At 44.5% G+C, this 72,089-nt stretch overlaps 3 protein-coding genes across 6 annotated transcripts in view; all 3 read right to left on the bottom strand.

The window, feature by feature from the left end:
- Positions 1-17,928, bottom strand: part of stau2 (staufen double-stranded RNA binding protein 2) — a 277,260-nt gene extending 259,332 nt beyond the window's left edge. For 2 of the 4 annotated variants that reach the window (XR_005034534.1, XM_036934668.1), the window contains exons 1-5: positions 17,782-17,928; positions 13,816-14,020; positions 12,518-12,675; positions 8,508-8,667; positions 4,150-4,285 (exon numbers count right to left, since the gene is read on the bottom strand). Coding sequence is in view for 3 of the 4 variants with exons in the window: in XM_036934668.1 (XP_036790563.1) it covers positions 4,150-4,285; positions 8,508-8,667; positions 12,518-12,675; positions 13,816-14,011 (650 nt within the window). In the remaining variant the exon portion in view is untranslated. The remainder of the gene's footprint in view (positions 1-4,149; positions 4,286-8,507; positions 8,668-12,517; positions 12,676-13,815; positions 14,021-17,781) is intronic. The other 2 variants (XM_036934669.1, XM_036934670.1) reach the window with 1 other exon arrangement.
- Positions 17,929-25,335: 7,407 nt separating this feature from the next.
- flj11011l (probable ubiquitin-conjugating enzyme E2 W-B) lies at positions 25,336-49,007 on the bottom strand. Its single transcript, XM_021620038.2, has 6 exons — positions 48,857-49,007; positions 42,818-42,909; positions 35,769-35,871; positions 29,196-29,351; positions 26,764-26,839; positions 25,336-26,479 (listed from the first exon to the last, which is right to left on the bottom strand). The coding sequence occupies exons 1-6, from the start codon at positions 48,869-48,871 to the stop codon at positions 26,466-26,468; spliced, it is 456 nt and encodes a 151-aa protein (XP_021475713.1). The 5' UTR covers positions 48,872-49,007; the 3' UTR covers positions 25,336-26,465.
- A 15,908-nt stretch (positions 49,008-64,915) lies between these two features.
- LOC110535177 (elongin-C) lies at positions 64,916-67,862 on the bottom strand. The gene is made up of 4 exons (XM_021620039.2): positions 67,738-67,862; positions 67,309-67,340; positions 67,035-67,178; positions 64,916-65,426 (listed from the first exon to the last, which is right to left on the bottom strand). Exons 2-4 carry the CDS (start codon positions 67,310-67,312, stop codon positions 65,236-65,238), a joined length of 339 nt encoding a protein of 112 aa, XP_021475714.1. The 5' UTR covers positions 67,313-67,340; positions 67,738-67,862; the 3' UTR covers positions 64,916-65,235.
- Positions 67,863-72,089: the final 4,227 nt, after the last annotated feature.

Genomic DNA, 72,089 nt, shown 5'->3' with positions numbered 1-72,089 from the left:
CCAGGATAACAAGTATAACCAGGATAAGCAGCATAACCAGGATAAGCAGTATAACCAGGATAAGCAGTATAACCAGGATAAGCAGTATAACCAGGATACGCAGGATAAGCAGTATAACCATGACAACCAGGATAAGCAGTATAACCAGGATATGCAGGATAAGCAGTATAACCATGACAACCAGGATAAGCAGTATAACCATGACAACCAGGATAAGCAGTATAACCAGGATAAGCAGTATAACCAGGATAAAAAGTATAACCAGGATAAACAGTATAACCAGGATAAGCAGTATAACCAGGATAAGCAGCATAACCATGACAACCAGGATAAGCAGGATAAGCAGTATCAGCAGTATAACCAGGATAAGCAGTATAACCAGGATAAGAAGGATAAGCAGTATAACCATGACAACCAGGATAAGCAGTATAACCATGACAACCAGGATAACCAGGATAACCAGTATCAGCAGTATAACCAGGATAAGCAGTATCCAGTATCAGTGGTTGTTAAGGTTGCGAGTTAGTTACTTTCAGTGGTTGTTCGTGTTGCAAGTTAGTTACTCACAACTGTAAGGACCAATACTTTACACGCAGTCAGACAGAAGACAATCTGTAGCCGACCACCTGTATCACTATTCATTACAAAATGGCCGCCCAATCCCCTTCCTTACACAAGCACCATGAATGGTTTCACATTAGGCAGTAGTGCCATCTAGTGTTAACATTATTGTTTCTGGGGAACAATTGTTACCACACACGGGGTGACGAGAACGTCTCAACAACAATGATTGTTAGATACGTTACTTTTAAAACAATGAACAAATAGGACTGAAAAAGGCTTCAATATGACTCAGAAATACTGAAAAAGACTTCAACTTCCTGTTTGATTCTCATTAAGATGATCGCTTCAACATGTCAAAAGAGGATTTCATCCTGGTATCACATTCCTCCCACACTTCCTCCACTCCTCCACTCCTCCCACACTTCCTCCACTCCTCCCGCACTTCCTCCACTCCTCCCACACTTCCTCCACTCCTCCCACACTTCCTCTCCTCCTCCCACACTTCCTCCCACACTTCCTCCACTCAGATAAAAGACGAGAAAATATAAGAGGAACGATAAAAACAGAAAGACCTCCAGACAGACAGACAGGACAGAGAGAGACAGACAGACAGACAGACAGACAGACAGACAGACAGACAGGACAGACAGAACAGAGAGAGACAGACAGAGAGACAGACAGACAGAGACAGACAGACAGGACAGAGAGAGACAGACAGACAGGACAGAGACAGGACAGAGAGACAGACAGAACAGAGAGAGACAGATAGAGACAGTCTCTCTGTCCTGTCTCTGTCCTGTTTGTCTCTCTCTGTCCTGTCTGTCTCTCTCTGTCTGTCTGTCTGTCCTGTCTGTCTCTCTCTCTGTCCTGTCTGTCTCTCTGTCTGTCCTGTCCTGTCTCTATCCTGTCTCTGTCCTGTCTGTTTCTCTGTCCTGTCTATCTACCTGGAAGTGACCAGGGCAGAGAGCAGCAACATATCCTCTGTGTCTGAACTAAATAAGGTAAGACGGCCTCTCTACCCTCTCTGTCCTGTCTGTCTCTCTCTGTCCTGTCTGTCTCTCTCTGTCCTGTCTGTCTCTCTCTGTCTTGTCTACCTGGAAGTGACCAGGGCAGAGGGGCAGCAACATATCCTCTGTGTCTGAACTAAATAAGGTAAGACGGCCTCTCTACCCTCTCTGTCCTGTCTGTCTCTCTCTGTCCTGTCTACCTGGAAGTGACCAGGGCAGAGGGGCAGCAACATATCCTCTGTGTCTGAACTAAATAAGGTAAGACGGCCTCTCTACCCTCTCTGCATTCCAGCACGGGGAGGGGGACCATTAATCCAAAACCTCTGACGCTTTTATGGTGGTTTGGAAATACTGGCGATGACAGAGACAGAGAGCAAGGGCCAAGCTTTAATCTGTTTAGAAAAACACCAGCGTCCTGACGATAAGAATACCCCGGACCGAAACACATCTGGGGCACAAGGATGAAAAGGAGAATCCTGGTTTTACCCATCAGACACACAGCAACATGGGCCTGAACAGGGACACTACAGTTACACGCTTGCACTTGTTGGAAGTGGAAGAAAATAGCCCCCCCCCCCCCATAAAAACAACATGAAAGATTCAGCACCATGTTGGACAGTAAGGAGGGTAGCCTAGTGGTTAGAGCGTTGGACTAGTAACCGGAAAGTTGCAAGTTCATATCCCCGAGCTGACAGACGGACGGACGGACGGGCGGACGGACAGGACAGAGGCTAGGGTCCTACAAATCTGTCGTTCTGCCCCTGAAAAGGCAGTTCCCACTGTTCCTAGGCCGTCATTGAAAATAAGAATTTGTTCTTAACTGACTTTGGGTTTGGCCTTCGAAGTAACAATGTGACCGACTGCGAAATGGTATTTTAAAGTAGAGACTCCGAGCTAAAAAATGGTAGATCAAACCCTACTGTTGAGGAAACAATGGGCAGTATGCTGCAGTAGTTTATGTGTCGGGGGGGCTAGGGTCAGTCTGTTATATCTGGAGTACTTCTCCTGTCTTATCCAGTGTCCTTTGTGAATTTAAGTGTGCTCTCTCTAATTCTCTCTCTCTGTCCCTCTCCCTCCCGGAGGACCTGAGCCCTGGGACCATGCCTCAGGACTACCTGGCATGATGACTCCTTGCTGTCCCCAGTCCACCTGGCCGTGCTGCTGCTCCAGTTTCAACTGTTCTGCCTGTGGCTATGGAACCCTGACCTGTTCACCGGACGTGCTACCTGTCCCAGACCTGCTGTTTTCAACTCTCTAGAGAGAGCAGGAGCTGTAGAGATACTCTGAATGATCGGATATGAAAAGCCAACTGACATTTACTCCTGAGGTGCTGACCTGTTGCACCCTCTACAACCACTGTGATTATTATTATTTGACCCTGCTGGTCATCTATGAACATTTTAACATCTTGGCCATGTTCTGTTATAATCTCCACCCGGCACAGCCAGAAGAGGACTGGCCACCCCACATAGCCTGGTTCCTCTCTAGGTTTCTTCCTAGAGTTCTGGCCTTTCTAGGGAGTTTTTCCTAGCCACCGTGCTTCTACACCTGCATTGCTTGCTGTTTTGGGGGTTTTAGGCTGGGTTTCTGTACAGCACTTTGAGATATCAGCTGATGCACGAAGGGCTTTATAAATAAATTTGATTTGATTGATGGAGAGCTCTTCTTTGTCCCATTCAGCATCGTTCACACCCTCTCTATCTCCACCCATTCTCTTTAAGGGTTGATCCGAGCGTTCTGTCCAATCAACAGCAGTCAAGCACCCGAGCTAACTGGCTAACAGTCGTCGCAGTGACATTCTATTGAAATGGACACTTGCATCGTGGAGTCTTTTGTTAAGAGATGTGGCTAGCTAGCTAAACAATGAACCACAATCACAACTCATAACGTTGCCACTCTGAATGAATCTGCAGGTAGCTAAAGCTAACCAACCAATGTTATATAGCTAACATTAGGCTATAGCTAGCTAACATTAGGCTATAGCTAGCTAACATTAGGCTATAGCTAGCTAACATTAGACTATAACTAGCTAACATTAGGCTATAGCTAGCTAACTTTAGGCTATAGCTAGCTAACATTAGGCTATAGTTAGCTAACATTAGGATATAATTAGCAATGCAAGTGGCTCTGAGATATTAATAATATTACTACACAGATCATACACGTAACATTAGCTAGCTAGGTAACAGTACACTTTAACTGGGGCGGCAGGGTAGCCTAGTGGTTAGAGCGTTGGACTAGCAACCGGAAGGTTGCAAGTTCAAACCCCCGAGCTGTCGTTCTGCCCCTGAACAAGGCAGTTAACCGTCATTGAAAATAAGAATTTGTTCTTAACTGACTTGCCTAGTTAAATAAAGGTAAAAATGGCACTTGTCTTTTCCTACCCAACTCTGACTTTGCTTCTTTGAGGTCAAATGTACTGCTGTGGTCGCCTCATCTAGTCATCTAAAGATGAGGCGACCACTAAGCTAGCTATAGCCCACTAACTCTAAGTCGCTCTGGCATCTGCTAAATGACTCAAATATAATGAATGAAGAAACAACCAAATGGTTTGGCCGTGCGAGGTGGTCAGACTCACCTCTGGTTGAACATGCCTCTGAAGTTATAGTTGGCTCTGTAGTTGGGCATGGGCTTGGGGTCCAGGGGACGGTAGATGGCTGGCTCACCTCTCTTCATAGCCAGACCATTCAGCTCCACCGTAGGGGTGATACTACCTACAGGAGGAGAGAGGGGGGGGGGGGAGGTAGACAGAGAGTCAGAGAGAGAGAGAGAGAGAGGGAGAGAGGTAGAGCGAGAGAGGTAGAGAGAGGGAGAGAGAGAGTGAGGTAGAGAGAGAGGTAGAGAGAGACGTAGAGAGAGAGGTAGAGAGAGAGCGTTAGAGAGTTAGAGAGAGAGGTAGAGAGAGAGAGGTAGAGAGAGAAGTAGAGAGAGAGAGGTGTAGAGAGAGGTAGAGAGAGAGGTAGAGAGTTAGAGAGGTAGAGAGAGAGGTAGAGAGAGAGAGTTGGAGAGTTAGAGAGAGAGGTAGAGAGAGAGGGGTAGAGAGAGTTAGAGTTAGAGAGAGAGAGGTAGAGAGAGAGAGGTAGAGAGAGAGCGTTAGAGAGTTAGAGAGAGAGGTAGAGAGAGAGAGGTAGAGAGAGAAGTAGAGAGAGAGAGGGGTAGAGAGAGTTAGAGAGAGTTAGAGAGAGAGAGGTAGAGAGAGAGAGGTAGAGAGAGAGATAGAGAGAGGTAGAGAGAGAGGTAGAGAGAGAGAGTTAGAGAGAGAGGTAGAGAGAGAGGTAGAGAGAGAGGGAGAGAGAGAGAGGTAGAGAGAGAGGTAGAGAGAGAGAGGGGTAGAGAGAGGTAGAGAGAGAGGTAGAGAGAGAGAGGTAGAGAGAGAGGTAGAGAGAGAGAGAGAGAGGGGTAGAGAGAGAGAAGTAGAGAGAGAGGTAGAGAGAGAGAGGGGTAGAGAGAGGTAGAGAGAGAGAGGTAGAGAGAGAGGTAGAGAGAGAGGTAGAGAGAGAGAGGCAGAGAGAGGGGTAGAGAGAGAGAGGCAGAGAGAGAGAGGTAGAGAGAGAGGCAGAGAGAGAGGTAGAAAATATAATTACTAATTACTAATTACTAATTACTAATTACTACTAAGAAATAACAAAAAAACAGAGCAAACTAGAATGCTATTTGGCCCTACACAGAGAGTACACAGTGGCAGAATACCTGACCACTGTGACTGACCCAAAATTAAGTAAAGCTTTGACTATGTACAGACTCAGTGAGCATAGCCTTGCTATTGAGAAAGGCCACCGTAGGCAGACATGGCTCTCAAGAGAAGACAGGCTATGTGCACACTGCCCACAAAATGAGGTGGAAACTGAGCTGCACTTCCTAACCTCCTGCCCAATGTATGACCATATTAGAGAGACATATTTCCCTCAGATTACACAGATCCACAAAGAATTTGAAGACAAATCCAATTTTAATAAACTCTCATATCTACTGGGTGAAATACCACAGTGTGACATCACAGCAGCAAGATGTGTGACCTGTTGCCACGAGAAAAGGGCAACCAGTGAAGAACACACACCATTGTAAATACAACCCATATTTATGCTTATTTATTTTATCTTATGTCCTTTAACCATTTGTACATTGTTAAAACACTGTATATATATATATATATATATATATATATAATATGACATTTGTAATGTCTTTATTGTTTTGAAACTTCTGTATGTGTAATGTTTACTGTTAATTTTCATTGTTTATTTCACTTTATATATTCACTTTATATATTATCTACCTCACTTGCTATATTATCTACCTCACTTGCTTTGGCAATGTTAACACGTTTCCCATGCCAATAAAGCCCTTGAATTGAATTGAATTGAATTGAGAGAGAGAGAGAGAGAGGTAGAGAGAGAGAAGTAGAGAGAGAGAGGTAGAGAGAGATAGGTAGAGAGAGAGAGAGTTGTCCTCCTCTAACCCTGGTACTGTCCCTGGTACTGTCTGGATAGGCCGAGGCCCACGGCTGTCCTCCTCTAACTATGGTACTGTCTGGACGGGCTGAGGCCCACGACTGTCCTCCTCTAACCCTGGTATTGTTCCTGGTACTGTCTGGATGGGCCGAGGCCCACGGCTGTCCTCCTCTAACTATGGTACTGTCTGGATGGGCCGAAGCCCACGGCTGTCCTCTAACCCTGGTACTGACCCTGGTACTGTCAGGACGGGCTGAGGCCCACGACTGTCCTCCTCTGACCCTGGTACTGTCTGGATGGACTGAGGCCTACGACTGTCCACCTCTAACCCTGGTACTGTCTGGATGGACTGAGGCCTACGACTGTCCTCCTCTAACCCTGGAACTGTCTGGATGGACTGAGGCCTACGACTGTCCTCCTCTAACCCTGGTACTGTCTGGATGGACTGAGGCCTATGACTGTCCTCCTCTGACCCTGGTACTGTCTGGATGGACTGAGGCCTACGACTGTCCTCCTCTAACCCTGGTACTGTCTGGATGGACTGAGGCCTACGACTGTCCTCCTCTAACCCTGGTACTGTCTGGATGGACTGAGGCCTACGACTGTCCTCCTCTGACCCTGGTACTGTCTGGATGGACTGAGGCCTACGACTGTCCTCCTCTAACCCTGGTACTGTCTGGATGGACTGAGGCCTACGACTGTCCTCCTCTGACCCTGGTACTGTCTGGATGGACTGAGGCCTACGACTGTCCTCCTCTGACCCTGGTACTGTCTGGATGGACTGAGGCCCACGGCTGTCCTCATCTGACCCTGGTACTGTCTGGATGGACTGAGGCCTACGACTGTCCTCCTCTAACCCTGGTACTGTCTGGATGGACTGAGGCCTACGACTGTCCTCCTCTGACCCTGGTACTGTCTGGATGGACTGAGGCCTACGACTGTCCTCCTCTGACCCTGGTACTGTCTGGATGGACTGAGGCCTACGACTGTCCTCCTCTGACCCTGGTACTGTCTGGATGGACTGAGGCCTACGACTGTCCTCCTCTGACCCTGGTACTGTCTGGATGGACTGAGGCCTACGACTGTCCTCCTCTGACCCTGGTACTGTCTGGATGGACTGAGGCCCACGGCTGTCCTCATCTGACCCTGGTACTGTCTGGATGGACTGAGGCCTACGACTGTCCTCCTCTAACCCTGGTACTGTCTGGATGGACTGAGGCCTACGACTGTCCTCCTCTGACCCTGGTACTGTCTGGATGGACTGAGGCCTACGACTGTCCTCCTCTGACCCTGGTACTGTCTGGATGGACTGAGGCCTACGACTGTCCTCCTCTGACCCTGGTACTGTCTGGATGGACTGAGGCCTACGACTGTCCTCCTCTGACCCTGGTACTGTCTGGATGGACTGAGGCCTACGACTGTCCTCCTCTAACCCTGGTACTGTCCCTGGTACTGTCCCTGGTACTGTCTGGATGGACTGAGGCCTACGACTGTCCTCCTCTGACCCTGGTACTGTCTGGATGGACTGAGGCCTACGACTGTCCTCCTCTGACCCTGGTACTGTCTGGATGGACTGAGGCCTACGACTGTCCTCCTCTAACCCTGGTACAGTCTGGATGGGCCGAGGCCAACGGCTGTCCTCCTCTAACCCTGGTACTGTCTGGATGGACTGAGGCCTACGACTGTCCTCCTCTGACCCTGGTACTGTCTGGATGGACTGAGGCCTACGACTGTCCTCCTCTAACCCTGGTACTGTCTGGATGGACTGAGGCCTACGACTGTCCTCCTCTGACCCTGGTACTTTCTGGATGGACTGAGGCCTACGACTGTCCTCCTCTAACCCTGGTACTGTTCCTGGTACTGTCTGGATGGGCTGAGGCCTACGACTGTCCTCCTCTGACCCTGGTACTGTCTGGATGGATTGAGGCCTACGACTGTCCTCCTCTAACCCTGGTACTGTCTGGATGGACTGAGGCCTACGACTGTCCTCCTCTGACCCTGGTACTGTCTGGATGGACTGAGGCCTACGACTGTCCTCCTCTAACCCTGGTACTGTCTGGATGGACTGAGGCCTACGACTGTCCTCCTCTAACCCTGGTACTGTCTGGATGGACTGAGGCCTACGACTGTCCTCCTCTGACCCTGGTACAGTCTGGATGGGCCGAGGCCAACGGCTGTCCTCTAACCCTGGTACTGACCCTGGTACTGTCTGGACGGGCCTAGGCCTCGGCAACTCTCTCTGAATGTACTGTAAAATGTACAGAGTGATTGTAGGGTAAAATGTACAGAGTGATTGTACTGTAAAATGTTTTGGAACACAGTTATTGAACTTTGGTTTTAGTTTTCTCTCTCATGTGTTGCCATTGACCAGGACCCTGGTGTTGAGAGCCTGCAGATCAACTGGAGGTTCAATCTGGTGCAACGTAGAATTTCTCAGTACAACATCCCTATAATAATAAAATCACAAATAAGACATCTAAATGACCTGGGTTGCTGTTGACGTCCATTGTAGGAGAGCGAGGAGCGGGCCTGGGCAGAAGGCTCTCAGTGAGGGCAAGGCAGGCGGTGGAGTGCTGAGCCTTCTTGATGCTGGTGCCCTCCGCCTCCCACACCTGCTCCTCCAGACACAGCTGCACTGTAAAGATCTGTCCACAGCGCCACCCAGTGGACAGGAGGGAAAACACCAAAATTAACATTACATCAAGTCATTTAGCTGAGCAGACACTAAACCAGACAATTAACATTACATCGTCATTTAGCTGAGCAGACACTAAGCCAGACATTTAACATTACATCAAGTCATTTAGCCGAGCAGACACTAAGCCAGACATTTAACATTACATCAAGTCATTTAGCTGAGCAGACACTAAGCCAGACATTTAACATTACATCGCCATTTAGCTGAGCAGACACTAAGCCAGACATTTAACATTACATCGTCATTTAGCTGAGCAGACACTAAGCCAGACATTTAACAATTCATCAAGTCATTTAGCTGAGCAGACACTAAGCCAGACAATTAACATTACATCGTCATTTAGCTGAGCAGACACTAAGCCAGACATTTAACATTACATCGTCATTTAGCTGAGCAGACACTAAGCCAGACATTTAACATTACATCGTCATTTAGCTGAGCAGACACTGAGCCAGACATTTAACATTACATGAAGTCATTTAGCTGAGCAGACACTAAGCCAGACATTTAACATTACATCAAGTAATTTAGCTGAGCAGACACTAAGCCAGACATTTAACATTACATCGTCATTTAGCTGAGCAGACACTAAACCAGACATTTAACATTACATCGTCATTTAGCTGAGCAGACACTAAGCCAGACATTTAACATTACATCGTCATTTAGCTGAGCAGACACTAAGCCAGACATTTAACATTATATCGTCATTTAGCTGAGCAGACACTAAGCCAGACATTTAACATTACATCGTCATTTAGCTGAGCAGACACTAAGCCAGACATTTAACAATTCATCAAGTCATTTAGCTGAGCAGACACTAAGCCAGACATTTAACATTACATCAAGTCATTTAGCTGAGCAGACACTAAGCCAGACATTTAACATTACATCAAGTCATTTAGCTGAGCAGACACTAAGCCAGACATTTAACATTACATCAAGTCATTTAGCTGAGCAGACACTAAGCCAGACATTTAACATTACATCAAGTCATTTAGCTGAGCAGACACTAAGCCAGACATTTAACATTACATGAAGTCATTTAGCTGAGCAGACACTAAGCCAGACATTTAACATTACATCAAGTCATTTAGCTGAGCAGACACTAAGCCAGACATTTAACATTACATCAAGTCATTTAGCTGAGCAGACACTAAGCCAGACATTTAACATTACATCAAGTCATTTAGCTGAGCAGACACTAAGCCAGACATTTAACATTACATCAGGTCATTTAGCTGAGCAGACACTAAGACATTTAACATTACATCAAGTCATTTAGCTGAGCAGACACTAAGCCAGACATTTAACATTACATCAGGTCATTTAGCTGAGCAGACACTAAGACATTTAACATTACATCAGGTCATTTAGCTGAGCAGACACTAAGACATTTAACATTACATCAAGTCATTTAGCTGAGCAGACACTAAGACATTTAACATTACATCAAGTCATTTAGCTGAGCAGACACTAAGACATTTAACATTACATCAAGTCATTTAGCTGAGCAGACACTAAGACATTTAACATTACATCAAGTCATTTAGCTGAGCAGACACTAAGACAGACAATTAACTGTAATAGGGCTCCATTGCATAAAAATCTAATTTTGCAATCACACATGTCTTACGTCAACGAAAGACATTGGGTTGGCTGTGTCGTTAGGAGAAGACAGACCAACACAGAGTTGGCTGTGTCGTTAGGAGAAGACAGACCAACACAGAGTTGGCTGTGTCGTTAGGAGAAGACAGACCAACACAGAGTTGGCTGTGTCGTTAGGAGAAGACAGACCAACACAGAGTTGGCTGTGTTTTTAGGAGAAGACAGACCAACACAGAGTTGGCTGTGTCGTTAGGAGAAGACAGACCAACACAGAATTGGCTGTGTCGTTAGGAGAAGACAGACCAACACAGAGTCGGCTGTGTCGTTAGGAGAAGACAGACCAACACAGAGTTGGCTGTGTCGTTAGGAGAAGACAGACCAACACAGAGTCGGCTGTGTCGTTAGGAGAAGACAGACCAACACAGAGTTGGCTGTGTCGTTAGGAGAAGACAGACCAACACAGAGTTGGCTGTGTCGTTAGGAGAAGACAGACCAACACAGAGTTGGCTGTGTCGTTAGAAGACAGACCAACACAGAGTTGGCTGTGTTTTTAGGAGAAGACAGACCAACACAGAGTTGGCTGTGTTTTTAGGAGAAGACAGACCAACACAGAGTTGGCTGTGTTTTTAGGAGAAGACAGACCAACAGAGTTGGCTGTGTCGTTAGGAGAAGACAGACCAACACAGAGTTGGCTGTGTTTTTAGGAGAAGACAGACCAACACAGCTGTGCGTAGTTGATGTAAATCAGTGATGGTGTAAATCGGTGATGGTGTAAATCGGTGATGGTGTAAATCAGTGATGGTGTAAACCAGTGTCAGTGTAAATCAGTGATGGTGTAAACCAGTGTCAGTGTAAATCAGTGATGGTGTAAACCAGTGTCAGTGTAAATCAGTGATGGTGTAAACCAGTGTCAGTGTGAATCGGTGATGGTGTAAATCGGTGATGTTGTAAACCAGTGATGTTGTAAACCAGTGATGGTGTAAACCAGTGATGGTGTAAATCAGTGATGGTGTAAACCAGTGAGGGTGTAAATCAGTGTCAGTGTAAACCAGTGATGGTGTAAATCAGTGATGGTGTAAACCAGTGATGGTGTAAATCAGTGATGGTGTAAACCAGTAATGGTATAAATCAGTGATGGTGTAAATCAGTGATGGTGTAAATCAGTGATGGTGTAAACCAGTGATGGTGTAAATCAGTGTCAGTGTAAACCAGTGATGGTGTAAATCAGTGATGGTGTAAATCAGTGATGGTGTAAACCAGTGATGGTGTAAATCAGTGATGGTGTAAATCAGTGATGGTGTAAACCAGTGATGGTGTAAATCAGTGATGGTGTAAATCAGTGATGGTGTAAATCAGTGATGGTGTAAATCAGTGACGGTGTAAATCAGTGACGGTGTAAATCAGTGATGGTGTAAACCAGTGTCGGTGTAAATCAGTGACGGTGTAAATCAGTGACGGTGTAAACCAGTGATGGTGTAAATCAGTGATGGTGTAAATCAGTGACGGTGTAAACCAGTGATGGTGTAAATCAGTGACGGTGTAAACCAGTGATGGTGTAAATCAGTGATGGTGTAAATCAGTGACGGTGTAAATCAGTGACGGTGTAAACCAGTGATGGTGTAAATCAGTGATGGTGTAAATCAGTGATGGTGTAAATCAGTGATGGTGTAAACCAGTGTCGGTGTAAATCAGTGATGGTGTAAATCAGTGATGGTGTAAATCAGTGATGGTGTAAATCAGTGATGGTGTAAACCAGTGATGGTGTAAATCAGTGTCAGTGTAAACCAGTGATGGTGTAAATCAGTGATGGTGTAAATCAGTGATGGTGTAAACCAGTGATGGTGTAAATCAGTGATGGTGTAAATCAGTGATGATGTAAACCAGTGTCGGTGTAAATCAGTGATGGTGTAAATCAGTGATGGTGTAAATCAGTGATGGTGTAAACCAGTGTCGGTGTAAATCAGTGATGGTGTAAACCAGTGTCAGTGTAAACCAGTGTCAGTGTAAATCAGTGTCAGTGCAAATCAGTGTCAGTGTAAATCAGTGTCAGTGTAAATCAGTGACGGTGTAAACCAGTGTCAGTGTAAATCAGTGACGGTGTAAACCAGTGACGGTGTAAACCAGTGACGGTGTAAACCATTAGTCGTGTCACTTTGAACAGGGAAGTCATGCTTCGGGAGGCTGGGTACCTTAGCGTGTGCAGGGCCTCTCTCGTTGAGCAGCTTGTACTGCGGTTGGATCCTGTTGAAACGGGCTAACTCATTCACCAGACACATGGGAGTTTTCTCTTTAGGGTTTGCCATGTTCTCCTGGGGTGGGCCTGGACCAGACGAGTTGTTACATTGTTATGAGGAGAGAAAAGAACAACAATAACGTGTTAAATCACCAACAATCATCAATAATAGTCATTATTGTCATTGACGAAAGGAAAACTGATTTTGGGCTGAGATGAGATGTCTGTTTATTTCAACTCCTGGTCTGTGTGGAAGAACCGTACCACGACGCCAGTAACTAGTACCGAACTATACCGTAGAAGAAGGAAAGGTCACTTCTCTTTTCACACTTTCCTTGATAGCTACTTTAGCTTTAGCTACTTTTTGTGACGTGTTGCCGTCTCGTCTGGCTATCTTCGGATGAATTGTAAGTCGCTATGGACAAGAACAAAAATATAAATGACGTACCGTGTTGCCTGTCAGGTTAGGTACTGTGACAGCAACAACAACAACAGAAGGATTACTCCATGCAAATGGACCAATAAAACACGTAGTGTATAGGTCTATGTAGGCAGACACAGGGGCAGTAAACTAGTACTAGCCTATAGACCTGGGGTTATTCAAATCTGACCCTACGAGGTCACGAGTGCTGCTGGTTTTGTTCTACCTGATCTTTAACTGCACCCCCCTGGTGTCCCAGGTCTAAATCAGGCCCTGATTAGAGGGGAATCACCCACATGGTGTCCCAGGTCTAAATCAGGCCCTGATTAGAGGGGAATCACCCCCCTGGTGTCCCAGGTCTAAATCAGTCCCCGATTAGAGGGGAATCACGCACATGGTGTCCCAGGTCTAAATCAGGCCGTGATTAGAGGGGAATCACCCACATGGTGTCCCAGGTCTAAATCAGTCCCTGATTAGAGGGGAATCACGGACATGGTGTCCCAGGTCTAAATCAGGCCCTGATTAGAGGGGAATCACGCACATGGTGTCCCAGGTCTAAATCAGGCCCTGATTAGAGGGGAATCACCCCCCTGGTGTCCCAGGTCTAAATCAGGCCCTGATTAGAGGGGAATCACCCACATGGTGTCCCAGGTCTAAATCAGGCCCTGATTAGAGGGGAATCACCCACATGGTGTCCCAGGTCTAAATCAGGCCCTGATTAGAGGGGAATCACCCACATGGTGTCCCAGGCCTAAATCAGGCCCTGATTAGAGGGGAATCACAGTGAAAAGCAGTGGGGATGACTTGGAGGTCCAGATTAGAATTTGACCTACCTGGTGAGTTGGCAGACACAGGGGTGTCGGGCCCATACCCGGCTGAGGGAGCGAGGCAGCCGGGGGTGGGCCCAGGGCCATTGACTGAGGGCTGTAGACCCAAGGGTCCTGGACTGGGCATGGCCCCGAGGGGAGACAGGGGGGAGAAGCCAGGGCCAGCCAGGGGCGTTGAGGTCTGCACTTTCACTTGAGCCATGCTCTATACCTGGCAGAGGAGCAAATATATATTAAACACACAAAACGAATGACGGGTGTGAGATGTGACACAGTAGCATGTATCCTGTAGCCAAATAATGTATGGCTATATAACAAGATTATGAGCATAGTACAGAAGTCCCCATGAAAGCCCTGTTCATTGTTTGTCCAGCGACCTTCCTCGCATCCCAAACGGCACCCTATTCCCCACATAATAGTGCACTACTTTTCAAGAGAAGTGCACTACACGAGGAATAGGGGAGGAGCCATTTGGGACGCAAGTCCTTTCGGCCAATGACGGCGCTGGACTGAGGTAAGTCGGCCAGGAAATGACATCACCAGAACCCAAACAGAGTAGTCTATCTAGCTCACATTCTGATCCGTTGGTGGTTAGTTAATGCGACCACACAATGATCCTTTATGCTCATGTCCCTGCTGCTAAAGCTCAACATCGAGGGAGCGAGGGAACAAGTGGGTACCCTATTCCATATTATAAATCTCACTACGTTGGATGCCATTTTGGAAGCACACAGAGTCATTGCAGCCAGAGAGAGACAACGCAGGGCAGTTCAACACAGGGCCTGTTCAACGCAGGGCTGTTCAACACAGGGACTGTTCAACACAGAGCCATTCAACACAGGGCCGCTCAACACAGGGCCGTTCAACACAGGGCCGTTCAACACAGGCCCCCCCCCCCCCCCAGTCACTCCAGTCACCCTAGTCATAAGACTGTTCTCTCTGCGACCGCACGGCAAGCGGAACCGGAGCGCCAAGTCGAGGTCCAAAAGTCTCCTCAACAGCTTCTACCCCCAAGCCATAAGACTGCTGAACAACTAATCAAAATGGCCACCTGGACTATTTACATTGACCCCCCCCCCCCCCCCCCCCCCCCCTCCCTCCCACTTTTTCACAATGCTGCTACACGCTGTTTATTATCTATGCATAATCACTTCACCCCTACCTACATGTACAAATTATCTCGACTAACCTGTATCCCCGCACACTGACTCTGTACTGATACCCCCTATATTTAGCCTCGTTAATGTTATTTTATGAATTGTTACTTTTTATTTAATTTGTAACTTTATTTAGTAAATATTTTCTTAAACACTATTTCTTGAACTACATTGTTGGTTAAGGGCTTGTGAAGTAAGCATTTCACCTGGCGTAGTCAGCGCACGTGACAACAACAACAAAAATGTATTTGATTACCCAATATAGTGGCCCTTATCCTTGTGTAGCCTACAGGATGAGGCCCTGGAGGTCCCTGAGGGCCACAGAGTCTTCACAGTAGAATCAGCTTTGTGGATCTATATTACAGTACTTGTATGTGTGTTTGATGCTATGACCTTAAGTGTATATGAAACCCTTTATCACATGAGACCTGGTTATAAACCTTCAGATGAGACCTGGTTATAAACCTTCAGATGAGACCTGGTTATAAACCTTCAGATGAGACCTGGTTATAAACCTTCAGATGAGACCTGGTTATAAACCTTCAGATGAGACCTGGTTATAAACCTTCAGATGAGACCTGGTTATAAACCTTCAGATGAGACCTGGTTATAAACCTTCAGATGAGACCTGGTTATATATAAACATTCAGATGAGACCTGGTTATATATAAACATTCAGATGAGACCTGGTTATAAACCTTCAGATGAGACCTGGTTATAAACCTTCAGATGAGACCTGGTTATAAACCTTCAGATGAGACCTGGTTATATATAAACCTTCAGATGAGACCTGGTTATAAACCTTCAGATGAGACCTGGTTATAAACCTTCAGATGAGACCTGGTTATAAACCTTCAGATGAGACCTGGTTATAAACCTTCAGATGAGACCTGGTTATAAACCTTCAGATGAGACCTGCTTATAAACCTTCAGATGAGACCTGGTTATAAACCTTCAGATGAGACCTGGTTATAAACCTTCAGATGAGACCTGGTTATATATAAACCTTCAGATGAGACCTGGTTATATATAAACCTTCAGATGAGACCTGGTTATAAACCTTCAGATGAGACCTGGTTATAAACCTTCAAATGAGACCTGGTTATAAACCTTCAGATGAGACCTGGTTATATATAAACCTTCAGATGAGACCTGGTTATAAACCTTCAGATGAGACCTGGTTATATATAAACCTTCAGATGAGACCTGGTTATAAACCTTCAGATGAGACCTGGTTATATATAAACATTCAGATGAGACCTGGTTATAAACCTTCAGATGAGACCTGGTTATAAACCTTCAGATGAGACCTGGTTATAAACCTTCAGATGAGCCCTGGTTATAAACCTTCAGATGAGCCCTGGTTATAAACCTTCAAATGAGACCTGGTTATAAACCTTCAAATGAGACCTGGTTATAAACCTTCAGATGAGACCTGGTTATAAACCTTCAAATGAGACCTGGTTATAAACCTTCAGATGAGACCTGGTTATAAACCTTCAGATGAGACCTGGTTATAAACCTTCAGATGAGCCCTGGTTATAAATCTTCAAATGAGACCTGGTTATAAACCTTCAGATGAGACCTGGTTATAAACCTTCAGATGAGCCCTGGTTATAAACCTTCAAATGTGACCTGGTTATAAACCTTCAGATGAGCCCTGGTTATAAACCTTCAGATGAGACCTGGTTATAAACCTTCAGATGAGACCTGGTTATAAACCTTCAGATGAGCCCTGGTTATAAACCTTCAAATGAGACCTGGTTATAAACCTTCAGATGAGACCTGGTTATAAACCTTCAGATGAGACCTGGTTATAAACCTTCAGATGAGCCCTGGTTATAAACCTTCAAATGTGACCTGGTTATAAACCTTCAGATGAGACCTGGTTATAAACCTTCAGATGAGCCCTGGTTATAAACCTTCAAATGTGACCTGGTTATAAACCTTCAGATGAGCCCTGGGTAGAAACCATCAGATAATCTTTGGATGGGAATAACACGTTTTCAAAGTGAGTTGTAATAAGCAGAATAACCAGCATCAGTAGTTGGGCCTACCACATGATCCAGTAATTAGTTGTATCAGAACACATGGTTTATTTTGGCTGACTTATATTGAGCATAACATGTCACATTACAATATAACTTGTTTTCTCCATGTGTGGCTAGTAGTTAGCTGTCCGGACAAGAGGCGAAAAGATACAACTAGTAAGTTAGCATGTGTGTTATTATTAGCCAGTTGAACTAACTAGCGAGCTAACTACCTAGCTGTAATAACAGAGCCAGCTGCCAACAACAACCACTAGCCAGCTGGCCTGCTGTCTAAAACCATCGGGAATTATATTCTATCAATATAGTCTTGATATTATTGCATGACATGACATGCTAACCAGCTAAACTAACTGTAGCTGCTCCTGCTGTGCTAACAGCAATAACCATCCCATGAAAAATGGATACCAAAACGTGCCGTAAACGTTTAGCTATATATATATATTTATATATAAAAGACACGTTGCAGATGTAACCGTGCATGGGTTAAATGAATGCATATGTGTTCTGCATTAGGTTAAATGAATGCATATTTGTTCTGCATTAGGTCAGATAATTAGCCAGCTAGCTAACCGGTTCTGAACTCTTCCAGTACGCTCGGGAACATCATGGCCGAACAGCCCTTTGGTTTGCATTTCGCTGCAGAAACCAGCCCGGTATAATTCACCAAGACAACACACACACATTCAGAGGTGACACAGGTCGAACAACAACCCCAAGGGCTATCTGAACACGAATACGTCGCTAATAAATAGACTATTCTTTACCTTTGTCCAGGGCCAGACCCCAGTTACACCTCCAACATTGGCAAACACTAAAGAGAACTGATGGATTTAGGAACAGACCACATCACAATTCCAGGAAAAAACGGATTATATTCGACACCGAAAATGTGATTTATGCACACAGTAAGTACACCTGCATATTGTAAGTTTAATTGTCGCCATTGCAATAGGTCGTACGGGTTACATAGGCAGTGCTAGAAGTGTTGTGATATTTTCCATGACACCCGTTTCTCCGGTGAGAATGGTTCAGTCTTACCTCCAGAGGGGAACACAGCCGAGCTGAGACCACCACAATCAATGTAGTCATCAAGTTCATGTAGCCGTGAATGGTATGGAATTATCAGATTTATAGCAATGGCAGCTGAATGATTCGAATATTGAATTGTGTTGTGATTTATTCATGATTGGCCAAATGTTATTCATTTTAAAGTTAGACATTTTCAACTTTGAGTGACTAGTGATTTAGCAAGAACGCAATGTTTCGGGTTCTCATGAAACGTGTACACCTACTAGAAAGAATACTTGGAAAATTCAAATTTGGTCATTTGGATATGTCACAATAACTTGATGCTGTCTGTTGTTGTGCATAATGATTACTAAGAAATGGGATAAGCTTCCTCCTTGGAAATTGAAGACTAGAGGAGAAGATCAACTCTTCATTGGAGCCTGTGCTTGTATAGGCTATATGGAGCCTGTGCTTGTATAGGCTATATGGAGCCTGTGCTTGTATAGGCTATATGGAGCCTGTGGTTGTATAGGCTATATGGAGCCTGTGCTTGTATAGGCTATATGGAGCCTGTGGTTGTATAGGCTATATGGAACCTGTGCTTGTATAGGCTATATGGAGCCTGTGGTTGTATAGGCTATATGGAGCCTGTGCTTGTATAGGCTATATGGAGCCTGTGCTTGTATAGGCTATTTGGTTGTATAGGCTATATGGAGCCTGTGCTTGTATAGGCTATATGGAGCCTGTGCTTGTATAGGCTATATGGAGCCTGTATATATATATATATATATATATATATATATATATATATATATATATATACACACACACACATTTGTGGATTCTGCCATTTCAGTAACATTCGTTGCTGACACGAGCACACAGCCATGCAATCTCCATAGACCCACCTTTTCAACAAGTCAGTTCGTCAAATTTCTGCCCAGCTTGAGCCGCCCCCAGTGTTGTTATTATTGTGAAGTGGAAACGCCCAAGAGCAACAACGGCTTAGCCTCTAAGTGGTAGGCCACACAATCTCCCAGAAAAGGATTGCCAAGCGCTGAAGTGCGTAAAAATCATCTGTCCTCGGTTGCAACTCACCACCGAGTTCCAAACTGCCTCTGGAAACAACGTCAGCACAAGAACTGTTTGTCGGGAGCTTCATCAAATGGTTTTCCCTTGGACGAGCAGCCGCCCACGAGCCTAAGATCATATATGTGCAATGCCAAGCGCCAGCTGGAGTGGTGTAAAGCTCGCAGCCATTGGACTCTGGAGCAGTGGAAACGTGTTCTCTGGAGTGATGAATCACGCTTCACTATCTGGCAGTCCGAGTGTAGAATCTGGGTTTGGCTGATGCCAGGAGAACGCTACCTGTCACAATGCATAGTGACAACTGTAAAGTTTGGTGGAGGACAGTGTCACCAGCAAAGCACCCCCACACCATCACCCCTCCTCCTCCATACTTCACAGTGGGAACCACACATGCAGAGATCATCCGTTCACCTGTGTCTCACAAAGACACAACGGTTGGAACCTAAAATCTCAAATTTGGACCCATCAGACTAAAGGACAGATTTCCACCGGTCTAATGTCCTTTGCTCGTGTTTCTTGGCCCAAGCAAGCCTCTTCTTATTATTGGTGTCCTTTAGTAGTGGTTTCTTTGCAGCAATTCGACCATGAAGGCCTGATTCACACCATCTCCTCTGAATTGTTGATTTTGAGATGTGTCTGTTACTTGAACTCTGTGAAGCATTTATTTGGGCTGCATTCTGAGGCTGGTAACTCTCATGAACTTATCCTCCGCAGCAGAGGTAACTCCGGGTCTTCCTTTCCTGTGGTGGTCCTCATGAGAGCCAGTTTCATCATAGGACTTGCTGTTTTTTGCAACTGCACTTAGAAACTTTCAAAGTTCTTGACATTTTCCAGATTGACTGACCTTCATGTCTTAAAGTAATGATGGACTGTCGTTTCTCTTTGCTTATTTGAGCTGTTCTTGCCATAATATTGGCATGGTCTTTAACCAAATAGGGCTATCTTCTGTATACCACCCCTACCTTGTCACAACACAACTAATTGACTCAAATGTATTAGGAAATAAATTCTACAAATTAACAAGTCACACCTGTTAATTGAAATGCATTCCAGGTGACTACCTCATGAAGCTGGTTGAGAGAATGCCAAGAGTGTGCAAAGCGGTCATCAAGGCAAAGGGTGGCTACTTTGAAGAATCTCAAATATAAAATATATTTTGATTTGTTTAACACTTTTTTTACTACACGATTCCATATGTGTTATTTCATAGTTTTGATGTCTTCACTATTATTTTCCAATGTAGAAAATAGTTTTATTTTTTTAAATCCTTGAATGTGTAGGTGTTCTAAAATGTTTGACCGGTAGTGTAAGTTTAAACGGAAAATGGATCAATAAAGTATTTTATTCAAACACACTGCAGACTATTTCAATAAAAAATTCTGTACGTATCTCATACTGGACTGATGGATGTAAAACATCAGCTGACAATAATGTCATGATAATGAACTGAATGGTGGGACTTTCTAAACATGACCAGCAGATGGTGCCAAAGCGTTTCCTTCATCGGGCCTCTAGCGCCTTTATTCTCACCACTAAACATTGTTACAGCCTGAACTTTAAATGTATTAAACGGAGAGTTTGTGTCACTGTCTACACAATATTCCATAACGTCAAAGTAGAATTATGTTTTTCAAAATTTTACAAATGAATTACATTTATGCTGAAGGGTCTTGAGTCAATAAGTATTCAACCCCTTTGTTATGGCAAAGCCTAAATAAGGTCAGCAGTGAAGATGTGCTTAACAAGTTACACAATAAGTTGCATGGACTCGCTGTGTGGATTAGTCTTTAACATTGTTTTTGAATGACCACCTCGGGGTGGCAGGTAGCCTAGTGGTTAGAGAGTAGAGGAGGCAGGTAGCCTAGTCTAGAGGTAAACCTGGTTCAGTCTGCTTACCACCAGACACTGGGAGATTAATTCACCTTTAAGCAAGACAATAAACTAAAACACAATGTGAAATCTACACTGGAGTTGCTCACCAAGATGACGCTGAATGTTCCTGAGTGGCCGAGTTACAGTTTGGACTTAAATCGGCTTCAGAATCTTATGTCAAGACTTGAAAATCACTGCCTAGCAATGATCAACAACCAACTTAAGAGGTTGAAGAACTTTAAAAATATATAATTAGCAAATATTGTACAATCCAGGTGTGCAAATGCTCTTAAGAGAGACTTACCCAGAAAGACACACAGCTGTAAACACTGCCAAAAGGTGATTCTAACATGTATTGAGGTTGAATATTTACCTAATCAATATATTTTTTTTGTATTTATTTAAAAAATAATAAATCTTCCACTTTTGAGTATTTTGTGTAAATTGTTGACACATTTTGTGAATGCTTTCTGAAGCCTCTGTATATACACTGTAAAAGTAAAAGTCTACGACTGTAGCTCACAAATGTGGCCTGCATGGCTACCACAACACTCTGTACCATTATAACTAAACAGAAACATGTCTCATCTTATTCCCTAACGGAATCCAATCAGATCAGCAAAGTGTGTGTGAGACCAAGGATGAATTAAAAACGTGAACCTCCGCTTTTTATTATTATTGATTATTAAAATGAACAGGCATCTCTGACATGGAGCTTGTATATCTCAAAATATATTAGAAATATAACAATATTACCAATAATCAATATTGATCAATCACAACAATCTGCAGGCCAAGAATCCAAACCACATTAAAATGGGAAAATATATATATATAAACTAAATAAAAATCTGGAAAATAAAAGTAGAAGAGAGAGAGATCCGAATCCTGTTGACAGATCCACTCCTGGTTTTAACATGTCTGCTGGTCTGTGGATGAAGGCTTTTTTGTCCCTGCACCAAATGTCATAATGTGACAGACTGTGGTTTACTTTCCCAAATAGAACCCTATTCCCTATATAGTGCACTACTTTGACCAGAGCCCTATGGAACCCTATTCCCTATGTAGTGCACTATGGAACCCTATTCCCTATGTAGTGCACTATGGAACCCTATTCCCTATATATAGTGCACTACTTTAGACCAGGGCCCATATTCTGGTTTAAAGTAGTGCACTATGGAACCCTATTCCCTATATATAGTGCACTACTTTAGACCAGGGCCCATATTCTGGTTTAAAGTAGTGCACTATGTAGGAAGATAGGGTTTTGTCAACACCAGGCAGCAGATAACCCTTCTACAGTGTCATACAAAAATCATTTGTTTTAAATAGATAAAGACTCCTTTATGTAGTCATAAATACGCTTCCTAGACACCAGTGTGCCACGGTCATATCTATAACAAACACATTCACTGAGTCAAGAGGTTTAATATGGTGACAGAAATACATATTCTCTTATAGAGCCAAAAGGAAGAGAGAACCAGATTATAATACAAAAAAACAACCCCAATGATGGGAATAATTATTTCTGAATGGAAGGAAACAACTATAGGAATGGAGTGAGAGCTGCTGCAAGACACTGGCTGGGCGCATCCCAAAACGGATCCCTATTCTCTTTATAGTGCACTGTTTTTGACCACCGTACATAGGGCCTCTGGTCAAAAGTAGTGCACTATGTAGGGAATAGGGTTCCATAGGGCCTCTGGTCAAAAGTAGTGCTCTATATAGGGAATAGGGTTCCATAGGGCTCTGGTCTAAAGTAGTGCACTATATAGGGAATAGGGTTCCATAGGGCTCTGGTCTAAAGTAGTGCACTATATAGGGAATAGGGTTCCATAGGGCTCTGGTCTAAAGTAGTGCACTATATAGGGAATAGGGTTCCATAGGGCTCTGGTCTAAAGTAGTGCTCTATATAGGGAATAGGGTTCCATAGGGCTCTGGTCTAAAGTAGTGCTCTATATAGGGAATAGGGTGGAACCCTACAGCCTTGGGAGTCGCAGTTGAGGTCTGCTGATTCAAATCTCACAGTAAGGTTGTAGTAGATACAGAAATAACAAGTTTAAATTTACGGAGTTCATTTTGTGCCATTAATATCAAGCAAAACTTCTGAAGTCGGAGAACAAAATCGAAAGCAAAATAAACCCAAAAGTATTGAGTGCAATAATATTCAAGGAAATAATTTCGAAATGCGTGAACAAATGAATTAAAAAAATAAAAAAGTTTTCAGTGAAACACTGTGCTCTTTGCCTGCTGCCCCCCGACTAACCCTCCATCACCACTTCCAGCTGGTCTCCCATCCAGGGACGAACCAGGACCCTGCTTAGCTTCAGAGGAAAACACGCAGGGTGCTTTGTTGCTGGAATGAAGGTGCCAAAAACCTGCAATTATTATTTTTTATTATAATAATGCAGGCAAAGGAGAAGGCGTTTAATCACAATAGTTATAATTGAAAATAATAATTCTGAATTAAGTGGTTCACACACTTAAAAATGATTTCCTTGCAATATATATATTTTTTCTCTCAATACTTTATTTTTTTTTTGCAAAACTAAGACATTTGTTTTAGATTTCATTAGTTTCGCTTGATAATATAAAATGGCACAAAAGTCCATATAAACTCAGCAAGCATTACCAACCTCGTCAGACCAACAGTAGAGGTGTTGTTGAAAACTATGTAGCTGTACACATCCTATTGACCAGAAACATTGCAGAGAAACTCAAAAACACTCCTATTAAATCACTCTAATTAGTAAAAATAATAATAATAATATGAACGCACCCATTTCCAACTTCCGTAATACCGTCATTTCTACAATTTAAGACTTATATATAATAGTTTCATACGCTGTAATTTCACAACATAAGTCTCTTTTTTTGGTGAAAATATAGTTAAAATGCAAAATATCTGACAGGAGGATATCTTTTTCCAAGGTGAGCTCGTAAAAGTACCTGAGCCAATCTCTGACCAGGGAATCAGTCGAGCCAATCTCTGACCAGGGAATCAGTCGAGCCAATCTCTGACCAGGGAATCAGTCGAGCCAATCTCTGACCAGGGAATCAGTCGAGCCAATCTCTGACCAGGGAATCAGTCGAGCCAATCTCTGACCAGGGAATCCGTCGAGCCAATCTCTGACCAGGGAATCATTCGAGCCAATCTCTGACCAGGGAATCATTCGAGCCAATCTCTGACCAGGGAATCAGTCGAGCCAATCTCTGACCAGGGAATCAGTCGAGCCAATCTCTGACCAGGGAATCAGTCGAGCCAATCTCTGACCAGGGAATCAGTCGAGCCAATCTCTGACCAGGGAATCAGTCGAGCCAATCTCTGACCAGGGAATCAGTCGAGCCAATCTCTGACCAGGGAATCAGTCGAGCCAATCTCTGACCAGGGAATCAGTCTAAACAACAGTTCTGATTCCTTTCACTGTTACTACCACTCTGGAGATCAAAATAAAAGATGTTCATTAAATACACAACTCCCCCTTTAAAAAAAAAAAAAAAAAAGTGTCAGCTAGCTGAAAGACAGTACAAAAAAACCAACAAGACAAACATCGTAAAATATGTTTTTAGGAGATTAAAGCATTTATCTCATCAAAAACATACCAACGTATCATACAAATGGATCACAACAACAGTTTTCACACACCGTTGGGCTTTACACGGAGGTGATGTTCACACACACACACCGTTGGGCTTTACACGGAGGTGATGTTTTCACACATCATTGGGCTTTACACGGAGGTGATGTTTTCACACACAACTCTGGGCTTTAAGCGGAGGTGATGTTCACACATCGCTGGGCTTTACACGGAGGTGATGTTTTCATGGAGGTGATGTTTTCACACACACCTCTGGGCTTTACCGAATGGACTAGCAAATACCACTGTGTGCAGCCTATATTATTCTAGAGAGGTACGTAACAGTCTCAGCAAATTAAAGAGTTCCAACTGTCGTTCTTGTCTCAACCTGGTCAGTACCAACATTCTAGCCAACACATAGACCAGACAAATTCACAACTTCTGAAATCAAGTCTGTCCTTGGAAGATGGGAGGCAGAGAGGAAGTACTGCACTTGATTAAAGGGTTAAAAGTAAAGCAATTTAAAACCGTATTATCCCCTGAAAACAGGAGGTGGTGATGTTTGTGTTTTTACAGTAGAAGTTAACTGCATGTCTGGAATAACTAACATTGAGTTAGTTGTACCCCTAGATTTTTTCACAGTGCATTTAATTTCAGTAAAAGCAAAAATATTTTAGTTTTTTGGGGTTAAGATGCTCAGATCCTCTTCCTGGTATTAGATGTTCAGATCCTCTTCCTGGTATTAGATGCTCAGATCCTCTTCCTGGTATAAGATGCTCAGATCCTCTTCCTGGTATTAGATGCTCAGATCCTCTTCCTGGTATTAGATGTTCAGATCCTCTTCCTGGTATTAGATGTTCAGATCCTCTTCCTGGTATTAGATGTTCAGATCCTCTTCCTGGTATTAGATGTTCAGATCCTCTTCCTGGTATTAGATGCTCAGATCCTCTTCCTGGTATTAGATGTTCAGATCCTCTTCCTGGTATTAGATGCTCAGATCCTCTTCCTGTTATAAGATGTTCAGATCCTCTTCCTGGTATTAGATGTTCAGATCCTCTTCCTGGTATTAGATGTTCAGATCCTCTTCCTGGTATAAGATGTTCAGATCCTCTTCCTGTTATAAGATGTTCAGATCCTCTTCCTGGTATTAGATGTTCAGATCCTCTTCCTGGTATTAGATGCTCAGATCCTCTTCCTGGTATAAGATGCTCAGATCCTCTTCCTGGTATTAGATGTTCAGATCCTCTTCCTGGTATTAGATGTTCAGATCCTCTTCCTGGTATTAGATGCTCAGATCCTCTTCCTGGTATTAGATGCTCAGATCCTCTTCCTGGTATTAGATGTTCAGATCCTCTTCCTGGTATTAGATGCTCAGATCCTCTTCCTGGTATTAGATGCTCAGATCCTCTTCCTGGTATTAGATGCTCAGATCCTCTTCCTGGTATTAGATGCTCAGATCCTCTTCCTGGTATTAGATGCTCAGATCCTCTTCCAAGTATGCATCCATCAATGTTATTGTTATTATTATTACACAACACATGATGACGACCTTTTAAAATGTACTCAAACAAACACAAAAGGAAACAAGAATCATCTTAAAACAATAATAATATAATAATCTTCACTTCAAAACCATTTCTTTTTGCTGGCTGCATAACGACCTTTTGGCCAAAACAATCCATTGTTGGGACATATAACCTTCCTTTATTTTCTCATTTTGTATATTACAACCGGCAAAAACATGCACCCAACTGCCCTCTGGGAAATGCAGTTTAAAAAAAGAAAAAAAAAAAGTCTCCGGCGCATCACGGTGTCCATTGTTCCAGTCAAAAGGTCAGAGTTCAGTGACTGTTTGATTCAAAAGTGCTTTATGTAGGACAGTAGGACTATTAGAAAGTGACTTAGCATGTATCATCTGGGAAAGAAACACAAGCACGTACGTGAGTGCACACACACACACACACACACACACAATTTCACCATTAAAACACACCGACGTGACGATATGAACGCCAACGTCCATAAATATTGATTCTTCCTAATCTAATCTGTAGTCCAAGTGTTGGATTTCTGTACACATTCCCATTAACTAGAGCGGCTGACCGTTCCAGTAGGTGAACGTGACGCCTGTGTGAGGACGGGAAGGTTTAACCCTTTACGTATTAACATAGTCACATCTCAGAGGACGTAACCACTTACCGTGATACCACCATTTTGTCTTCTTCGGATTCTTGTTACACGTTTTTACGTAAAAGGAGTTATCAGGGGGCCGTCTCTGCAGAGAGAGACAACCGTCATGATCAGAGAAGTGCTGGTATAAACACGGCATATAGAGGCAACCTCACTCAGAGTGGAGGTGAAGTTACCTCTAGACAGTCATTTAGATTGAGGTTCAATAGTGTAGAGGCAACCTCATTCAGAGTGGAGGTGAAGTTACCTCTAGACAGTCATTTAGATTGAGGTTCAATAGCAACCTCACTCAGAGTGGAGGTGAAGTTACCTCTAGACAGTCATTTAGATTGAGGTTCAATAGTGTAGAGGCAACCTCATTCAGAGTGAGGTGAAGTTACCTCTAGACAGTCATTTAGATCGAGGTTCAATAGCAACCTCATTCAGAGTGGAGGTGAAGTTACCTCTAGATAGTCATTTAGATTGAGGTTCAATAGTGTAGAGGCAACCTCATTCAGAGTGAGGTGAAGTTACCTCTAGACAGTCATTTAGATCGAGGTTCAATAGCAACCTCATTCAGAGTGGAGGTGAAGTTACCTCTAGACAGTCATTTAGATCGAGGTTCAATAGCAACCTCATTCAGAGTGGAGGTGAAGTTACCTCTAGACAGTCATTTAGATTGAGGTTCAATAGTGCAAAGAGCTTTATTCTGATTCCCCCTCTACCTCACGTGTCAAACTCATTCCAAAGGGCCGTGTGTCTGCAGGTTCTCTCTCATCCCTTGTACATGATTGATGAACTAAAGGTCATTGAGTAGTTAAGACCTCCCCTCACCTGGTTCTAAAGGTCATTGAGTAGTTAGAACCTCCCCTCACCTGGTTCTAAAGGTCATTGAGTAGTTAAGACCTCCCCTCACCTGGATCTAAAGGTCATTAGGTGGTTAGGACCTCCCCTCATCTGGATCTAAAGGTCATTAGGTGGTTAGGACCTCCCCTCACCTGGATCTAAAGGTCATTAGGTGGTTAGGACCTCCCCTCACCTGGATCTAAAGGTCATTAGGTGGTTAGGACCTCCCCTCACCTGGTTCTAAAGGTCATAAACTACAGATTGAAAGGAAAAATCTAAAACCAGCAGACACCGGGTCCTCCATGGCGTGACAGTGACACGCCTTCTGTATTCTAGTGTCAATGGGGCGTGTTTAAAAATGAAGTCTACGGAACAAAAATATAAAGCGCAACATGCAACATTTACAAAGATTTTGACTGAGTTTACGTTTCATAAGGAAATCAGTCCATTTAAATAAATTCATTAGGTCCCCCCCCCCCATCTATGGATTTCACATGACTGGGAATACAGATATGCAGATGTATCTGTTGGTCTGTCACATATCCTGTTGAAAAAGGGAAAGTAGTGGATCAGAAAACCAGTCAGTATCTGGTGGGACCATTTGCCTCATGCAGCGCGACACATCTCCTTCACACAGAGTTGATCAGGCTTGTTGATTGTGGCCTGTGGAATGTCGTCCCACTCCTCTTCAACGGCGAAGTTGCTTGATATTGGTGGGAACTGGAACACACTGTCCTCTATACGTCGATCCAGAGCATCCCAAACATGCTCAATGGGTGACATGTCTGGTGAGTATACAGGCCATGGAAGAACTGGGACATTTTCAGCTTCCAGGAATTGTGTACAGATCCTAGTGACATGGGGCCGTGCATTATCATGCTGAAACATGAGGTGATGGCGGCAGATGAATGACACGACAATGGGCCTCAGGATCTTGTCACATACCTCTGTGCATTCAAATTGCCATCGATAAAATGCAATTGTGTTTGTTGTCCGTAGCTTATGCTTGCCGATACCATAACCCCACTGCCACCAAGGGGCATGGTGTTTACGTCAGGTTTGCGGTGGTGAGGCCGGTTGGACGTACTGCCAAAATCTCTAAAACGATGTTGGAGGTGGCTTATGGTAGAGAAATTAACATTCAATTCTATGGCAAAAGCTCTGGTGGACATTCCTGCAGTCAGCATGCCAATTACACGCTCCCTCAAAACATCTGTGGCATTGTGTTGTAACAAAACTGCACATTTTAGAGTGGCCTTTTATTGTCCCCAGCGCAAGGTGCACCTGTGTAATGATCATGCTGTTTAAATCAGCTTCTTGATATGCCACAAGTGTCACGCTGATGGATTATTTTGGAAAAGGAGAAATGCTCACTAACAGGGACGTGAACAAATGTGTGCACAACACTTGAGAGAAATACACTTTTTGTTCGTATGGAACATGTCTGGGATCTTTTATTTCAGCTCATGAAACACGGGACCAACACTTTACATGTTGTGTTTATATTTTTGTTCAGTGTATAATGAACTAACCCCTGTACCGGTAAACATTATGCCAGGCATTAAGCATTTTATTCGAATTTGGCGTTCCCCAAGGGTCTGTTGTCGCCCCCTTACCTTCTCTTTGCAGCTGGAGAGCATACTGATAATGCTGAGACAGACTGACTGCACTGAGAGGGCTGGCGACCAGTCTTCTGTTAGTATGGAAAGACAGATGTGACCGTTGCTATAAACGTGAGGATGTACCGGTATATTCTCTCCCATGAACATTACCTGAAATGGAAAACCAACAACGTGATCAGACACATCTCTCCATAATTAATTAAATAGAATACATTTTCCTTGTTTGAGTTCCATCTACTGCATTTTCCACATTTTGTTACGTTACAGCCTTATTCTAAAAATGGATTAAATAAATAAAAATCCTCATCAACCTACACACAATACCCCATAATGCAAAACGTTTCCAGTGAACGGAGCAAAGTACAGAGAGATCTTTGATGAAAACCTGCCCCAGAGCACTCAGGACCTCGGACTGGTGCGGAGGTTCACCTTCCAACAGGACAACAACCCTAAGTACACAGCCAAAACAACACAGGAGTGGCCCAGCCAGACATGAACCCGATCGAACATCTCTGGAGAGACCTGAAAATAGCTGTGCAGCGACGCTCCCCATCCAACCTGACAGAGCTTGAGAGGATCTGCAGAGAAGAATGGGAAAAACTCCCCAAATACAGGTGTGCCAAGCTTGTAGCATCATACCCAAGAAGACTCATGGCTGTAATCGCTACCAAAGGTGCTTCAACAAAGTACTGAGCAAAGGGTCTGAATACTTATGTAAATGTGATATCAGTTTTTTTTATATTTTAATACATTTGCAAAAATGTCATTATGGGCTATTGTGATGTCATTATGGGCTATTGTGATGTCATTATGGGCTATTGTGATGTCATTATGGGCTATTGTGATGTCATTATGGGCTATTGTATGTAGATCAATGAGGGGAAAATAACAACGTATTCCATTTTTAGAATAAGTCTAAAACGTTAAAAAAAAAATGTGGAAAAAGTCCAGGGGTCTAAATACTTTCCGAATGTATCTGGCTTACGGCCTGTTAAAGGTCATCTCCGTCACTTTTCAACCTCATATTCATTATCTCCAGCCACCACGCCAGTGTCTAAAAAAATGTGAAAACAGTGCGTTTCTTGATCTGTGTTTAAAAAGATTAGGTCCTAAAAAAATGTCAAGAGTAGGGTTAAAATACATTTTCAAAAAAACCCAGCGAACCAAACGACTTTCTAGCCAGAGGGAGGGGATTTTCTTGTTCCCCACGTCACGTTTTTTTCTTTTGATGATGTCATCGGGTAGAACTTTATTTAAAATTTAGAAATGTGCAATTGTCACATATGTAGACACTGGTATTGTTCTTGAGATAATGGAAAATTAGGTTGAAAAGTGGTGAAATTGCCCTTTAAAATTTGGACTCCGATTTTATTAAAATACAGTTTTCCTGCGTTTTACATGTGAGGTGGCAGATTAGGAGAGGGGTGCCAGGAAGGGGGGAGAAAGGGGAGGAGTACAGAGGGGAGGATAGAAAAGAGGAGGAGAGGAGGAACAGGAAGAAGAGAAGAGAGAGGAGGAGGAGCAGGAACAAGAGGGGGAGGAGGAAGAAGATAGGGGGAGGGAGAGCAGGAATAGGGGGAGGGGGAGCAGGTAGAAGATAGGGGGAGGGGGAGCAGGAAGAAGATAGGGGAAGGGGGAGCAGGAATAGGGGGAGGGGGAGCAGGAAGAAGATAGGGGGAGGGGGAGCAGGAAGGGGAGCAGGAAGAAGATAGGGGGAGGGGGAGCAGGAAGAAGATAGGGGGAGGGGGAGCAGGAAGAAGATAGGGGGAGGGGGAGCGGGGAGAAGATAGGGGGAGGGGGAGCAGGTAGAAGAGAGTAGGCTGGGGATGGCTGTAGGGATGGGGAAAGAAGAGTGGATAAGGGAGGAGGAAGAGAGATGAGGGTAAGAGGTCAAATGGGAGGAGAGAGAGAGCTGCACACTTAATTAGGGAGGATAACGTGACCTCACAGCTCTCTCTCTAAACTCAGCAGCCACCAGAGACCTCTCTCTGGTGAATAAATTCGATGACCTTCGCGTAAGATTAAACTACCAACGGGACTATCAAAATTGTAATATCTCAAGCCACACACACACACAGCCAACCACACATACACACACAGCCAACCACACACACACACATACAGCCAACCACACACACACACACAGCCAACCACACACACACACACACACACACAGCTAACCACACACACACACATACACACAGCCAACACCACACACACACACAGCCAACACTACACACACACACACACAGCCAACACTACACACACACACACACAGCCAACACTACACACACACAGCCAACACTACACACACACACAGCCAACACCACACACACACACAGCCAACACCACACACACACACAGCCAACACCACACACACACACAGCCAACACCACACACACACACACACACAGCCAACACCACACACACACACACAGCCAACACCACACACACACACAGCCAACCACACACACACACAGCCAACCACACACACACACAGCCAACCACACACACAGCCAACCACACACACAGCCAACCACACACACACACACACAGCCAACCAGGTTAGCAGGCAATATTAACCAGATGAAATTGTGTCATTTCTCTTGCGTTCGTTGCACGCAGAGTCGGGGTATATGCAAAGGTTTGGGCAGCCTGGCTAATTGTGAACTAATTTGCCAGAATTTTACGTAATTATGACATAACATTCAAGGTTATGCAATGTAACAAGAATATTTAGGCTTATGGATGCCACCCGTTAGATAAAATACAGAACGGTTCCGTATTTCACTGAAACTATACACAAATAAACCTTTTGTTTTCGACCATATTAATGACCTAAGGCTCGTATTTCTGTGTGTTATTATGTTATAATTAAGTCTATGATTTGATAGAGCAGTCTGACTGATCAATGGTAGGCAGCAGCAGGCTCGTAAGCATTCATTCAAACAGCACTTTCGTGCGTTTTGCCAGCAGCTCTTCGCAAGCACAGCGCTGTTTATGACTTCAAACCTATCAGCCTCATGGCTGGTGTAACCCATGTGAAATGGCTAGCTAGTTAGCCGGGTGTGCGCTAATAGCGTTTCAAACGTCACTCGCTCTGAGACTTGGAGTAGTTATTCCCCTTGCTCTGCAAGGGCCATGGCTTTTGTGGAGCGATAGGTAACGATGCTTCGATGGTGGCTGTTGTCGATGTGTTCCTGGTTCGAGCCCAGGTAGGGGCGAGGAGGGGGACGGAAGCTATACTGTTACACTGGCAATACTAAAGTGCCTATAAGAACATCCAATAGTCACAGATATATGAAATACAAATGGTAGAGAGAAATAGTCCTATAAATACTAGATTAACTACAACCTAAAACCTCTTACCTTGGAATATTGAAGACTCATGTTAAAAGGAACCACCAACTTTCATATGTTCTCATGTTCTGAATAAGGAACTCAAATGTTAGCTTTCTTTCATGGCACATATTGCACTTTTACTTCTCCAACACTTTGTTTTTGCATTTTAATTTTTTTTAAACCCAATTGAACATGTTCCATTATTTATTTGAAAAATCATAATCGGTCGACCTCTAGCGAGGTCAGGCGGTCCAGACACAGCCGGCGGGGTCAGGCGGTCCAGACACAGCCGGCGGGGTCAGGCGGTCCAGACACAGCCGGCGGGGTCAGGCGGTCCAGACACAGCCGGCGGGGTCAGGCGGTCCAGACAGAGCCGTCGAGGTCAGGCGGTCCAGACACAGCCGGCGGGGTCAGGCGGTCCAGACAGAGCCGGCGAGGTCATGCGATCCAGACACAGCCGGCGAGGTCAGGCGGTCCAGACACAGCCGGCGAGGTCAGGCGGTCCAGACACAGCCGGCGAGGTCAAGCGGTCCAGACAGAGCCGGCGAGGTCAGGTGGTCCAGACAGAGCCGGCGAGGTCAGGTGGTCCAGACAGAGCTGGCGAGGTCAGGTGGTCCAGACAGAGCCGGCGAGGTCAGGCGGTCTAGACAGAGCAAGGTGGTTCCCCCCCTTTATGTTAATATATGTATATTAGGGTTGGCCGGTAGGTATACAGATTATCATACCGTTTCTGAACCATATTACCAAAAGTGCAGACAAGGGAGAGCTATTTCACAAAACAATTTAGGCAACAGGGACCTTCATCCAGGAGTGGATATAATGTCTTCCGCCTGGGTGCCAGTCTTCCGCCTGGGTGCCAGTCTTCCGCCTGGGTGCCAGTCTTCCGCCTGGGTGCCAGTCTTCCGCCTGGGTGCCAGTCTTCCGCCTGGGTGCCAGTCTTCCGCCTGGGTGCCAGTCTTCCGCCTGGGTGCCAGTCTCTGTAGCTAACATTCCACTCCATGTCATTGTCAAAGAGACTTGCCTTTCGTCAATCTCAACATTCAATATGCAGATGAATTTATGGTGGAGTTGCTCATTGGTTGCTGGAAATAACATGAATATTTTCCATGACAACATGTGGAGCCTCAAATAGAATTAGATTTATAACAAAGTAAAAAAGAAAAACATTTAGCTGTTAGCTTGGCAAGTTGGTGTACTTTTGAGGCTTAGAAATGTATTTAGTTTGAGAACTAGCGACTTTTGACAGACTTGGTTTGGACTGGACAAACCAAAAATGGTTGCTAAGCAACCGGTCGCCAACGTGTTTTGTGGAGAAGAAAAAGTAATAGTTCCAATATTTGGATAATCACTGTGATTGGAGGATAGCTGTGCGGGTTATCGAATCAGGATCCAAGTCCTCTGTTCTCCTCGAGCTCATTTAAATGATAGAACTGTTCATATTTGAAGATGGCAGAAAGACCAGTCTCTTTGCCAATGACAAGGAGAATGTTAGTTTAAGAGACTGGTTAGTCAGACTAGAATATCTCTGCTGTCACCGTCAAGCTTGATCTTGACATCTAGCCACTTAGCGAGCAAGTTAGCCAACCAAAATGCAAAGCTGGAGCCCTGAGCTGGACATAGTTTATTCGACACATCTTAGATTTCTTATCGTTTTCTTAACACATCTTAGATTTCTTATCGTTTTCTTAACACATCTTAGATTTCTTATCGTTTTCTTAATGTCTAGTTAGAAGCAGTTGGGTAACACAAAGCTCCATGTCCTTTCCAACCACTCCACTAAAAATTACCACTGCTCCACATTTACCCAACGCCCAGCTAATACCGCCATTTACCCAACACCCAGCTAAAACCGCCATTTACCCAACACCCAGCTAAAACCGCCATTTACCCAACGCCCAGCTAAAACCGCCATTTACCCAACGCCCAGCTAAAACCGCCATTTACCCAACACCCAGCTAAAACCGCCATTTACCCAACACCCAGCTAAAACAGCCATTTACCCAACACCCAGCTAAAACAGCCATTTACCCAACGCCCAGCTAAAACCGCCATTTACCCAACGCCCAGCTAAAACCGCCATTTACCCAACGCCCAGCTAAAACCGCCATTTACCCAACGCCCAGCTAAAACAGCCATTTACCCAACGCCCAGCTAAAACCGCCATTTACCCAACACCCAGCTAAAACCGCCATTTACCCAACACCCAGCTAAAACAGCCATTTACCCAACACCCAGCTAAAACAGCCATTTACCCAACACCCAGCTAAAACAGCCATTTACCCAACGCCCAGCTAAAACCGCCATTTACCCAACGCCCAGCTAAAACCGCCATTTACCCAACACCCAGCTAAAACCGCCATTTACCCAACGCCCAGCTAAAACAGCCATTTACCCAACGCCCAGCTAAAACAGCCATTTACCCAACACCCAGCTAAAACCGCCATTTTATTATTTTATTATTATTATTATTTTATTATTATTAGAAGCAATTATTGTCTTCAAAAAAACATTTTGAAGAAGATATGCTGTGTGTTTAAAATAGCGCAGTAGACTGGAACCATCTCTACCTTACAGAATGATATCCACCCTCTTCATCAGACCAGTAGACTGGAACCATCTCTACCTTACAGAATGATATCCATCCTCTTCATCAGACCAGTAGACTGGAACGATCTCTACCTTACAGAATGATATCCACCCTCTTCATTCAGTTCGATGAATGACCCGTTACTAAGCAACATGCCCACTCAGCGTACTCACAGAGCATGGATGGATCTTGACAGTGTCCTGGCTTGCTGATTCAATAGTTACTAAGCTATACAGTACTATTCATCAATGAGGAGCCGCTAGGCTAGCTAGTAGCTATAGTACTCAATGAGGCGGCGCTAGGCTAGCTAGTAGCTATAGTACTCAATGGAGGCGGCGCTAGACTAGCTCGTAGCACCAGTACTCAATGAGGCGGCGCTAGGCTAGTCCGTAGCACCAGTACTCAATGAGGCGGCACTAGGCTAGTCCGTAGCACCAGTACTCGTCAATGAGGAGGCGCTAGGCTAGCTCGTAGCACCAGTACTCATCAATGAGGAGCCGCTAGGCTAGCTTGTAGCACCAGGACTCAATGAGGCAGCGCTAGGCTAGCTAGTAGCAACAGTATTCATCAACGAGGAGGTGCTAGGCTAGCTAGCGAGCTACAGTACTCAATGAAGAGGCGCTAGGCAAGCTACTTACCTGAGGTGAATCGAAAGGATACCGACTACTGAATTTGAAAAGCAGCTGAAATTTCTCTCCTTCATAGAGTGTGCCCGTGGCTCCTTCCATATCTACAATCCATCTGGAAGACAAGACACAACAGATACCATATTAAATTATTATATATTACTGTATATTTGATTCTCCAATATAAACAAACAAGTGTATGTGTGTTCATGTATGGTCTGGGTCGTAGGTCAATCAGAGAGGATGGGATCGGTCCCTTGGCCTGGTCAACATGCCTGAGGATAATCCATTCACTTAGTGCTCATTCTGACAGAAAGAGCCAATGCTAAATCCCTGTCATGATGCGTCGTTATAGAAGACCCAGTAGGAGTTAAGACACCTGACCAGTCCAGTACAACAGATCATTCAGATGACCTCTGAGAATCAGGTCATGTCTGTCCAATACAGCAGATCGTTCAGATGACCTCTGAGGATCAGGTCATGTCACCTCACCGTTTATTGACTCTCCCACAGGAGAAAGAGAGACACACTTAGACAGAAACACGGGTTTTGAACTCCCCCAGTCCTTAGCGATCCTCCCCAGTCAAACCAGATGATTTGTGGGACCAGGGCACTAGGCAGCAAACAGTGGACAGGCACTAGGCAGCAAACAGTGGACATTCTCTAGCTGCTCCCCCTCCCCCAACTATGTCAGTGTCAAGTCTGGATGGGTGTAAAACACTATTTTTAGTGTGAACTCTGAATCACTACATTTTCAGCGGGCATAACTTAAAAGACGACTTGGTTTATCATAGATCTGGGATGAAAAAAATGAACTGAACATCAGTTTTTTTTATAAAATGTGTAATAATTAATTAAAAATGAAAAGCTGAAATGTCTTGAGTCAATAACTATTCAACCCATTTGTTACGGCAAGCCTAAATACGTTCAGGAGTAAAAATGTGCTTTAATAACATACAGTATATATTTTTTAATGACTACCTCATTAGGGGCGGCAGGTAAGCCGATAGTGGTTAGAGCTTTGGGACTAGTAACCGAAAGGTTGCTAGATCGAATCCCCCGAGCTGACAAGGTAAAAATCTGTCGCTCTGCCCCTGAACAAGGCAGATAACCCACTGTTCCTAGACCAGTTAACCCACTGTTCCCCTGAACAAGGCAGTTAACCCACTGTTCCTAGACCAGTTAACCCACTGTTCCTAGACAAGTTAACCCACTGTTCCTAGACCAGTTAACCCACTGTTCCTAGACCAGTTAACCCACTGTTCCCCGGTAGGCCGTCATTGTAAATAAGAATTTGTTCTTTAACTGACTTGCCTAGTTAAATAAAGGTTAAACAAAAAATATAAATACATCTCTGTACCCCACACATACAATTATCTAGAAAGGTCCCTCAGTCGAACAGTGAATTTCAAACACCGATTCAACCAAAGACCAGGGAGGTTTTTCAAGGCCTCGTAAAGAAGGGCACCAATTGGTAGATGGGTAAAAATTAAACTAAAAAAGCAAATAATGAATATCCCTTTGAGGTGAAGTTAGTCACTACAAAAAAAACTGGCTCAGTGATGTCACCATGAGGCCAATGTTGACTTTAAAACAGTTACCGAGTTTAATGGCTGCGACAGGAGAAAAACTGAGAACGGATGAACAACTTTGCAGTTACTCCACAACACGAACCTAATTAACAGAGTGAAATGTAAGAAGCACAGAATGAAAATATTCTAAAACAGGCATCCTGCTTGCGACAAGGCACTAAAGTAATTCTGCAAAAAATGTGTCAAAGCAATGAACCTTTTGCCCTGAATACAAAGTGCACATCCAACACGACCCATTACTGAGTACCACTTTACATATTTTCAAGAATAGTGGCGTCTGCATCATGTTATGGGTATGCTTGTAATCGCTAAGGACTGGGGAGTTTTTCAGGATAAAAAAAAAATCAATCCTAGAGTAAAACCTGGTTATCTGCTTTCCACACAGAGATTAATTCACCTTTCAGCAGGACAATAATCTAAAACGCGTTTCCAAGAGTCCAATGGTGGCAAGCTTTACACAACTCCAGCCGACGCTTGGCATTGGTGATTTTAGGCTTGTGTGAGGCAGCTCGGTCATGGAAACCCATTTCATGAAACTCCCGCAAAAATAATTACTGTGCTGACGTTGCTTCCAGAGGCAGTTTGGAACTCGGTAGTGAGTGTTGCAACCAAGGACAGACAATGTTTACATGCAACAAGCTGTCGGGAGGCTGATCAGAGCAGGCCCCGCAGTCGGGATGCTGATCAGAGCAGGCCCCGCAGTCGGGATGCTGATCAGAGCAGGCCCCGAAGTCGGGAGACTGATCAGAGCAGGCCCTGCAGTAAAGGAGTAGGGAAAATCATGAATCATAAAACTGGTAATAAGTCCAGTTCTCTTTGTGATATTAAGGTTTATAACAATATGTTATAGATTTATTTAGAAAAAGTCAAGAACGGAGAGAGGGGGGGCTTGACAAAAGAAAAGGCAGAGTAATAAAGTGAATGAGCAGAAAATGAAGCAGTTCTTTCCAATATTTGATCGTTGTTTTGGTTGCTATCGAGCAAAATCGTTACGGTATGACAGCTCTTCCATCAACAACAGATACTAAACCCTAACACGCACGCAGAGACCACGAGTATGACACGGGCCTGATATTCCACTCTATCACATGGAATGAATTGATTTGTTTTGGGGCTGTTGTTTCATTGAGAAACACACTCTAAAATGTTATGATCTTACATATCAGACAAGAAGGATTTTTAAAAAAGGACATCATATGGAAGAAAACATTAAAAAAATATGCTGCTAGTGTCTTTCAGTCAAGTCTGTGAATAAATCTAAATCAAATCGTCATAGTAACCATTACATAACAGAGACAGACTTCGGCCGGGCACACGGGAGTACTGCCAAGCTGAAGCTCTCATAGCAAAGCCACACCCCGGGCCGTACCGCCCTAAAACAAGGATAAGATCCAGCTCAACGGGTTCTGGAAGGTTCTCATTCCAGTGACTCATACCATTCTTGACAGACAAGAGATCTGGGGTGTATTCATTGATGCAATATGTTTCGCAATGAAAATACAAAGTTTCATGTTGGACAAATTCAGGTAGGTAGGAAAGAAGAGTGTGTTTCCTTATGCAATGCAGAACAGCTGAAACTACTAGTGAGCTTGTTCTGCTCAGCAGCATTCAGTCTATCCACTTCTGCATTTGTGTCATTTAACAGACTCTTATCCAGACACTACAATAGTGAGTCATTTAGCAGACTCTCTTATCCAGAGACACTACAGTAGTGAGTCATTTAGCAGACTCTCTGATCCAGACACTACAGTAGTGAGTCATTTAGCAGACTCTCTGATCCAGACACTACAGTAGCGAGTCATTTAGCAGACTCTCTTATCCAGACACTACAATAGTGAGTCATTTAGCAGACTCTCTTATCCAGAGACACTACAGTAGTGAGTCATTTAGCAGACTCTCTTATCCAGACACTACAATAGTGAGTCATTTAACAGACTCTCTGATCCAGACACTACAGTAGTGAGTCATTTAACAGACTCTCTTATCCAGAGACACTACAGTAGTGAGTCATTTAGCAGACTCTCTTATCCAGAGCCACTACAGTAGTGAGTCATTTAGCAGACTCTCTTATCCAGAGTCCCTACAATAGTGAGTCATTTAACAGACTCTCTTATCCAGAGCCACTACAGTAGTGATGACCTTGTTTGATCCACAGCCCAGCAACATGGCCGTGGCTAGAGAGACAGTCTCTTATCTCTGGGTGTATCTGAAGAGAACATTAGACTTTGTCACTATTAAAAAAAAACATTAATGAGCAAGCCTTCCTTCATGACCTGGCCTCTGTAAATTGGTATAGAAATCAGCTTGATCCCCCCTCTGTCGAAGACACTTGGACCTTCTTTTTATATATTTTCAGTGATATTGTTAACAAACACTCCCCCATAAAGAAAATGAGAATTAAAAACAGGTTCAGCCCCTGGTTCGACCGTGATCTGGCAGTTACTCCACCTCAAGAATCACATTTGGCGAAAGGCTCGGCACATGCATACTCAGGATGACTGGCTCTCGTTCAGGCACATGAGAAATAAGTGCTCTCAGGCTATCTGGAAGGCCAAAGTTAGTTACTTTAAGGAGCAGTTCTCTCCCTGTGGGTCTAACCCCAAGAAGTTCTGGAAAACGGTTAAAGACCTGGAGAATAAACCCTCCTCCTCCCAGCTGCCCATGTCCCTTAATGTTGATGATGTGGTTGTTACTGACAAGGAGCACATGGCTGAGCTCTTTAATCACCACTTCTTTAAGTCAGGATTCCTATTTAATATAGTCATGCCTCCTCGCTGTCCAACATTTCCTCATCGCCCACCCCTTCTAACGTGACTATCCCCAATGCTCCTCCCTCTTTTCCCCTTCTAATGCAACTATCCCCGATGCTCCTCCCTCTTTTTCCCTTCTAATGTGACTATCCCCGATGCTCCTCCCTCTTTTTCCTTTCTAATGTGACTAGTCCCAATGCTCCTCCCTCTTTTCCCCTTCTAATGCAACTATCCCCGATGCTCCTCCCTCTTTTTCCCTTCTAATGTGACTATCCCCGATGCTCCTCCCTCTTTTTCCTTTCTAATGTGACTAGTCCCAACGCGCCTCCCTCTTTTCCCCCTGCCCTGCTACAAAGTTTCTCCCTGCAGGCAGTCACTGAGTCTGAGGTGCTAAAGGAACTCCTTAAGCTTAACAAAACATCTGGGTCAGATGGTTTAGACCCTTTCTTCTTTAAGGTTGCAGCCCCTATAATCACCAAGCATATCTCCAACCTTTTTAACCAGTCTCTCCTCTCTGGGGAGATTCCCACTGCTTGGAAGGCAGCCACGGTTCGTATTTAATTTAAAGGGGGAGATCAAGCTGATCCTAACTGTTAGAGGCCCATTTCTATTTTGCCCTGTTTCTTAAAAGTGTTGGGAAAACTTGGCAATAATCAACTGACTGGCTTTCTTGATGTCTATGGTATTCTCTCTGGTATGCAATCTGGTTTCCGCTCAGGTTATGGATGTCACTGCAACCTTAAAAGGTCCTCAATGGTGTCACCATTACCTTTGATTCTAAGCAATATTGTGTTGCTGTTTTTAATGACTTGGCTAAAGCTTTTGATACCGTAGATAATTCCATTCTTGTGGGCCGGCTAAGGAGTATTGGTGTCTCCGAGGGGCCTTTGGCCTTGTTTGCTAACTACCTCTCTCAAAGAGTGCAGTGTATAAAGTCAGAACATCTGCTGTCTCAGCCACTGCCTGTCACTAAGGGAATACCCCCAAGGCTCAATCCTAGGCCCCACGCTCTTCTCAATTTACATTTAAAAAAATTACTCAACCAGTAGGAATCTCTCTCATCCATTTATATGCAGATGACAGTCTTATACTCAGCTGGCCCCTCCCTTCTTAGTGTCCAACAAGCTTCACCTACCCTTAACCTTGTCCTGAACACCTCCAAAACAAAGGTCATGTGGTTTGGTAAGAAGAATGCCCGTCTCCCCACCGGTGTGATTACTACCTCTGAGGGTTTAGAGCTTGAGGTAGTCACATCACACAAGTACTTGGGAGTAAGGCTAGATGTTACACTGTCCTTCTCTCAGCACATATCAAAGCTGCAGGCTAAAATTAAATCTGGACTTGGTTTCCTCTATCGTAATCACTCTTCTTTCACCCCAGCTGCCAAACTAACCCTGATTCAGATGACCATCCTACCCGCGCTAGATTTACGAGACGTCATTTATAGATCGGTAGGTAAGGGTGCTCTCGAGCGGCTAGATGTTCTTTACCATTCGGCCATCAGATTTGTCACCAATGCTCCTTATTAGGACACATCACTGCACTCTATACTCTGTAAACTGGTCATCTCTGTATACATGTCGCAAAACCCACTGGTTGATGCTTATTTTTAAACCCTCTTAGGCCTCACTTCCCCTTATCTGAGATATCTACTGCAGCCCTCATCCTCCACATACAACACCCGTTCTGCCAGTCACATTCTGTCCAAGGTCCCCAAAGCACACATCCCTGGGTCGCTCCTCTTTTCAGTTCGCTGCAGCTAGCGACTGGAACGAGCTGCAACAAACACTCAAACTGGACAGTTTCATCTCCATCTCTTCATTCAAAGACTCAATCGTGGACTCTCTTACTGACAGTTGTGGCTGCTTCACGTGATGTATTGTTCCCAAGAGGTGCAGAGGTCTAAGGCACTGCATCTCAGTGCTAAGAGGCGTCACTACAGTCCCTGGTTCGAATCCAGGCTGTACCACATCCGGCCGTGATTGGGAGTCCCACAGGGCGGCGCACAATTAGCCCAGCGTCGTCCGGGTTTGGCCGGGGGCAGGCCTTAATTTCAAATAAGAATTTGTTCTTAACTGATTGCCTAGTTAAATAAAAAAAATGGTGCTGTTGTCTGTGCCCAATAATGTTTTGCTGCTACCATGTTGTGCTGCTGCCATGTTGTGCTGCTGCCATGTTGTGCTGCTGCCATGTTGTGCTGCTGCCATGTTGTGCTGCTGCCATGTTGTGCTGCTGCCATGTTGTGCTGCTACCATGTTGTGCTGCTACCATGTTGTGCTGCTGCCATGTTGTGCTGCCTGCCATGTTGTTGTCTTAGGTCTCTCTTTATGTAGTGTTTATGTAGTTGTCTCTCTTGTCGCGATGTCTGTTTGACCTATATTTTATTTTTAATCCCTTCCCCCCATCCCTGCAGGAGGCCTTTTGCCTTTTAGTAGGCCGTCATTGTAAATAATAATTTGTGCTTAACTGTCCTCCTTTGTTAAATACATTTTAAAAAGCTACTTAATCACCTGAACCTGGGATTTGTGCACTGTGTTTTTCTTCTATACATGATGGATAGATCCATACTGACGCCCCTGAGTACAGAGCGGGTTCTTGGTGTTTATCTTCTTTCACAATGAAATGAGCCAGTGGGAAATGTTATAGATCTGTGCAACAAAGCAAGACATGCATATCCACACTAGGACACATAAGAGTCAGCATGCTGATGTACACTCACTGTGTGATGGTGTTCTGTACACTTTTCTCATTGAGTGTCATTCCAGGGGGTGGATCATTTTGCAAAGCCATTAGTTCCTTTTGTAGCCTTTTCTGTAAGAGAAGAACAAACATGTTTAAACTGTAGCCAGATTAGAATATTTGGAGGTACAATTTTCAGATTTTTGTGGAGAACAAAAAGAAAGAAAGAGGTATAAACATGAAGCGTGTAGCTAAAATGAGGTAACCCAGACGAGATTAAACAAATCCCCAGTGTTCAGAGACTAGATACAAATCAAGCCAGCTGGATGTGTCGTAATATCCTCTAGCTTGGAGAGTACTGCTAAATAAAAGCCTGTTGCATGCTTCCCAGTTCATGCATATGACGACATTTTGTGGTGTTCCTGGTTTTAAATGTTGGTGTTTGTTTTTTTCTTAGTTCTAAATTTGTTTTGAAAGGAGCATGCTTATTTAAGATAGTGAGGAAATCACTTTTAAAAGAATAACCAGGCATCCTCTACTGATGGAATGAGGTAGAAATCCTTCCAGGATACCAGGGCCAGATCGATTAGAAAGGCCTGCTCGCTGAAGTGTTTTAGGGAGCGTTTGACAGTGATGAGGGGTGATCGTTTGACAGTGATGAGGGGTGGTCGTTTGACAGTGATGAGGGGTGGTCGTTTGACAGTGATGAGTGGAGGTCGTTTGACCGCAGACCCATTACGCACGCAGGCAATGAGGCAGTGATCGCTGAGATCCTGACTGAAGACAGCAGAGGTGTATTTAGAGGGCAGGTTGGTCAGGATGATATGAGGGTGCCCGTGTTTACGGATTAAGGGTTGTACCTGGTAGGTTCCTTGATCATTTGTGTGAGATTGAGGGCATCTAGCTAAGATTGTAGGACGGCCGGGATGTTAAGCATATACCAATTTAGGTGACCTAGCAGAACTAACTCTGAAGATAGATGGGGGGCAATCAATTCACATATGGTGTCCAGGACACAGCTGGGGACTGAGCGGAGTCTATAACAAGCAGCAACAGTGAGAGACTTATTTCTGGAAAGGTGGATTTTTAAAAATAGAAGCTCGAAATGTTTTGGTACAGACCTGGATAGTATGACAGAACTCTGCAGGATATCTCTGCAGTAGATTGCAACTCCACCCGCTTTGGCAGTTCTATCTTGGTGGACAATGTTATAGTTGGAAATTTCAGACTATTTGGTGGCCTTCAGACAAGGCTAGGAAACCAAGGCTTTTACGGTTACCAAAGTCAACAAAATGAGAGCACCTGGGGAATAGGAGTGGAACTGGGGGCTCCAGGGCCTGGGTTAACCTCTACATCAGAGGAACAGAGGAGGAGCAGGATAAGGGTACGGCTAAAAGCTATAAGAGCTGGTCGTCTAGTGCGTTGGGGACAGAGAATAAAAGGAGCAGATTTCTGGGCGTGGTAGAATAGATTCATAATGTACAGACATGGGTATGGTAGGATGTGAGTACAGTGGAGGTAAACCTAGGTGTTGAGTGATGAGAGATCTTGTCTCTGGAGGCACCAGTTAAGCCAGATGAGGTCTCTGCATGTGTGTGGGGTGGGACGAAAAAGCTATCTAAGGCATTTTGAACGGGACTAAAGGCTCTACAGTGAAATAAAACATTAAAAACTAGCCAAGACAGCAGTAGAGAATACATACTGACAGAGAGAGGCATAAATCAATCACAGGTGTTGATCAGGAGAGCTAAGACAACAACGGGTAAATGACAGGACCTGAGTATGAGGCTGGGGCCGACAGGTAAACAAAATTACGTTTATTGAAACAGTCCAGGGGGCATCAGCTGTGTAGCCGAATGATCATAGGGTCAAAAGAGCAGCAATAGGTGAGTCAGGGTGCCGTTCGGTAGTCACTACTACACTGGGTGAGTCAGGGTGCCGTTCGGTAGTCACTACTACACTGGGTGAGTCAGGGTGCTGTTCGGTAGGCGAGGCGAGCAGGGGACACAGTGTTAAGAAAAGCTAGCGGCCAGGGCTAGTAGATGGTTCTTTGGTGCGATATTGTAACAGAATAGCCTGTTGAGACCACATCGAGCGATCACGTTGGCAGTCCAGTTGTGATGGATCGGCGGGGCTCCGTGTCGACAATAAAGGGTCCAGGCCAATTGTCAAAGGGGTTATTGTAGCCCTAGAATTAGCTGGTATATGGGCCTAGCTTGAGGCTAGCTGGTGCTTGCTTCGGGACAGAGGCGTTAGCTAACAGTAGCCACTCGTTTGCAGCTAGCTAGCTGCGATGATCCGGTGTAATGATCCAGAGCGGCAGGAATCCGGTGATGTGGTAGAGAGAAGCAGTCCGATATGCTCTGGGTTGATATCGCACCTGTGCAGACTGGCAGGTGTTGTCCGAGTTCAGGCTGGCTGGTGACCGAGACAAACGTGAAGACCGCTAGCCGTGGCTAACAAAGGCTAGTAGCTAGTTAACTGGCTAGCTCCTGACGGAAGTTCCAGTTATATGGAATAGAAATAGCAGATCCGTACCACATTGGGTGAGGCGGGTTGCTGGAAAGTATAATTAGTTCGTAGATAGAAAGTGAGATTAAGATATATACGTAAAAGCCCGGCTATTTACACAGGATAAGACAAAGACAAACACACACGTCCTACTGCTACGCCATCTTGTATTGCTATACTCAGCCTTGTCTCAGGATGGTAGGTTGGTGGTTGAAGATATCCTTCTAGTGGTGTGGGGGCTGTGCCTTGGCAAAGTGGGTGGGGTTATATCCTGCCTGTTTGGCCCTGTCCGGGGGTATCGTCGGACAGGGTCAGTGTCTTCCGACCCCTCCTGTCTCAGCCTCCAGTATTTACGCTGCAATAGTTTGTGTCGGGGGGCTAGGGTCAGTCTGTTATATCTGGAGTATTTCTCAGGTCTTAACCAGTGTCCTGTGTGAATTTAAGTATGCTCCCTCAGAGAGAGAGAGAGAGAATTAGAGGACCTGCGCCCTGGGACCATGCCTCAGGACTACCTGGCCTGATAACTCCTTGCTGTCCCCAGTCCACCTGGTCATGCTGCTGCTCCAGTTCCAACTGTTCTGCCTGCGGCATGGACCCTGACCTGTTCACTGTCTCGAACTCTGAATGAACTAACATTTACTCCTGAGGTGCTGACCTGTTGCAACCTCTACAACCACTGTGATGATGATTATTATTATTATTATTATTATTTGACCCTGCTGGTCATCTATGAACGTTTGAACATCCTGGCCATGTTCTGTTATAATGGCCACCCCTCAGAGCCTGGTTCCTCTCTAGGTTTCATCATAGTGTCATGTCTTCAGTATCATTAAAGGTGAAGACTGTTATTTTATCAAATCAATTCTCTGTATCATGTAAATTGAATTAACTAGGAAGTCGGGGCACCACGGAAAATGTTCAGGTTACAAAGTTATAATTTTCCGAATATAACTCTTTAGATACTTTAATAGTCTTCCGATATGATTGGTTTAGAAAGAAAAGGGGGTGTGGACCGATAAATGAGCGGGAAAGACAAAATGGATCACTACACACAGTGGGTCATTTTTTCATTGAAATGCTAATCCTTTGCACATAAACGCTCGCTCATTCGGGAATAATTCTCATGCGGGAGAGTCAGTTCATCAGAGAGTCTCTGGTTACTCATGGTGGTTGCTCTATCGGCGGCTCCTGACGGTGTCTGTTGTATTGGATACGTCAGGTGTCCATTGTTCTTAGAGTAGATGTTTTCGGCGGTTGTCGGTATTCTTATTCCAGGTTTACATCATTTCTAGCTGCAGAATTAGTAATTAGTATCTAAGATTTGCTGTTATTCTGTAGGGATCGATAGTCTTAGAGTTTAACCATTTCAAGACTAGTAGCCAATGCGCCACGTGGTTTTCTAGTCTTGGTACTCAACCATTGCAACCACTGGGGGGTTTGCTTTGTCTGAAGAGGATTTCCTCAGGAGGGGGTTTTATCCGTAACAATAGAAAAGGGCGGTTCCATGACGCCAGATCATGTTTGTGCTCACAGGGGGGAGTGGCCGCTGACTAGTTAACCTACAATTCTCTCATTCTAAAAAGGTTAAAAATCACATTACATCATTTCACAAAAACTTTAATCTTTACTCATTCATTTAGACAAGAATTAGATGCAAACCCCATAATTGAGAAATGTACACATTCAGAGATAGTAATGCGTTTCCTGTCTTCCATGAGAAACACACTTGTCATACCCGTCTCCTACGTGTCAACGGACCCTTCCCACATTCTTACAAGTGGACATAGTTTTTTCCTCCCATTTTGGGGATTTAGGAGTTCGGCCAAAGTGAAATCCCTTGTTCTCTTTCCACACTCTCTTTCTGCATGGCCCGGGGGAGAGTCTCTGCCAGGAATTTACAACCTGAGATAACAGAACCTGGGTGTAGGAGAAAATGAGAGAGGGGGAAGCCACGATCTAAAACCAGAAAGGGCCACGTCATGACACTAGGTTCTGGCTTTTCTGAGGGAGTTTTTTCCTAGCCACCGTGCTTCTACATCTGCATTGGTTTCTGTTTGGGGTTTTAGGCTGGGTTTCTGTACAGCACTTTGTGACATCGGCTGATGTAAAAAGGGCTTTATAAATACATTTGATTGTAAGTTGGAAGCACAGAATCGTCTAGAATGTCATTGTATGCTGTAGCGATAAGATTTCGCTTCACTGGAACTAAGGGGCCTGCCCGAATCATGAAAAACAGCCCCAGACCATTATTCCTCCTCCACCAAACTTTACAGTTGGCACAATGAAGTCAGGCAGTAGCGTTCTCTTGGCATCCGCCAAACCCAGATTCATCCGTCTGACTGCCAAATGGTGAAGCATGATTCAGAGAACGTGTTTCCACTGCTCCAATAGCGGTGAGCTTTACACCACTCCAGCCAATGCTTGGCATTGCGCATGTGTGCTGCTGCTCGGCCATGGAAACCCATATCCTGAAGCTCTCAATGAACAGTTATTGTGCTGACATTGCTTCCAGAGGTAGTTTGGAACTTGGTAGTGAGTGTTACAACCGAGGACAGACAATTTTTACGCGCTACGGGCTTCAGCACTCGGCGGTTCCGTTCTGTGAGCTTGTGTGGCCTACCACTTCGTGGCTGCGCCGTTGTTGCTCCTTAATGTTTCCACTTCACAATAATAACAACACTCGGGGCAGCTCTAGCAGTGCAGAAATTTGATGAACTGACTTGTTGGAAAGGTGGCATCCTATGACGGTGCCACGTTGAAAGTCACTGAGATCTTCAGTAAGGCCATTCTACGGGCAATGTTAGGCTATGGAGATTGCATGGCGGTGTGCTCAATTTCATACCTGTCAGCAATGTTTGTGGCTGAAATAGCCAAATCCACCCATATACTTTTGAATATATAGTGTGTGTATACGGACGCCTTAACCTTGCGTCTGCTACTCGCATTAACTCTGTCTACACTAACAGTAATATAACTAACGTTGCACAGCTATTAGCTTAGAAGTGTTTACAATCATAACAGGTAGCTAAAATTTGGACAGCCAGTTGCCTGGATAAGGTTTCAGCTAGATAGGGTGTCAGAACACAAAGCTAGCTAATCCACTTCATGAATTCAGACAAGCTGACCCAGTCAGCCACCTGACATAGCGAACAACTTTAGCTAGCTAACGTTAGCATTCTAGCTAGCTGTTTATGTTGCTCGCCGCCATGTCACTGCACTCATAAACCACCGGTAACTATGTTTGTTAGTTCAGTTTGCTAGCTAGCTAACTATTTAAAACGTGAAACTGAGAGTCCAACAGGGGGAGGAGGAAGTAGTAGTTAGCTTGCTAACGTCGTTAGCAACTCTGTTCTTTCTAGCTGTTCATGATAACTAGATGCAGGCGTTGAAACCCGAGGTAACTTATAAAATAACAGTTAAAACGTCAAAATAAATGTTTTAAAACCTCGCATCTTAAAACAGACCCGTGTTATTTATATACATACAAATACTGATTTGTTTTGTTTAATCTGTTGAAATATCAGAGGAAAAGATAATAGAAGGTGATGACTGTCTGTAGAGATCCTACCTGCATCGACGCCATGATGGAAACCCCCTGCGTCAGAGCGACGCAAAACGTGACGCTGCGTCAGGATATCACATGGGATGGGGGGGAAGCGTTGTGAAAATGTAGTGAGACAATTCTTTCCCTTTCCCAGGATGTGTTGTGCAGGGCAACAGAAAAGCCAACCGAAGACTCTTGTATTGAATCCTCGAGCGGCGCATTTAATCGGGAAAAACGTGAATTCAATTGAGATGTCACTTGGTGGACTAGAAACTGTACTGAAAAAAAATGGTCAATGACCTCTAGTAGTTGCATCAAGATAAAAGGGCCCGTTTCAAACTGTTTCTCATATTCCACAGATTTTTCCTGTAGATAATCATAACCACTTTAAGGTGTGGAAAAGTGAATAACATTGATCCTTGTATTACGGGCTGAATACCAGCCCAACAACACACTCATTGTCACACTGTACCTCAAGTCAGTACACACTGAGACATTTTTTGTTACTACAATGTCCACAACAAAAGTCCGTTTTAGGTTACATTCACACATACCATGTATTATATTGTTTCATTTTGAACAGAATGATTGTCTGGATGAACCAGTGTGTTTAGATATTATTCCACCTATTCATGTCCCCGTGAGCAAAATGGATCCATGTCAGCAGTGTTATTGCAGAGCGCCTGGTAATCTGACTCCCAAATGACCTTTTTAGGTCATAGACACAGCCTCTCCACTGTCGGGAGGGAGCCAGGAGAGCTGGCCAGATGCCTGAGAGGCTTCAGTGAAATTGGTGCAGGGATAAAACACTCTTCGAGCACGTCAACGATGAATTGCATGTTCTTCCTCTCACATAAAAGGAATTATCATGATCCATTTGACATTTTCATTGTCATCATGATATTATTTTGGCCATTGCCTCATGAATTCATAGAGGCACCTGCCATGTGAGATATCTTATTGCAGTCGCCTGGTAACAATAAGATAAAGCACACACTGCTTCTGCTACCACTTCAGTTATATATATATATATTTGCATTATAATGTCATAAAATGGGGCCTTTACAAAATTGTGTTCAGATTTGCAGTTTTCCTATTGGTCAACAAAAGCCGGTATTGCACCTTGTTTTTGAATTGGAGGGCTGCACCCTCCCTCTTTGAGCAGCGTCACTCGGGGGCGTGGTCATCTCCTTCTCGAGCGCAATCAACAATGGCGGATTTCTTTGACAAACAAGCCTAGTGTTGCACGGGTCAGGTGTTTGTTCACCAGCACCCACCCGCAATTACTAATAACAAATACCCAAACCGCCAGACTGTGGTAAAGTGCAAATCTGAGGCCCACACCCAACCCTAATCTGCAAATATAGAAAATGTGCTATAGGCTACAGGCTGCCTTCTTTGAGTAGCTTATGTGTGTCTCGGGTACTGTCATGTCTCCCTCTCTAGTAGTCAACATGTTTGCCAGTAATAAAGATACTACATGCTTGGAGTATAACAGACTTTTTTTTATTTATTTTTATAACAGACTTTTTCTTTTTCTAAAGGGGGGGGATGAGTTTCTGGAGGAGCCTGGAGGGGTTGAGCTAGATGGGAGGAGCCTGGAGGGGTTGAGCTAGATGGGAGGAGCCTGTAGGGGTTGAGCTAAATGGGAGTACCATGGAGGAGGTTGGAGGGGTTGAGCTAGATAGGAGTACCATGGAGGAGGCAGGAGGGGTTGAGCTAGATGGGAGGAGCCTGGAGGGGTTGAGCTAGATGGGAGTACCATGGAGGAGGCTGGAGGGGTTGAACTAGATGGGAGGAGCCTGGAGGGGTTGAGCTAGATGGGAGCACCATGGAGGAGGCTGGAGGGGTTGAGCTAGATGGGAGTACCCTGGAGGAGGCTGGAGGGGTTGAGCTAGATGGGAGCTCCATGGAGGAGGCTGGAGGAGTTGAGCTAGATGGGAGGAGCCTGGAGGGGTTGAGCTAGATGGGAGTACCATGGAGGAGGCTGGAGGGGTTGAGCTAGATGGGAGGAGCCTGGAGCAGGCTGGAGGGGTTGAGCTAGATGGGAGGAGCCTGGAGGGGTTGAGCTAGATGGGAGCACCATGGAGGAGGCTGGAGGGGTTGAGCTAGACGGGAGTACCATGGAGGAGGCAGGAGGGGTTGAGCTAGATGGGAGGAGGCTGGAGGGGTTGAGCTAGATGGGAGTACCAAGGAGGAGGCTGGAGGGGTTGAGCTAGATGGGAGGAGCCTGGAGGGGTTGAGCTAGATGGGAGTACCATGGAGGAGGCTGGAGGGGTTGAGCTAGATGGGAGGGCCTGGAGGGGTTGAGCTAGATGGGAGCACCATGGAGGAGGCTGGAGGGGTTGAGCTAGATGGGAGTACCATGGAGGAGGCTGGAGGGGTTGAGCTAGATGGGAGGGCCTGGAGGGGTTGAGCTAGATGGGAGGAGCCTGGAAGTGTTGAGCTAGATGGGAGTACCATGGAGGAGGCTGGAGGGGTTGAGCTAGATGGGAGCAGTTGAGCTAGATGGGAGCTCCACGGAGGCAACACGAAGGCGAAAACAGGCAACATTATAGTTTTTTCCGTGAACTATTCCCAGACATGATCACTGTATATGTGTATTGCCAATGTTGTACGGATCACATTCAGTAAATGTACTTTTTTTGTTATGTTCTATCACTTCTATTTAGCCTGATGAATATGAGCATCTCTGAAGAGACCATAGAAGGAAAGGAGGATGAGGTCAATGACCTAATGAAAAGTGTGGACTATTTTTATTAGTGTTTCTGATGTGCTAGTGTGCTTACTTTTATTGTTTATATTTACAAAATGACCATTATATTACTATATTACTTACTGTCTTATTTGTGTTGGTGTAACCGATGTGAAATGGCTAGCTAGTTAGCGGCGGTGCGCGCTAATAGTGTTTCAATCGGTGATGTCACTCGCTCTGAGACCTTGAAGTAGTTGTTCCCTCTTTGCTCTGCAAGGGCTGCGTCTTTTGTGGCGCGATGGGTAACGATGCTTCATGAGTGGCTGTTGTTGATGTGTGCAGAGGGTCCCTGGTTCGAGCCCAGGTAGGGGCGAGGAGAGGGACGGAAGCAATTAGCATCGATTGGGATGATGGCCTGCAGTCCCTCACAGGAATCACAGGTGAATGTGAAGATACTGATGAAGAGGAGTTTGAAGATCCTGGGGACAGCAGCTTGGACGAAGAATATATTCCTTCCCTTTGTGTGCGGTATGTTTATCATTCCAAGCCTTTAGCCATGTTTACATTTTGAAATGTGCATCTTATGCTTCAGCTGTACCGTTTTGGGGAAAATGATTTATTATCCACTTTATTTTCTGTGTTTAAACAGAACAGGTGGATCTCTCCATCCACGGCTGCACACTGACAGACTACCGGTCGTCACTGTGGAAGAGACAGTTTAGAAGACTCTCCATCCACGGCTGCACACTGACAGACTACCGATCGTCACTGTGGAAGAGACAGTTTAGAAGACTCTCCATCCACGGCTGCACACTGACAGACTACCGATCGTCACTGTGGAAGAGACAGTTTAGAAGACTCTCCATCCACGGCTGCACACTGACAGACTACCGATCGTCACTGTGGAAGAGACAGTTTAGAAGACTCTCCATCCACGGCTGCACACTGACAGACTACCGGTCGTCACTGTGGAAGAGACAGTTTAGAAGACTCTCCATCCACGGCTGCACACTGACAGACTACCGGTCGTCACTGTGGAAGAGACAGTTTAGAAGACTCTCCATCCACGGCTGCACACTGACAGACTACCGGTCGTCACTGTGGAAGAGACAGTTTAGAAGACTCTCCATCCACGGCTGCACACTGACAGACTACCGGTCGTCACTGTGGAAGAGACAGTGCATGACTCCATCCTTTTAGAAGACTCTCTATCCACAGACACGCCTCCATCCACCGACACACCTCCATCCACAGACACGCCTGACCCACTTCAAGTGATTTGCGAGGATGACATCATTGGCAACCATGCATCTGTCACTTATGAAGACAGTTTAATACATCTGACAAATTTTCTTGTGCTGCCTGTGGATCAGTATTGATCAGTGCCCCGTTCCACAACCGGGGGGAACATGTAAAGATACCCATGTCCTTCCACCCTTTGAGGTCCAAATCAGTTTGAGAGGCACAGCAAGCATCATTGAATGGGTAAATTAATCCAATCCTAACATGGGTTTGTTTTATTTCTCTACATGCAATGAAGGATGTCACATCTTTGAACTTCCTATGTTATTTAGACATCGGTTGGTATCTACTATAGTACGTATGCTTACGCAAATGTATTTGATCCAAAAAAAAGCTGTAATTTGGTAATAGTATTTTTTTAACATCCAGGTTCATTCTGTGGACGAAGGAGAACGTCAACCACAGATTAAGGTTCATGCATAATTTGTCCTCTGGACGAAGGAGAATGTCAACCACAGATTAAGGTCCAAGCATAACTTGTCCTCTGGACGAAGGAGGTTTTCAACCACAGATTAAAGGCAGAAGTCATTCTGTGGACTAAAGGAGGTTTTCAACCACAGATTAAAGGCAGAAGTCATTCTGTGGACTGAGGAGGTTTTCAACCACAGATTAAAGGCAGAAATCATTCTGTGGATGAAGGAGGTTGTCAACCACAGATTAAAGGAGATTGGAGATTGTCAACCACTTGTGGTGGTGCTGTACGAGGAGTTTCTTTATTTATTATCAGTTATATGTATCTTGTCTTATTTATTACTCTTGTATTATGCTTAGCTGTGAGCTAGCACTCTTCCCTGAGTTGCTGTAATACTTTCTGCAATAGGCAAAGTGGGGAATGCATGCATTGCGATTGTATGTGTCAGGACCTGTGGAGGGGTGTTACTCACCATGTGGGGAATGAACACACATGGACAACTGGGACATTGTGATCTTCCTGGGGGACAACCACACCAAGGAATGGATCACAAAGGGCTCTCACAGACATCGTCCTCAACACACGGTGCCTGACACAGACATCGTCCTCAACACACGGTGCCTGACTCAGATATCGTCCTCAACACACGGTGCCTGACTCAGACATCGTCCTCAACACACGGTGCCTGACACAGACATCGTCCTCAACACACGGTGCCTGACACAGACATCGTCCTCAACACACGGTGCCTGACTCAGACATCGTCCTCAACACACGGTGCCTGACACAGACATCGTCCTCAACACACGGTGCCTGACACAGACATCGTCCTCAACACACGGTGCCTGACACAGACATCGTCCTCAACACACGGTGCCTGAAGGAGCTTCGTAAATACCTCAACTTCAGGAGGGTTACGTATTTTCTCAATAATCCTTCCCCCCTATTTAGCAATTAGAATCCTTCCCCCTATTTAGCATTTAGAATCCTTCCCCCTATTTAGCATTTAGAATCCTTCCCCCCTATTTAGCATTTAGAATCCTTCCCCCCTATTTAGCAATTAGAATCCTTCCCCCTATTTAGCATTTAGAATCCTTCCCCCCTATTTAGCAATTAGAATCCTTCCCCCTATTTAGCATTTAGAATCCTTCCCCCTATTTAGCATTTAGAATCCTTCCCCCTATTTAGCATTTAGAATCCTTCCCCCTATTTAGCATTTAGAATCCTTCCCCCTATTTAGCATTTAGAATCCTTCCCCCCATTTACAATTAGAATCCTTCCCCCTATTTAGCATTTAGAATCCTTCCCACTTATTAGCATTTAGAATCCTTCCCCCTATTTAGCATTTAGAATCCTTCCCCCCATTTACAATTAGAATCCTTCCCCCTATTTAGCATTTAGAATCCTTCCCACTTATTAGCATTTAGAATCCTTCCCCCTATTTAGCATTTAGAATCCTTCCCCCCATTTACAATTAGAATCCTTCCCCCTATTTAGCAATTGGTTACAGATATTGGTCCATTATATATTACTCCAGTACTGTCCTCAGAGACCACCAGAAAAATTTATACAAATATTGGTCTATTGGTCACAGAGGAAACCCTGCTTTAGGGGATTTGTTTGACATGCAGACAGCCAAAGGAGGATTACAATTTAGTTGATTTCATGATGCTCACTATGACTTGATTTCATGATGCTCATTATGACTTGATTTCATGATGCTCATTACGACTTGATTTCATGATGCTCATTACGACTTGATTTCATGATGCTCATTATGACTTGATTTCATGATGCTCATTACGACTTGATTTCATGATGCTCATTACGACTTGATTTCATGATGCTCATTAGGACTTGATTTCATGATGCTCATTACGACTTGATTTCATGATGCTCATTACGACTTGATTTCATGATGCTCATTACGACTTGATTTCATGATGCTCATTACGACTTGATTTCATGATGCTCATTACGACTTGATTTCATGATGCTCATTACGACTTGATTTCATGATGCTCATTACGACTTGATTTCATGATGCTCATTACGACTTGTCTGTCAACTGTGGGACCTTATATAGACAGGTGTGTGTGCCTTTCCAAATCATGTCCAAATTAATTGAATTTATCACACACAGGTGGACTCCAATCAAGTTGTAGAAACATCTCAGGGATGATCAATGGAAACAGGATGCACCTGAGCTCAATTTTGAGTCTCATAAGCAAAGGGTCTGAATACTTATGTAAATAAGGCATTTCTGGTTTTCTATATTTAATACATTTGCAAACAATTCTAAAAACCTGTTTTGGCTTTGTCATGATGGGGTCTTGGGGGTAGGCCAGTGACCTCAATTTATTCCATTTTGAATTCAGACTGTGACACAAAAAAAATTGGGGGGAAAGTCAAGGGGTGTGAATACTTTCTGAAGGCACTGTAGATATAGATAGTATAGATATATATAGTATAGATATAGATAGTGTAGATATATATAGTATAGATATAGATAGTATAGATATAGATAGTGTAGATATAGATAGTATAGATATAGATAGAATAGATATAGATAGTATAGATATAGATAGTATAGATATAGATAGTATAGATATAGATAGTATAGATATAGATAGTGTAGATATAGATAGTGTAGATATAGATAGTATAGATATAGATAGTATAGATATAGATAGTATAGTGTAAGCCCCCACTCTATTGGAAGTCGATAGGTTAGAGAAGGAAGTTTTGAACAACAGAAGTCTGCTCCAACGCACCTGTTCACACTCACACATTAGCCAAACACAGGATCTTTCTAAATTCATTTCCTGAATTGCTGACATCCTCTCTCCTTGCCTCCTTCTCAAAACCTATTGGAGAAGAGGGTCAGAGGAGCGTGACCCTGGCATTTTTTTCTACCGTACGATTGAGAAGTAGGCAAGGATCGTGGGATTCAAGAAACTGTGAGTGATTGAATATAAACAGGAACTTCTCAGTGTATATTTCCTTTCTCTAAACCAATGAGGGAAGTGATCCACAACAACAACCTGATTTGTTCTGATGTACTCAGATTACAAGATCTTTGACCTTACTAATAGTCCTTGAAAGTACATAAAAAATATATATATATTTTATAACACAATGAATGTTCTCAAATTATGTTGGTTTATAGCTACAGAAGACAGTATAAAAAAAAAGCTGAACTTTGGAGTGTCTAATCACTAAAGACTACTAAGAATACACATGGATACATTCTGGACCTCAAAAGCAAGATTTTGAGGAAGCGGTTGGAATCTTGTGGCTGGACGCCAAGGAGAAGTACCGAGAACACTCTGACTCCTATCCCCTATTTCACCACCTATAACCAAGGAACTTGTGCAATCACAAGTGACAAGAGGCCGATGTAAGTAAAAACAATTAAAGGCAGGAATAACACGTAGAACTACACCAGACCTCGGAATGAGAAGATTCCTATGCGGTCAATGAATAGTTGTCTTTTTATCGTTACACTTAACCTCCACATTCCTTATTTTTTTCCCTCCCCCTATGGTTGAGTGAACCTGGAGACCACGCAGGAGCTCCAGAAACCTCCTCCAGCTCAGCACCCCTGTGAGAAACCCAGGTAACGACCCAAACAAACCGTTCTACACCAAGTACGTTACCACAGAATTTAAAAGAAGCGGTTTCATTTAGTTTTGCCCCACATGGTAACAATTATATATTTTTCAGATTTATCTGTTGGAATACCTTTTAAGATTAACAGTAACGGCCCTGATGGACCTCTCTAGATTAACAGTAAAGGCCCTGATGGACCGAGACCCCAGCTGTTGGACCTCTCTAGATTAACAGTAAAGGCCCTGATGGACTGAGACCCCAGCTGTTGAACCTCTCTAGATTAACAGTAAAGGCCCTGATGGACTGAGACCCCAGCTGTTGGACCTCTCTAGATTAACAGTAAAGGCCCTGATGGACCTCTCTAGATTAACAGTAAAGGCCCCGATGGACTGAGACCCCAGCTGTTGGACCTCTCTACAGTAGATTAACAGTAAAGGCCCTGATGGACCTCTCTAGATTAACAGTAAAGGCCCTGATGGACCTCTCTAGATTAACAGTAACGGCCCTGATGGACCTCTCTAGATTAACAGTAAAGGCCCTGATGGACCTCTCTAGATTAACAGTAAAGGCCCTGATGGACCGAGACCCCAGCTGTTGGACCTCTCTAGATTAACAGTAAAGGCCCTGATGGACTGAGACCCCAGCTGTTGAACCTCTCTAGATTAACAGTAAAGGCCCTGATGGACTGAGACCCCAGCTGTTGGACCTCTCTAGATTAACAGTAAAGGCCCTGATGGACCTCTCTAGATTAACAGTAAAGGCCCCGATGGACTGAGACCCCAGCTGTTGGACCTCTCTACAGTAGATTAACAGTAAAGGCCCTGATGGACCTCTCTAGATTAACAGTAAAGGCCCTGATGGACCTCTCTAGATTAACAGTAACGGCCCTGATGGACCTCTCTAGATTAACAGTAAAGGCCCTGATGGACCTCTCTAGATTAACAGTAACGGCCCTGATGGACCTCTCTAGATTAACAGTAAAGGCCCTGATGGACCTCTCTAGATTAACAGTAAAGGCCCTGATGGACCGAGACCGCAGCTGTTGGACCTCTCTAGATTAACAGTAAAGGCCCTGATGGACTGAGACCCCAGCTGTTGAACCTCTCTAGATTAACAGTAAAGGCCCTGATGGACCTCTCTAGATTAACAGTAAAGGCCCTGATGGACCGAGACCCCAGCTGTTGAACCTCTCTAGATTAACAGTAAAGGCCCTGATGGACCGAGACCCCAGCTGTTGGACCTCTCTAGATTAACAGTAAAGGCCCTGATGGACTGAGACCCCAGCTGTTGAACCTCTCTAGATTAACAGTAAAGGCCCTGATGGACCTCTCTAGATTAACAGTAAAGGCCCTGATGGACTGAGACCCCAGCTGTTGAACCTCTCTAGATTAACAGTAAAGGCCCTGATGGACCTCTCTAGATTAACAGTAAAGGCCCTGATGGACTGAGACCCCAGCTGTTGGACCTCTCTAGATTAACAGTAAAGGCCCTGATGGACCTCTCTAGATTAACAGTAAAGGCCCTGATGGACCTCTCTAGATTAACAGTAAAGTCCCTGATGGACCGAGACCCCAGCTGTTGGACCTCTCTAGATTAACAGTAACGGCCCTGATGGACCTCTCTAGATTAACAGTAAAGGCCCTGATGGACCTCTCTAGATTAACAGTAAAGGCCCTGATGGACTGAGACCCCAGCTGTTGGACCTCTCTAGATTAACAGTAAAGGCCCTGATGGACCTCTCTAGATTAACAGTAAAGGCCCTGATGGCCCGAGACCCCAGCTGTTGGACCTCTCTAGATTAACAGTAAAGGCCCTGATGGACCTCTCTAGATTAACAGTAAAGGCCCTGATGGACCGAGACCCCAGCTGTTGGACCTCTCTAGATTAACAGTAAAGGCCACGATGGACTGAGACCCCAGCTGTTGAACCTCTCTAGATTAACAGTAAAGGCCCTGATGGACCTCTCTAGATTAACAGTAAAGGCCCCGATGGACTGAGACCCCAGCTGTTGGACCTCTCTAGATTAACAGTAAAGGCCCTGATGGACCTCTCTAGATTAACAGTAACGGCCCTGATGGACCTCTCTAGATTAACAGTAAAGGCCCTGATGGACCTCTCTAGATTAACAGTAAAAGGCCCTGATGGACCTCTCTAGATTAACAGTAAAGGCCCTGATGGACCTCTCTAGATTAACAGTAAAAGGCCCTGATGGACCTCTCTAGATTAACAGTAAAGGCCATGATGGACCTCTCTAGATTAACAGTAAAGGCCCTGTTGGACCTCTCTAGATTAACAGTAAAGGCCCTGATGGACTGAGACCCCAGCTGTTGGACCTCTCTAGATTAACAGTAAAGGCCCTGATGGACCTCTCTAGATTAACAGTAAAGGCCCTGATGGACTGAGACCCCAGCTGATGGACCTCTCTAGATTAACAGTAAAGGCCCTGATGGACCTCTCTAGATTAACAGTAAAGGACCTGATGGACTGAGACCCCAGCTGTTGGACCTCTCTAGATTAACAGTAAAGGCCCTGATGGACTGAGACCCCAGCTGTTGGACCTCTCTAGATTAACAGTAAAGGCCCTGATGGACCTCTCTAGATTAACAGTAACGGCCCTGATGGACCTCTCTAGATTAACAGTAAAGGCCCCGATGGACTGAGACCCCAGCTGTTGAACCTCTCTAGATTAACAGTAAAGGCCCTGATGGACTGAGACCCCAGCTGTTGGACCTCTCTAGATTAACAGTAAAGGCCCTGATGGATTGAGACCCCAGCTGTTGGACCTCTCTAGATTAACAGTAAAGGCCCTGATGGACCTCTCTAGATTAACAGTAAAGGCCCTGATGGACTGAGACCCCAGCTGTTGAACCTCTCTAGATTAACAGTAAAGGCCCCGATGGACTGAGACCCCAGCTGTTGGACCTCTCTAGATAAACAGTAAAGGCCCTGATGGACCTCTCTAGATAAACAGTAAAGGCCCTGATGGACTGAGACCCCAGCTGTTGGACCTCTCTAGATTAACAGTAAAGGCCCTGATGGACCTCTCTAGATTAACAATAAAGGTCCTGATGGACTGAGACCCCAGCTGTTGGACCAATCTAGATTAACAGTAAAGGCCCTGATGGACTGAGACCCCAGCTGTTGGACCTCTCTAGATTAACAGTAAAGGCCCTGATGGACTGAGACCCCAGCTGTTGGACCAATCTAGATTAACAGTAAAGGCCCTGATGGACTGAGACCCCAGCTGTTGGACCTCTCTAGATTAACAGTAACGGCCCTGATGGACCTCTCTAGATTAACAGTAAAGGCCCTGATGGACCTCTCTAGATTAACAGTAAAGGCCCTGATGGACCTCTCTAGATTAACAGTAAAGGCCCTGATGGACCTCTCTAGATTAACAGTAAAGGCCCTGATGGACCTCTCTAGATTAACAGTAACGGCCCTGATGGACCTCTCTAGATTAACAGTAAAGGCCCTGATGGACCTCTCTAGATTAACAGTAAAGGCCCTGATGGACCTCTTTAGATTAACAGTAACGGCCCTGATGGACCTCTCTAGATTAACAGTAAAGGCCCTGATGGACCTCTCTAGATTAACAGTAAAGGCCCTGATGGACTGAGACCCCAGCTGTTGGACCTCTCTAGATTAACAGTAAAGGCCCTGATGGACCGAGACCCCAGCAGTTGAACCTCTCTAGATTAACAGTAAAGGCCCTGATGGACTGAGACCCCAGCTGTTGGACCTCTCTAGATTAACAGTAAAGGCCCTGATGGACCTCTCTAGATTAACAGTAAAGGCCCTGATGGACTGAGACCCCAGCTGTTGGACCTCTCTAGATTAACAGTAAAGGCCCTGATGGACCTCTCTAGATTAACAGTAAAGGCCCTGATGGACTGAGACCCCAGCTGTTGGACCTCTCTAGATTAACAGTAAAGGCCCTGATGGACCTCTCTAGATTAACAGTAAAGTCCCTGATGGACTGAGACCCCAGCTGATGGACCTCTCTAGATTAACAGTAAAGGCCCTGATGGACCTCTCTAGATTAACAGTAAAGGCCCTGATGGACCGAGACCCCAGCTGTTGGACCTCTCTAGATTAACAGTAAAGGCCCTGATGGACCGAGACCCCAGCTGATGGACCTCTCTAGATTAACAGTAAAGGCCCTGATGGACCTCTCTAGATTAACAGTAAAGGCCCTGATGGACTGAGACCCCAGCTGTTGGACCTCTCTAGATTAACAGTAAAGGCCCTGATGGACTGAGACCCCAGCTGTTGAACCTCTCTAGATTAACAGTAAAGGCCCTGATGGACTGAGACCCCAGCTGTTGGACCTCTCTAGATTAACAGTAAAGGCCCTGATGGACCTCTCTAGATTAACAGTAAAGGCCCTGATGGACCTCTCTAGATTAACAGTAAAGGCCCTGATGGACTGAGACCCCAGCTGTTGGACCTCTCTAGATTAACAGTAAAGGCCCTGATGGACCTCTCTACAGTAGATTGACAGTAAAGGCCCTGATGGCCCGAGATCCCAACTGTTGGACCTCTCTAAAGACCACTCTCTTTCACTTTCAAGCAACTATTGGGAGACCTCCCTGCCTGCCTGTCTGTCTGCCTCCCAACACCAAAAATGGATGGTGGATGGATCTGTAGATGGTGGTGGATGGATCTGTAGATGGTGGTGGATGGATCTGTAGATGGTGGTGGATGGATCTGTAGATGGTGGTGGATGGATCTGTAGATGGTGGTGGATGGATCTGTAGATGGTGGTGGATGGATCTGTAGATGGTGGTGGATGGATCTGTAGATGGTGGTGGATGGATCTGTAGATGGTGGTGGATGGATCTGTAGATGGTGGTCGGTGGTCTTTTGAATGCAGGTGATCATGTGATGAGGGGGGGGGGGGGGCTTTTAAACAGTTCAGATGACATCTACAGATCCATCCACAGATCCATCTACAGATCCATCCACAGATCCGCCTACAGATCCATCCACAGATCCATCCACAGATCAATACACAGATCCGCCTACAGATCAATACACAGATCCATCTACAGATCAATACACAGATCCATCCACAGATCCATCTACGCTGCTATGTCCTCCCGGGTCCACCTGTCAGCCATAGCTCTACTAAAAGATATTGTTGGCATCTTTACCCTCCCAATCAAATCAAATCTTATGTCACATGCGCCGAATACAACAAGTGTAGACCTTACAGTGAAATGCTGAATACAACAAGTATTACCTTACAGTGAAATGCTTTACTTACAATCCCTTAACCAACAATGCTGTTTTTAGAAAATACCCCCCCCCCCCCCCCCCCCAAAAAAAAAGAGAAACAAATGATTAAAGAGCAGCAGTAAATAACAATGTGGAGGCTATATACAGGGTGTTACGGTACAGAGTCAATGTGGAGGCTATATACAGGGTATTACGGTACAGAGTCAATGTGGAGGCTATATACAGGGTATTACGGTACAGAGTCAATGTGGAGGCTATATACAGGGTATTACGGTACAGAGTCAATGTGGAGACTATATACAGGGTGTTACGGTACAGAGTCAATGTGGAGGCTATATACAGGGTGTTACGGTACAGAGTCAATGTGGAGGCTATATACAGGGTGTTACGGTACAGAGTCAATGTGGAGGCTATATACAGGGGGTACCGGTATAGAGTCAATGTGGAGGCTATATACAGGGGGTACCGGTACAGAGTCAATGTGGAGGCTATATACAGGGGTTACCGGTACAGAGTTAATGTGGAGACTATATACAGGGGGTACCGGTACAGAGTCAATGTGGAGGCTATATACAGGGTATTACGGTACAGAGTCAATGTGGAGGCTTTATACAGGGTATTACGGTACAGAGTCAATGTGGAGGCTATATACAGGGTGTTACGGTACAGAGTCAATGTGGAGGCTATATACAGGGTATTACGGTACAGAGTCAATGTGGAGGCTATATACAGGGTATTACGGTACAGAGTCAATGTGGAGGCTATATACAGGGTGTTACGGTACAGAGTCAATGTGGAGGCTATATACAGGGTGTTACGGTACAGAGTCAATGTGGAGGCTATATACAGGGTGTTACGGTACAGAGTCAATGTGGAGGCTATATACAGGGGATACCGGTACAGAGTCAATGTGGAGGCTATATACAGGGTATTACGGTACAGAGTCAATGTGGAGGCTATATACAGGGTGTTACGGCACAGAGTCAATGTGGAGGCTATATACAGGGTATTACGGTACAGAGTCAATGTGGAGGCTATATACAGGGGGTACCGGTACAGAGTCAATGTGGAGGTTATATACAGGGTGTTACGGTACAGAGTCAATGTGGAGGATATATACAGGGTATTACGGTACAGAGTCAATGTGGAGGCTATATACAGGGGGTACCGGTACAGAGTCAATGTGGAGGCTATATACAGGGGCACCGGTACAGAGTCAATGTGGAGGCTATATACAGGGTGTTACGGTACAGAGTCAATGTGGAGGCTATATACAGGGGGTACTGGTAGAGAGTCAATGTGGAGGCTATATACAGGGGGTACCGGTATAGAGTCAATGTGGAGGCTATATACAGGGGGTACCGGTATAGAGTCAATGTGGAGGCTATATACAGGGGTACCGGTACAGAGTCAATGTGCAGGCTATATACAGGGGGTACCGGTACAGAGTCAATGTGGAGGCTATATACAGGGGGTACCGGTACAGAGTCAATGTGGAGGCTATATACAGGGGGTACCGGTACAGAGTCAATGTGTGGGCGCTTCGGTATCGAGGTAATATGTACATGTAGGTAGAGTTATTAAAGTGACTATGTATAGAGGGAGTCTTATAGCTTAGAAGCTATTTAGGAGCCTCTTGGACCTAGACTTGGCGCTCTCGTACCGCTTTTTAGGGCCTTCCTCTGACACCGCCTGGTATAGAGGTCCTGGATGGCAGGAAGCTCGGTCCCAGTGATGTACCAGGCCGTACGCACTAGCCTCTGTAGTGCCTTGCGGTCAGGGGCCGAGCAGTTACCATACCAGGCAGTGATGCAACCCATTATGATGCTCTCGATGGCGCAGGATCCGAGGACCCATGCCAAATCTTCTCCTGAGGGGGAAAAGGTTTTGTCGTGCCCACTTCACGACTGTCTTGGTGTGCTTGGACCATGTGAGTTTGTAGATGATGTGGACACCAGGGAATTTGAAGCTCTCAACCTGCTCCACTGCAGCCTGTCGATGAGAATCGGGGCGTGCTTGGTCCTCTTTTTCCTGTAGTCATCTCCTTTGTAAACAAATCCACACGTTTTAGAACGAAAAGGAGAGCGACTTCATGATTTTATCAGACATTCATTTTGAACTAAAATACAAAACTGAACCTAGATACCACCCTTTTCTCCCCAATTTCGTGGTATCCAATTGGTAGTCACAGTCTTGTCGCTGCATTTCCCGTAAGGACTCGGTAGAGCCGTATATCGAGGGCCATGCGTCCTCAGAAACATGACCCTGCCAAGCCGCACTGCTCGCTTAACCTGGAAGTCAGCCACACCGATGTGTCTGAGGAAACACAGTACTACTGGCAACTGAAGTCAGCATGCATTGAGCCCGGCCCGCCACAAGGAGTCGCTAGAGAGTGATGGGAGAAGGACGTCCTGGCCGGCCTAACCCTCTTCTAACCCGGACGCCATAGGGTGAATTGCGCGCCACCTCATGGTTCTCCCGGTCGCGGCTTGCTGTGACACAGCCTTACGCCACTCTGGAGTCCCCCAGCTCAGCACTTCTACTTAGGCTTTGTGAATAAGGATCGGACGTGATACTTTATTGTTTATGTAAGTTCATTCAGTTATGTTCACAGGTATGACCTAATGAATATCCCATCAGGAGCAGATAACTCCCCGTGGTGAAAAAATCACAAAAGTCATGCAACACCATCACCCGACTGTTGTATCAGGGCCCACAGATAAATGGATGTGATGAACTCCTCCAACAGCTATTCTGTTCTAAATGAATACAAACGTGTAAAAAAATGTTTATCACACAAGGGACCCATTAAGCACCGAAAAACAGTCACCAAACATCCTTTATTGTGGTGGGGAGGTAAGGAACGATTGTTTACCAGGTGCTAGCCACATTCCGGAGCAACTGGTGCAGCCATTTTAGTTTATTATGTTCAAACGAGAGTCATTACTAACCAATAAAAAAGGTGGACATAAAGCTTGTAGCAAAAGAATATATATAAATAAACAAAAGCTTAAAAGCATACTGACAAAGTACTCATCATTCACGGTTTTGTTTTATATCTGAAACAAAGTTAAATAGTCAAAACAAATGTTTGTTTTTTTTTTTTTCTCAAAAGAGTTTCAGTAGCTACATTTCTTTGAGTTAACAATCCAAGAAGTTTGCAGCCATGAGTAGTTCCAGGGCGATCTCAGGGGCGATGGGGAACTCTGGGATTTCCGTGGAGCTGTTGGTGTAGCGGACCTTGTAGGTGAAGTACATGCACACCTTGGACAGGACATGGGAGGGGATCTCTCTGAAGTTCACTTCGTTGGTTTCGTTCTCTGCAAACTGACCTGTGGAGAAAAAAAGTAAGAAACGTTGTCAGTTTGATACAAAGAGCATTTATAGGTCTGAGATGTGGTTCAGAAGTAACATTTATAGGTCTGAGATGTGGTTCAGAATTAACATTTATAGGTCTGAGATGTGGATCAGAAGTAACATTTATAGGTCTGAGATGTGGTTCAGAAGTAACATTTATAGGTCTGAGATGTGGTTCAGAATGAGCATTTATAGGTCTGAGATGTGGTTCAGAAGTAACATTTATAGGTCTGAGATGTGGTTCAGAATTAACATTTATAGGTCTGAGATGTGGATCAGAAGTAACATTTATAGGTCTGAGATGTGGTTCAGAAGTAACATTTATAGGTCTGAGATGTGGTTCAGAATGAGCATTTATAGGTCTGAGATGTGGTTCAGAAGTAACATTTATAGGTCTGAGATGTGGTTCAGAAGTAACATTTATAGGTCTGAGATGTGGTTCAGAAGTAACATTTATAGGTCTGAGATGTGGTTCAGAAGTAACATTTATAGGTCTGAGATGTGGTTCAGAAGTAACATTTATAGGTCTGAGATGTGGTTCAGAATTAACATTTATAGGTCTGAGATGTGGTTCAGAATTAACATTTATAGGTCTGAGATGTGGTTCAGAATTAACATTTATAGGTCTGAGATGTGGTTCAGAAGTAACATTTATAGGTCTGAGATGTGGTTCAGAAGTAACATTTATAGGTCTGAGATGTGGTTCAGAAGTAACATTTATAGGTCTGAGATGTGGTTCAGAAGTAACATTTATAGGTCTGAGATGTGGTTCAGAATGAGCATTTATAGGTCTGAGATGTGGTTCAGAATGAGCATTTATAGGTCTGAGATGTGGTTCAGAATGAGCATTTATAGGTCTGAGATGTGGTTCAGAATTAACATTTATAGGTCTGAGATGTGGTTCAGAATTAACATTTATAGGTCTGAGATGTGGTTCAGAAGTAACATTTATAGGTCTGAGATGTGGTTCAGAATGAACATTTATAGGTCTGCGATGTGGTTCAGAAGTAACATTTATAGGTCTGAGATGTGGATCAGAAGTAACATTTATAGGTCTGAGATGTGGATCAGAAGTAACGTTTCTGTTCATTCAAAATGATTACCCGTTGGCACTTCCTGCCTACAAGCACTGAGAGCAAGTTGGGAAAAGGATTACAACTAATATGTGGGATTATAGTAAAAAAAGTTCTGAAACGGCCTACTCTTTGAACCTAATATGAGCATGATTGAACTAGTTGTACACATGTTCAACGGCTGTACAGCTAGTTTAAAGGATATGCAGTATGTGATTCATTGGACTAACAAGTTGATTCAATCATGGGCTTTTTCGATCTCATTACCCTTTCGTATTGTTTATGTAAATCAAATCTCCTCTGATGAATCAAACATGTTGTCCTGTCCTGCCTCAACAGTCTGAATGTCTGCTTGCCCTCTCAACAAAACATAATATGAGATGAGACGATGGGTGAAAGGGTTACAGGAGAGAAATTGAGTGGAAGAACAGGGGATTGAACCACTGCCTCCAGGGAGCAGCTCTACCTCTGGACCCCGGCAGATTCTATGCTATATCAAACACCACTTACCTGGTCCACTCAACATGGCTTTGATGGTCCCCGAGGTCAAGGCGTGTTCTCTCTTCACTATGAACTCGTGGCCATCAGAGGAGATCAGCTTCACATACATGGCATCTGGGCCTTCACAGCCACCGTAGGTCTTCTCTTCACCATCTAATGAGGGGAAGAGGGAAAAGTGAGACTGTTAAACTGCGTTTCAATTCATGGGTAATTTATTCCTATTATTTGGTGACATGCAACAAAAATACATTTAAACAAAAAAGTCCGTTTAACATTCACTCACCCATTTTATTTTGAAATCTGAAACTCCTGTCCCTGAAAAAAAACCGAATTTATTCAAATCACTTCGGCCACAATTCAAAATGTATACTTTCAGGTGACTAGCTAGTTAGCTAACTAGACACCTATTTTATAGGGAACGGTGTTAAATATTATAATACATCTTTAACATGTACTTCAAACCCTGAATCAGAGACGAGCCCATCATCAAGTCTCTAACCGTACAAATAACAGCTGAAGCACCAAGCTATCAGAAGCTATTAGCTAGCTAGCTGTCTACTCAAATAGCTCGTCGGTCGTTGCCTTCCAGTTTGACGAACAATCAACGTAAATCCAGTCCACTACGTATTCAGATTACCAATACACATTATAATATAATGACATACACAATATTACTGATACAGTGTAATAAAATTATACTTATTTTCATTACCACACAACAGTTGAACGTGGGTACTTTTCGCTCCGGCTAGCAAGATATGTTGACACAGGAAACAGTTCTGGTAAATAGCAGTGCGCCGTTTGTAGTAATCCCTTCCGTAGGATACCACACAGTAGGTAAAAAGGTTCCGCTTACATTAGTTCCTGTCTGACTTTTGTCGAGGGCTAATATAAACCTAATCTGGTGGTGAATTTATGAAATATCTTCAATAGAGATGTACATATAAACAATCAAAAAAGAGTAGGGTCTCACTTTTCAACTTCATTTCAACTTCATTACAGTATCTGTTGCATGGTTTTGCAATGAATAATGGGACAACACTGTCACTTTGTGGACAAAAGTAATATTACAACACTGTAATACACCGCAGGAAACAGTATACTTGTTATTCCCTGTAACAGCTGTCTCCGTGTGATTAGAAGAAATGTCCTTCATTGGACCATCAATATGGCTTATCCAAGTTTGTTTCATTTCAGTACCCCCTATATGTCCCAATTTAATTAAACTGTGCTGCAGTGCAGTAGTAGGGATGATTATCCTGCCGTCTATCCAGGGGGCGCCTTAGTCTGCTGCTCTACTCTGAGAGGGCTTGGGTTCCATTCCAAATGACACCCTATTCCCTACATAGGGCACTAAGCCCTATGGACCCTGATCAAAAGTAGTGCACTGTAAAATTAATAGGGTGTCATGTGGGACGTTGCCTTGGTCTGGCTACGCTAACACGCTACTGTTGCACTAGTACTGCTGTCCAGGCCTGTCAGCCTCGGTCATGACAGGGGATAGCAGCTGCTGGTGGACAGACACACGATCCCACAGCCCCGTACCTAATCAAAGCCCCTATCAATCTAGCCCTGAAAGAGAGAGAGAGGAGAGAAGTAGAGAGAGAGACAGAGATTGAGGGGGAAGACAGAGACAGAGAGGAGAGCAAATGAGAGAGAGAGAAGGGGATATAGAGAGAGGGGGAAAGGGACGAGAAAGAGAGGAGAGAGAGAGAGAAAGAGAAAAAACTATACATACCTCGGCCTAAACATCAGCACCACAGGTAACTTCCACATAGCTGTGAACGATCTGAGAGACAAGGCAAGAAGGGCATTCTATGCCATCAAAAGGAACATAAATTTCAACATACCAATTAGGATTTGGCTAAAAATACTTGAATCAGTTACAGAACCCATTGCCCTTTATGGTTGTGAGGTCTGGTGTCACCAACCAAGAATTCACAAAATGGGACAAACACCAAATTGGACAACACGATTAGACCCAAACAAATCAGGAGAAAACAAAAAGATAATTACTTGACACATTGGAAAGAATTAACAAAAAACGGAGCAAACTAGAATACTATTTGGCCCTAAACAGAGAGTACACAGACAGTACACTGTGGCAGAATACCTGACCACTGTGACTGACCCAAACTTAAGGAAAACTTTGACTATGTACAGACTCAGTGAGCATAGACATGCTATTGAGAAAGGTCACAGTAGGCAGACCTGGCTCTCAAGAGAAGACAGGCTATGTGCTCACTGCCCACAAAATGAGGTGGAAACTGAGCTGCACTTCCTAACCTCCTGCCCAATGTATGACCATATTAGAGACACATATTTCCCTCAGATTACACAGATCCACAAAGAATTTGAAAACAAATCCAATTTTGATAAACTCCCATATCTACTGGGTGAAATACCACAGTGTGCCATCACAGCAGCAAGATTTATGACCTGTTGCCACAAGAAAAGGTCAACCAGTGAAGAACAAACAGTATTGTAAATACAACCCATATTTATGCTTATTTATTTTCCTTTTTGTACTTTAGCTATTTGCACGTCGTTACAACACTGTATATAGACATAATATGACATTTGAAATGTCTTTATTCTTTTGGAACTTCTGTGAGTGTAATGTTTACTGTTCATTTTTATTGTTTATTTCACTTTTGTTTATTATCTACCTCACTTGCTTTGTCAATGCATATGTTTCCCATGCCAATAAAGCCCCTTAAAATGAATTGAATTTGAGAGAAAGAGAGAGGGAGAAGAGAGAGAGAGAGAGAGGGGGTGGTAAATGTGTGTATTAACTGTGTGTACTTCTGGGTTGTTCTGTACTGATGATACAGTATTTATACTTGTCAGACCCACAGAGCATTTTGAAATGTCAATATGTGTGATGGCTGAGAGATATAGCTAGCGTCCCAGCAAACTGTCTGGTACAGGTACCCCTGCCACACTCACCTCTCTCTCCCGAGATTTTGATCCCCTCCAGCACCAGTTACTGTTACACATGTAACGGTTGTGAAACGGCTAGTTAGCGGTGGTGTGCGCTTGTGGAGCGATGGGTGACGATGCTTTGTGGGTGACTGTTGTTGATGTGTGCAGAGGGTCCCTGGTTCGCGCCCGGGTATGGGCGAGGGGCCGGTCTAAAGCTACACTGTTACACACGCATGGCAGACTTTGGCCTGATCTGAATTATAGGTAGGCTAATTAACTTGTGACGCTTATTATGTGAGCTTACTCAGAAAGGTTTTAATTAGCTAGTATAGGCCCACAATTTATTTATTTTATCTCAGACTTTTATAGCCTACTGGATAGAGAGCTCCTCTCTCAAGGTATCTTGTTGGGGCGAGTGACTCTTTGAACAATGGCCAAACCCCAAGTCGTTATATGTTTTTCTTGTGCTTTATGCTATTTGCCTCATGACTCCTGCGTGCTTTATTGACTATGAACTTGCTTCTTTACCAAACCGTGGGACAGACTATGTTTGTTCCCACACTCAGCTCAGGACTCTGACTCTCTATTGGTTACACAGACTCTTGGCCTCCCATTCTATTCTAACCACCTCTCGCCGGCTTTGTATTCATGTTACCAGATGACATTGCTGTACAACGTGATCTTGTTGCACATTGATGTCATAAATCAGCACTGCAGAGCTCTCTCTGTCCTCTGCCGTGCCCTGATTGTTTTACTGCTGATGATATCTGGAAATGTGCATGTACCCCCTGGCCCATCTACTGCCGCACTGATTTCTGCTCTCGTAAAAGCCTGGGTTTTCTGCACGTTAACAGTAGAAGCCTATTACCTAAAATGGATCAATAGAAAGTGTGGGTTCACAGCTCCAATCCAGATGTGTTGGTCATTACTGAGACGTGGTTAAGGAAGAGTGTTTTGAACACTGATGGTTTTAACCTTTTTCGGCAAGACAGATCTTCCAAAGGAGGTGGAGTGGCAATCTTTACCAAGGAACACCTTCAGTGCTCGGTTGTCTCCACAAAGTCCGACCTGTTCTGATTTGTCATAGACGCTTGCTAAAAAACTTTAATGAGCAAGCCTTCCTTCATGACCTGGCCTCTGTAAATTGGTATAGAAATCAGCTTGATCCCCTCTGTCGAAGACACTTGGACCTTCTTTTTATATATTTTCAGTGATATTGTTAACAAACACACCCCGATAAAGAAAAGGAGAATTAAAAACAGGTTCAGCCCCCGGTTCGACCGTGATCTGGCAGTTACTCCACCTCAAGAATCACATTTGGCGAAAGGCTCGGCACACGCATACTCAGGATGACTGGCTCTCGTTCAGGCACATGAGAAATAAGTGCTCTCAGGCTATCTGGAAGGCCAAAGTTAGTTACTTTAAGGAGCATTCTCTCCCTGTGGGTCTCACCCCAAGAAGTTCTGGAAAACGGTTAAAGACCTGGAGAATAAACCCTCCTCCTCACAGCTGCCAATGTCCCTTAATGTTGAGGATGTTGTTACTGACTGTAACGGTCGTCGTAGGTGGAAGAAGAGGAGGACCAATGTGCAGCGTGGTAAGTGTCCATGTTAGATTTATTCGATAACTGAACACTGAACAAAAACAATAAAAGGACAAAACGAACAGTCCTGAACGGTGAAGCAAAACACAGAACAGAAAATAAGCACCCACAACTCAAGGGTGAAACCAGGCTGCCTAAGTATGGTTCTCAATCATGGACAACAATTGACAGCTGCCTCCGATTGAGAACCATACCAGGCCAAACACAGAAATCCCAAAATCACAGAAAAAAGAACAGACTGCCCACCCCAACTCACGCCCTGACCATACTAAAACAAAGACAAAACTAAGGTCAGAATGTGACACTGACAAGGAGCACATGGCTGAGCTCTTTAATCACCACTTCATTAAGTCAGGATTCCTATTTGACTCAGCCATGCCTCCTTGCTGTCCAACATTTCCTCATCACCCACCCCTTCTAATGCGACTATCCCCAACGCTCCTCCCTCTTTTCCCCTTCTAATGCGACTATCCCCGATGCTCCTCCCTCTTTTCCCCTTCTAATGCAACTATTCCCGATGCTCCTCCCTCTTTTTC

Source organism: Oncorhynchus mykiss, chromosome 11 (genome assembly GCF_013265735.2).
Source record: "Oncorhynchus mykiss isolate Arlee chromosome 11, USDA_OmykA_1.1, whole genome shotgun sequence".
Lineage (NCBI taxonomy): Eukaryota > Metazoa > Chordata > Actinopteri > Salmoniformes > Salmonidae > Oncorhynchus > Oncorhynchus mykiss.
The sequence above is the reverse complement of the archived record's forward strand: the minus strand, read 5'-3'. Positions and strand labels throughout refer to the sequence as shown.

Bases quoted from the DNA above. Each gene is read 5' to 3' on its own strand.
- flj11011l (XM_021620038.2), bottom strand. The intron at 35,872-42,817 runs GTGAGTGTACAT...CTTGTCTTCCAG, and splicing joins GTACAGAACACCATCACACA to ATGGATTGTAGATATGGAAG. The intron at 26,840-29,195 runs GTAAGGGGGCGA...CTCTCTCTGCAG, and splicing joins TCTCCAGCTGCAAAGAGAAG to AGACGGCCCCCTGATAACTC.
- LOC110535177 (XM_021620039.2), bottom strand. The intron at 65,427-67,034 runs GTAAGTGGTGTT...TTTTCTCCACAG, and splicing joins AGCCATGTTGAGTGGACCAG to GTCAGTTTGCAGAGAACGAA.